Source organism: Rattus norvegicus, assembly GCF_036323735.1.
Source record: "Rattus norvegicus strain BN/NHsdMcwi chromosome Y unlocalized genomic scaffold, GRCr8 chrY_unlocalized_43, whole genome shotgun sequence".
NCBI classification, from domain to species: domain Eukaryota; kingdom Metazoa; phylum Chordata; class Mammalia; order Rodentia; family Muridae; genus Rattus; species Rattus norvegicus.
This window is the reverse complement of record NW_026947404.1, coordinates 66,927-139,015: the sequence shown is the minus strand read 5'-3', so window position 1 is coordinate 139,015 and position 72,089 is coordinate 66,927. Positions and strand designations below refer to the sequence as shown.

The 72,089-nt window shown below is 37.6% G+C and overlaps 1 long non-coding RNA gene across 3 annotated transcripts; it reads left to right on the top strand.

Annotated features, from left to right (window-relative positions):
- Positions 1-37,180: 37,180 nt before the first annotated feature.
- On the top strand, positions 37,181-70,125 carry LOC134484747 (uncharacterized). 3 transcript variants are annotated; one of them, XR_010062490.1, is made up of 5 exons: positions 37,181-37,426; positions 38,378-38,432; positions 61,361-61,726; positions 63,200-63,338; positions 69,992-70,125. It is a non-coding gene; the product is annotated as an uncharacterized LOC134484747 (long non-coding RNA). The 3 variants fall into 3 exon arrangements; XR_010062488.1 differs by lacking the exon at positions 69,992-70,125 and adding an exon at positions 64,442-64,661; XR_010062489.1 differs by lacking the exon at positions 69,992-70,125 and adding an exon at positions 63,939-64,661.
- Positions 70,126-72,089: the final 1,964 nt, after the last annotated feature.

The following is a 72,089-nucleotide window of genomic DNA, read 5'->3' as shown; positions in this document are numbered from 1 at the left end:
TTGGAAAAATGAAATTTTGAGTACACATGCAGGAATAAATTATATATATATATATATATATATATATATATATATATATACATATATATATAGTCCCTTATCAATGAATGTACATTCAGAAAATGTAGCACAAAAGTCACTCAATTAAAGGTCTCTAGGGAAAATACTGACACTTGGAAAACGAGAACACCTAGGGAATTGAACATTATGTCACAGGATTGGACCTGGGAATAAAATTAATCTCCAGAAGAATCTCCTTCTCTCCACATTCCTAGATATTTTTTACCCATGCCAAGCACCTGACTAACTTTCTTCTTTCAGAGCATGTAACCACTAATGAAGCAGAGAGGAAGTCTCTAGCTTTAGAGAGATGTAGCTTATAAAGGTTATCACTGTGTCTCAGGAGACATTCCCGGACAGGGAACCCTTGAATCTGGTCATTGTAAGGAGATCTGTTCAGCAGGTAGGCCATGGCAGTTCTCAGTGACCTCATCATTAGGCAGTGCCTAAAAAAACCCTTGTATCCTGGAGAGCCCTAGCTTCTTCTGTGACATCACAAGTGTCATCTTGACAGCCACTGCCTCTCATATATTCGTCCTTATATCTATGGTTTACTAATTGGCCTCTAATTCAGAGTAAATATCCATTTGGGAGGGAGAACAAATAGGATGAAGACATCATAGATAGAGAGAAGGAAGCTGGGCCTCTTCTTGGTATAACATAAAAGAAGAAATATGTGGTTCTTTGGAAAATACCCTGGGAAGATGACTTTAGTTCATAAAAATCTAGGTGCACCGAGCTCTTGGAGAAGTTGCTGAATATCCTTAAGACTTTTGGGCAGAAGAAGACTTTTGGTAAAGTTTGTAGATACCCCTTTTTAGATTTCAATTGTCCTGGGGATTGTATGGCTAATGGTAAGTGTTTCCCAGGAAGAGTGCTAGAGCCCGATTGATTTTTAGATGTTTTAGAAGACATGTGATTTTTCTAGTATACTTAGGCTAATGGCATAAAGTCCAAATGATTTTCTTTTCGATGTGGACATTCCCTCAGACCTTTGGAAATATAAAAAAGTTTTGTATTTTTGAAGTGTAATTTGCACAATGAAAAAATCACTTTGAGCATCATTGGACGACATGGGATGTCCAGCATTCCCTTGAATGGACTGGTAACTTTTCACATTTCCTTCGTCATTTTTTGAAAATCCAAAGGCCCTTTGGACAGATGGAGAAGGTGTGGGACTCACCTGAAGAATAGTTGTAGCTTTTGGTGTCTCTTTTGCAGAAAAAGATGGCACAAGATTCCTTTTGGCAGAAGGGGAAAGTTGAAACTGTCTTCCTTAGAGGAGAAATTTTTCAAGACTCCATAAGAAGAATAAAATCTTAACCCTTTGTTTCTAGAAACTGGATGCCTGTGGTCCACTTTGGTTGAGGGAGGATGTCGACTATTTCTCCCCAGAATGAACATGTGAAATAAATCTACTTGGGTAAATGGGGATAGTTGTAAAGAATGGTGTTCAGACTCAGTAGATCCTAAGACATCCTCCTCAGGTGAGGAAGGTCTTAATGTACTGTGTATATGTGGAGAAATCCTGACTGAAGTCAGAATGGGGGTTAGGTATTAGAGCTTCCTCTGAAGAGCTGACCTCTCCTAAAGCATCATGGACATATGTGAGAAGTCTGAGAGTCTCATGAGCAAATAAGGATGTTTCTATATATTGTTCTGAAATTGAGGAAGTTCCAAGAAAAATTACTTCTGCTGGAAAAGAGGAAACAGACTTTAGTATAAAAGAGTCAGTTTATCTAGCCTGATTGATAGGCAAAACAGGTTCCAAGGCCCCTTCAGGAGATTAGGTAAAATCCAGAGTCTTTGAGGTATTTGGCAGATGTTCTGGGTCCCCTTGTGGGTATAAAGAAGGACAGGAAACCCTTTGTGCACATTTGGAAGAGTGTGTAGCATCTTCTGTAGTTGGGGAAGATGGCTGATCTTGAGGAGACAAGGAAGTTCCCATATCCTCCTGTGAAATTTGCAGAGGTCGTATGCATTCTTTTGCACAAATGGAATCCAAGGATTTGGTTTCCTCAGATGTCGAGGATGCTACAGACACGTGTGTTCGCATATTATGTTCCACCACTACTCTTTCACATATGGTTGGATCCATAATGTTCCCTACAGATGGAATATATCCAAGAAAATCTTTTGTATACGTGTCACATCCACAAGCCGTTTCTTAAGATGTGGCTGTAGGAAGAATGCCTTTAGTAGATGTTTCTTGTCCCACAATCTCTTTATGAGATAGAGTACTCCTCAGAGTATCCTGCTTAGTTTTGAGAAATTCTAGCATCTCTGATGTATATGTGGAAAATTTTGGAGCCTCTCCTTTTGGACAGAATGACCTAGAGTCCCCTGTGGAGAAAGGGGATATTTACTCTTCTCTATGCATTGTGTAAATATGGAGTCTGCATGGCTCATTGACTGTGTGTTGTGATAAACTTGTCTCTTCCTGGTCTAATGACAAGTCAGGAGGGTCCTTTTGGGTGGTACAGGATATTTGAATGATTCTCTGATGAATAAGGATATAGGAAGCACTGGGGGAGATGGTGAGGGCAGTACATCCCATTTCTTTATGAGCACAAGGCACAAGAGACCCTTGGGTAGACTCAGAGTTTTCTACCACATCTTGCGTGTTGTGGAAATCTAAAGAGCCCCTTCTAATTGGCAATGGTCCTTGATCTAATGGTGTACATGCAGAAAGGTTTCTCTCTTCTTGGGCTTGTATGTGTCTTATGAGGTTCACTTGGGGATTTGTGACTGCATTTTGTCCCCCTTGGACCATAAGTGATGATTTAAACCCATTTTTAATAGTGTAGTACATTGAAAGTGCTCTTTGTTTAATAGGAAATTTCTGAAATTCCCTTTGTCAGCAGAATCAGGTTTCAAACTCATTTAACCGAAAGCTGATTGCTTATGACACTGTGGTGGAGATGGGGAACATCTTAGACTGTCTTTCTGAGTGAACATAGCTCTGCCCTGCTTTGACAGGTGGCAAAGGTATTAAAGTCTCTTGTGGAGAGAGGCAGGAATTAATCCATTTGTGGAATATGAGAAATCACTGAAATTACCTTTAAGAGAAGAACTTTTGCAGGCGTCTTTGTCTGATGGGGCCTGTTGTACCTCCCCTTGATTAGAGGGGTCTTCTCCAACACACTATGGAGGAGAATTGGAAAGACTGGAGACCTGCAGGATAGGTAATGAACATTTGAACCTCCTTTGGAAACTCTGTGGGACAGAGAGCTGATCACCCAGAAGAGTGGGCAATATTGAGATCTCAGGGAAGGAGAGACTCCCACTTCTGTGCACCTGTGCCCACATCGCTAGCCCAAGAGGAAACTGCATAGTGCCTCTGGACAGATGAATATAGGAGCAGTCAAGCTGCAGGAGCCTTGCAGTCCAAACTGCTCCTGTATATGAACTGGTCCAAACAGTATTCTACACCCTAATCTCGTGGGGGGTGAGGAAGTCTTAGACCATGAGAGGGGAAGAAACTCCTGAGAACTCTGCTCACTTTCCTGAATCAAGAAAAAAAGACCTAGCTCAGTGTGGGCCTCCTGTGCATAGGGACCTAGGAGCAGTAGAGGCAGAACATTTCTGGTTGCAGCCTTCATGGAAAGCTGCAAGTCAGCCCAATGAGCGAATTCAGGCCTGCTCAAAGTGAGCTGACTCGTGCGCTCAGGACAAGCAAAAGAAAAACTACCTCGGGACCAGGCACTCCAGTTTCTAGCTGGCTCCTGAACCTCCATGATCCCTGCCCAGAGCTCCCGATCCTAGATGCTGTGGAAGAGATAGCTGATCACCCAGGATTTTGGGCAATACCGAGAGTACAAGGCACAGAGACTGCCACTTCTGCCCACCATTGCCCACACCTCTAGCCCAAGACAAAACTGCCTAGTGCCTCTGGACACAGCAATGTAGGAGGAGTAAAGCTAAAGGAGCACCATGTTCCAGACTGTGCCTGGATATGAACTGAACTGGTCAAACAGCTCCCTGTACCAAATCCTGAGTGTGGGGGAACTAGACCTTCAGAGAAGTAGACACTCCTGGGAATCCAGAGAGGACTACACTCTGCCCAGATTCCTGACTAAAGAGGAAAACATTTTGTGCCATCTGTGAACCCATCCTCTACAGAGGGACCTAGGAGAAGTATGGTAATTTCCTTCTGGTTCCTGCCCACAGGGACAGTTGAAAGCCAGTGGACAGGACCACTTACATGCCTGAGAGCAGAATAATCTGTTCCCATAACTAGGTTAAAAAAAAAAAACAGGAAAACAGGTCTACAGCAATCCTGACACATGAGCCTAAAGGGCAGTCAATCACTGTCAGAAAGACCAAGACATGCTAAATGTAGAGACAACCTGATGGCTAGTCAGGAACACAAGCAACAGAAATCAAGACTATTTAGGCACAACAGAACCAAATTCTCCCATCAAAACAAACACTGTATATCTAAACACACCAGAAAAGCAAGATCTAGATTTAAATTCACATTTTATTTTAACGATGGAGGATGTTAAGAAGGTCATAAATAACTCACTTAAGAATATACAGGACAATAGAAAATTCAGAAGTAAACAAGTAGAATCCCTGAAAGAGAGTACTCAAAAATACTTTAAAGTACTTCTGGAAAAAACAGCAAAACAGGAGAAGGAAATAAATAAAACCATCTAGCAGTTAAAAATAGAATTAGAAACAATAAAGAAAGCACAAGGAAGACAACCATGGAAATGGAAAACCTAGGAAAGAGAACAGGAGTCACAGATGTGAAAATCACCAACAGGATAAAAGAGATAGAAGACATAATCTAAGGAGCAGAGGATTCCACTGAAATCATTGACACAACTGTCAAAGATAATGTAAAATGGAAAAGCAGCTAGCCCAATACATACAGGAAATCCAGGACACGATGAGAAGATCAAACCTAAGGATAACAGGTATAGAAGAGAGTGAAGACTGTCAACATCAAGGGACAGTAATATCTTCAACAAAATTATACAATAAAACTTCCCTTATCTAAAGAAAGAGATACCCATAAACATACACAAAGCCTACAGAACTCAAAATAGATTGGAACAGAAAAGGAAATCCTCCCATCACATAATAGTCAAAACAACAAAATCAAAAAAATAAATAAAAATATTAAAAGTAGTAAGGGAAGAGGTCAAGTAACATATAAAGGCAAACTTATCAGAATTAAACCAGAATTCTCACCTGATACTATGAAAGCCAGAAGATTCTGGACAGATGTCATACAGACACTAAGAGAACAAAAACGCCATTCCAAGCTACTGTATTCAGCAAAACTGTCAACTGGAGAAAGCAAGATATTCCATGACAAAACCAAATTTGCAGAATATCTTTCTACATATCCAGTCCTACACAGGACACTAATGGCATAACCCAAAAAAAGAGGCAAGTAAAATTATAGATAAAGCAAGAAATTAATATTTTCAGAACAAAACAAAGATAAGAGAAGCACACAAACATTAACTAACCTCAAATTATGAAAATAAAAGAAAGTGACTGTCACTATTCCGTAATATCCCTCAACATCAATGGACTCAATTCCCCACTCAAAATACACAGATTGACCCACTGGATATGTAATGAGGACCCAGCGTTTTGCACTACAGGAAACACACTTCAGAGACAAAGACAGACACTACCTCAGAGTAAAAGTCTGGAAAAAAACTTTCAAAGGAAATGGTCTGAAGAAGAAGCTGAAGTAGCCATTCTAATATCATATAAAATTGACATTCAACCAAAAGTCATCAAAAAGCATAGGGAAGGACACTTCATATTCACCAAAGGAAAAATCCACCAAGAATAATTCGAAATCATAAATATATATGCTCCAAATACAAGGGACCTGCATACATAAAATAAACCTTACTAAAGTTCAAAGAACATATGGCACCGCAAATAATAAGAGTACGAGATTTCAACACCACATTCTCACCACTGGACAGATCACAGAAAGAGAAATTAAACAGATACATAGACAGACTACCAGAAGGTATAAACCCAACGGACTTAACAGATATTTAGAGAACAATCTATCCAAAACAAAGAATATACATTCTTCTCACCACCTCATGGCACTTTCTCCAACATTGATCATATAATCAGTCAAAAAGCAGTCCTCAAATGATACAGAAAGATAGAAATAGTTACATGCACTCTATCAAACAACCATGGGCTATCGCTGTTCTTCAATAAAAATTAGGAAGGAACACTTACACATACATGGAAGTTGAGCAATGCTCTACTGAATGATAACTTGGTCAAGGAAATTTTAAAGGAAGAAATTAAAGACTTCTTAGATTGTAATGAAAATGAAGGTACAGTATACCCAAACTCTTGGAACACAAAGAAAGCTGTGCAAAACGAAAACTCATAGCTCTGAGTGCCTGCAGAAAGAAACAAAAGAGAGCATACATCAGCAGCTTGACAAGACACCTAAAACCTCTAGAACAAAAAGAAGCAGATATATGCAGGAGTAGTAGAAAGCAGGAAATAATCAAACACAGGGCTGAAATCAACCAAGTAGAAAAAAAGAGACTATAAAAAGAATCAACAGAACCAATAACTGGCTCTCTGAGAAAATCAACAGGATACATTAACCCATAACCAGACTAGCCAGAGGATACAGAGAGTGTGTCCAAATTAAGAAAATCAAATATTAAAAAGGGAGACAAAACAGCAGAATCAGAGTAAATTTAAAAAAAAATATTATTTTACTACAAAAGCCTATGTTCAGCAAAACTTGAAAATCTGGAAAAAAAGGAAAATTTTCTGGACAAATACAATGTACCAATGGTAAATCAGGAAAAGATAAACCATTTAAACAACCCAAAACTCACAAAGGAAAACAAGAAATCATCAAAACTCTCCCAACCAAAAAGAGTCCAGTATCTGAAGGGTGTAGTGCAGAAATCCATCCAAAATTAACTGAAAATTTCATAACAATACTGTCCAAACTATTCCGTAAAATTGTAACAGATGGAGTACTACCAAATTGCTTTCATGAAGGCACAATTACTCTTATAACTAAAACACAGAAAGACCTAACAAAGAAAGAGAACTTCAGACCAATTTCTTTTATCAATATGGACGCAAAAATACTCAAAGAAATTCTTTCAAACCTAGTCCTACAACACATTAAACAATAATCCACTATGATTAAGTAGAATTCATCCCATGCTTGCAGGGATGCTTTAATATACAGAAAACCAACAACCTAATCCACTGCATAAAAAAACAAAAAGATGAAAACCACATGATCCTTTCATTAGATGCTGAGAAAGATTTTGACAAAATTCAACCTCCCTTGATGATAAAAGTCCTGGATAGGACAGGAATTTATGTCCCATACATAAACATATACAGCAAATCCGTAACTAATATTAAACTAAGTGGAGACAAACTTGAAGCAATCACACTGAAATCAGGAACTAGACTAGACTGCCCACTCTCTCACAACTTATTCAATATAGTTCTAGACATCTTAGCCACAGCAAGCAGATACTGAAGGAGGTCAAAGGGATATAGATCGGAAAGGAAAAAGTCAGAATAACACTTTTTGTAGTTGATATGATACTATACTTAGTGACCTTAAAAGTACCACCAGAGAATTAATAAGCCTGATAAAAAATTTCAGCAAAGTGGATGGGTATAAAAAAAAACAAAACAAACAAACAAACAAAAAAAACTCTGCAAAAAAGCTAAACAAGTGGAGAAAGAAACTAGGGATATGACACCCTTCATAATAGCCCCAAATAATATAAAATATCTCAGGTGACTTGATCCAAGTTAGTAAAAGATGTGTATGAGCAGAACCTCAAGTCTCTGAAGAAACTGAAGGAGATTTCAGAAGATGGAAAGATCTCCCATGCTCATGGACTGGCAAGATTAATACAGTAAAAATGGCCATTATACCAAAGCGGTCTAAAGATTCTTTCCAATCCCCATCAAAATTCCAATCCAATTCTTCATGGAGTTAGACTGATCAATTTATAAATTCATCTGGAATAACAAAAAATACAGAATAGCTAACACTGTCCTCAACAATAAAAGACTTCCTTGGGAATCACTATCCCTGAACTCAAGCAGTATTACAGAGTAACAGTGATAAAGACTGTATGGCATTGAGACAGAGCCAGGCAGATAGACCAGATGAATAGAACTTGAGACCCAGAAATGAACCCATACACCCATGGTCACTTAATTTTTGAGAAAGGAGCCAAAACCATCCAATGGAAAAAAAGATTGCATTTTCAGCAAATGGTGCTGGTTCAACTGGGAGTCAGTATGTAGAACGCAAATTGATCCACACTTACTGCCCTGTAGAAAGCTTAAGTCCAATTGGATCAAGGACCACCCCATCAAACCAGATACACTCAAACTAACAGAAGAAAAAGTGGGGAAGCATCTCGAACACATGGGCACTGGAGAAAATTTCCTTAACAAAACACCAAAGGCTCATGCTCTAAGATCAAGAATAGACAAATGTGATCTCATAAAACTACAATGCTTCTGTGCGGAAGAGGACACTGTTGTTAGGACAAAATGGAAACCAACAGATTGGAAAAAGACCTTTACCAATCGTACAACAGAGAGAGGGCTAATATCCAAAATATACAAAGAATCATGAAGTTAGACTAAAGGGAGTCAAAAAACCCTATTGAAAAATGCGATTCAGAGCAAAACAAAGAAATCACAGCTGAAGAATTTAGAATGGCAGTGAAACACTTAAAGACATCTTCACCATCTTTAGTCAAAAGGGAAATGCATATCAAAACAACCCTGAGAATCCACCTTATACCAGTCAGAATTGCTAAGATGAAAACCCAGGTGATATAAGATGCTGGTGAGGAAATAGAGAAAGAGGAACACCCATCCATTGTTGGTGGGATTGCAGACTGGTACAACCATTCTGCAAATCAATCTGGAGGTTCCTTAGAAAATTGGACATTGAACAATCTGAGGACTCAGCTATACCTCTCTTGGGCATATACCCAAAAGGTGTCCCAACATATAACGAAGACACATGCTCCACTATGTTCATAGCAGCCTTATTTATAATAGACAGAGGCAAGAAAGAACCCAGATTCCTTCAACAAAGTAATGGATACAGAAAATGTGGTACATCTACACAATGGAATATTATTCAGCTATCAAAAACAATGACTCTTCTAAATTTATAGGCAAATGCATGGAACTGGAAAATACCATCCTGAGTGAGGTAACCCAATCACATAAAAACACACATGGTATGCACTCATTGGTAAGTGCTATTAGCCGAAATGGTCGAATTACCCTAGACGCACAGAACACATGAATGTCAAGAAGGATGACCAAAATGTGAATGTTTCACTCTTTCTTTAAAAATGAGACAAGAATTCCCTTGTCAGGGAATAGGGTGGCACATTATAGAACAGAGGCAAAAGGAACATCCTCTCAGAGCCTGCCTCAAATGGGGCCCACACATATACAACCACCAAACGAGATAAGATGGATGAAGCAGGACAGAAGTGCAGGCTCACAGAAACCAGATGTAGATCTCTACTGAGAGACAAATCCAGAATATGGGAAACACTTAGGCAAATGCCAGCAGCAAACCACTGACCTGAGAAAGGGATCCCAGGTGAAGGAATCAGAGAAAGGCCTGAAAGAGCTGAAGGGGCTTGAGACCCCATATAAACAAAAGTGCCATCCAAGCAGAACTTCCAGAAACTAAGTTAGTACCCAAAAACTATACATGAACTGACCCTGGACTACAAATTCATACGTATCAATCACTGCCTATTAGGGGCACCAGTGGAAGGGGAAGTCTTTGGTCCTCCCAAGACTGAACACCCCGTGAATGGCATTTTTGGGAGAAAGGAAGTAATGTGGGGAAGGATCGGGAGAGGAACACCCCTATAGAAGAGGAGGGGGAGGGACTAGAAAAATGTTAACGGGGAAACCTGGAAAGGGAATAACATTTGAAATGTCCCAAGTAAATAATTCCCAAGTTAATAATGATTGAAAAAAAAAAAACACTCCTTCTGGAAGAGGAGAATGTATGATTTTCCGTTCAGGATGTGTGGTTGGAATTTTGGACACCTTGACAAATGTGGAAAAAACCTATAGAACATTGGAAACATTTAGTTATTTACGGAAAGTCTTGGGTGGGTAGGAACATCTTGGGGAAAAATGGGAGATCCAAGTTCTCCATATCTAGATAGGGAAGGATGTTGGGAACCTGTAATGTGTGGGGAAATTACCTGTGCCAGTTTTTCAGTAGAAGAGTCAGCAGATGGTGGCCCAGGCACGGTGTGATCTTCTTTGAGACTTTCACTGCTCTCTCCACTACTGTGTTTTGTAGATGTTGCAGGCACTCTGGCTACCAACTCGTCATAGTCCACATGTTCTTCAAACCCAGTAGACAATCTGCCTTTTTTTTTCATCTTCCCAAGAATGGGCACTAAAGATGAGGCCACTCTTTTTCTAGTAGCAGGATGTAAAGCAGATGTTCTGGTATGGCCAGTGGGTTACTCAGTGATGTGCTAACCTTGGTCAGTGGATTACTCATGCCCTCAGAAACCCTCAAAGGAAGTGGAACTGTCCATTTCTTGTACTCCGTCAGTTCCCTTCTGGGGTTTAGGGCCCTCTTATTGACTGAAGCCTTTATATGATCTTTGAGTTTCTGTAGCTTTTCTGTAACACGAGCATCAGGTTTTTTTAATCTCTGGTCTTCATAAGGTTTTGTGCATCTGAACTTGTGCCGAGTCCTTCTAAGATGTCCCGGAGGTGCAAAGTCCCTCGGGTTTCTGCTGTTCAAGTGTTTCCCCAGTTGGGATAGGATGTTGCAATCTGGTTGGTGGACACTGAAGGGGGTCCAGGCGGCGGTGGCTGGGAACCCTTCAAGTGCTTCCACCATTGGAGTCCTATGTTATAATCATCTTGGAGGGCACTGAAGGGGTTCACAGGCTGTGGAGGCTGGGCTATAGGCGGTGCATGGTCTGAGGGTAAAGTCCGGTATGAGGCTCGCTGGTCCCTCTCCACACGTTTGCCCATTGAGTCATTAAGGAAATTGAACAAGAAATGTCAAATGGCCTACTACCCCGTGAAGGGGCAGTGAATGTGCTTTCCAATGGTGAGTCGTGGAGAACATCAGTTAAGCTGTACTCTTTGAGTATGGCTCTCTCTCCCAAGAACCATGGACACTTCCTGAACTGGAAGCAGGCCGAACTCGAGTGTCCATTGATCTCAAGAAACAAGCAAAGCTCGAGAGGGACTGTTCTCGAGACTGCACCGGCCGTCAGGAGCTGCCTCACTTGACAGTTCTGCTTATAGTAGCGGGGCGATCATCCAAGCTTTCTGAATAAGGGGGAACCCTGTCGACTATCTTCCTTTGAGTTCACCAGATGAGGGATACGGATCACCTCATTATTCTACAGCTGCCCTGGCAAGGGGACAAGCCTGCGCATGTGGGATAAACTGATTATTACCAGACAGGACTGGATGTGGGCACCATCTTTATTTTACCGAGCCGCTCCCTACACTGAAGGGTAGTTGAATTTTGTCAAATGCTTTCTCAGCATCTAATGAAATGACCATGTGTCCTTATCTTTGAGTTTGTTTACATGTTAGATAACATTGATGGTTTTCTGTATATTAAAACATCCCTGCATTCCTGATCAAGATGGATGATTGTTTTTTAGATTCGGATCGCAAGAATATTGAGTATTTTTGCGTCAATATTCATAAAGGAAATTGGTCTGAAGTTATCTTTGTTGGGTCTTTGTGTGGTTTAGGTATAAGAGTAATTGTGGCTTCATAGAAGCAATTTGGTAGCGCTCCGTTACAATTTTGTGGACTAGTTTGCACAGTATTTGTATGAAGTCTTCTATGAATGTTTAATAAAATTCTGCCCGGAATCCTTCTGGAACTGGGTTTTTGTTTTTTTTTTTTTTTTTTTTTGCTTGGGAGACCTTTAATAACTGCTTCTATTTCTTTAGGATTCATGGGGTGTTGAGATACTTTATTTGATCCTGATTTAACGTTGCTATCTGGTATCTCTCTAGAAAATTGTCCATTTCCTCCATATTTTTCAGTTTTCTTGTATATAGACTTTTATAGTGGAATCTCCTGATTTTGGGAATTTCTTCAGATTCTTTGTTCTGGATCCATTTCATTTCTGATTTAGTCAATTTGGATACATTCTCTGTGACCACGGGTTAGTCTGTCTAAGGGTTTATATATCTCAAAGAAACAGCTTCTGGTGTTGTTGATTCTTTTAAAGTCCTTTTTGTTTCTACTTGGTTCATTTCAGCTCTGAGTTTGATTATTTCCTGCATTCTACACCTCTTGGGTTTACTTTTTTCTTTTTGTTCTAGAGCTTTTAGGTGTGTTGTCAAGCTGCTGATATAGGCTCTCTCCTATTTCTTCTCCCAAGCATTCAGAGCTATAAGTTTTCCTCTTAGCACTGCTTTCATTGTATTACATATGTTTGGGACTGTTGTATCTTCACTTTCATTAAGTTCTAAGAAGTCTTTATATTCTTTCTTTATTTCTTCCTTGACCAAGTTGTCATAAAGTAGAGCATTGTTCAATTTCCACATATACGTGAGTTTTCTGACATTATTGTTATTGTTGATGACCAGTTTTTGTGTGTGGTGATCTGATAGAATCCATGTGATTATTTCTGTCTTCCTGCATATGTTGAGGACTGTTAAGTGACTGATTATATGGTAAATTTTGGAGAAGGTTCAATGAGGTTCTGAAAATAATGTATATCCTTTTATTTTTAGGATAGAATGTTCTATAAATATCTGATAAATAAATTTGGTTCATAACTTCTGTTAATTTCTCTACATCTCTGTCCATTTTCTGTTTTCATGATCTCTCCAGTGATAAGATTGGAGTGTTGAAATCTCCTACTATTATCTATCATGAGAAGTCCATTGTATGGTTTGTACTTCAGTAAGGTTTCCTTTATGAATGCAGGTCACCTTTCATTTGGAGTATAGATACATAGGGTTGAGAGTTCATCTTGGTGGATTTTTCCTTTGATGACTATGATGTCATAATCCTCCTTATCCTCCTTAGAAAGCCATGTCCTTCCTTATCTTTTCTTAAAGACTTTTAGTTGAAAGTCTATTTTAATTGATATTATAATCTAACTTCAGTTTGTTTATTCAGGCAATTTTCTTGAAATTTGTTTTCCAGTCATGTACTCTGAGGTAGTATCTGTCTTTGTCTCTGAGGTGTGTTTCCTGTCTACAGCAAAATGCTCGATACTCTTTATGTATCCATTCTGTGAGTCTGTGTCTTTTCATTGGCGAATTGAGTTCATTGATGTTGAGAGATAGTTATTTTCCTAGTCAGAGGTAGAATTATGTTACTTTGTCTCTCTTTTCATTTCATTGCAAGGAAATTATACTCTTGTTTTTGGTATGATGTATTTTCTCTCCTTGTGTTAGAGTTTTCCATGTATTTTCTTTTGTAGGCCTAGATTTGCTGAAAGAGATTTCATAAATTTGGTTTTGTCATGGAATATCTAGGTTTCTCTGTCTATGATACTTGAAAGTTTTACTGGATACAGTAACCTGGTCTGGCAATTGTGCTCTCTTAGGGTCTATTTGAAATCCGTCCAGCATATTTTCACTTTCCTTGTCACTAGTGAGAAGTCTGGTGTAATTCTTATAGGTCTGACTATATATTTCACTTGGACCTATTTCCCTTACTGCTTTTAATATTCTTTCTTTGCTTTGCACATTTGGAGTTTTGACTATTATGTGATATGAGTAATTTCTCTTCTGCTCCAATATATTTGGAGTTCTGTCGGCGTCTTCTTTGTTTATGGGCATCACTTTCTTTAGGTTAGGGAACTTTTCTTTTTTAATTTGGTTGAATATATTTACTGGCCCTTCAAGTTGGGAGTCTTCTCTTTCTTCTATACCTATTAACCTCAGGTTTGAACTTTCATTTTATCCTAGATTTCCTGTATGTTTTGGGCCAGGAATATTTGTTTTCCATTATCTTCATCAGTTGTGTGGATGACTTTTATGGAATCACCTGTCCATGAGATTCTCTTTTCTATATCTTGCATTCTGCTGGTGATTCTTTTATCTACCGCCCTTTGTCTCCTCCTTTGTTTTTCTATCTCAATCTTTGTCAACTTTTTACTTTCTCTACTATTTCTATATCTATTTTCAAGTCATCTTCCTGTTTGGTGATGTTTCCTGTAATTCTTTCTTGGATTTTTTTTCCTCTTGAAGGGCTTCTACTTGTTCACTTGTGTTCTCCTGCATTTTTCTAAGGGGATTCTTTAGGTTTCCCTCAAAGTCCTCCATCATTATCAACAAATGTGATTGTAAATCTAAGCCTTGCTTTTCTGGTGTGTTTAAATATCCAGTATTTTCTTAGGTGGGATAACTGGGCTCTGCTGATGCCAAGTAGTATTGGTTTTTGTTAGTTAGGTTTCTTCGCCTGCCCCTAGTTATTGGGTTGTCTTTGGTGTTCACTTGCCTTACTGCTTCTGTGAGTGACTTGACCCTGCTGTAGCCCTCTGTGTCAGCACTGTGGTAGAACACTTTTCTTGTTTTCTTTCAGCCTTTCCTGCGAACAGGTGTTCTGTTCCTATATGTGTAGGCACTCCTGGAGACCTTCTTCCAGCTCTAGGAACAGGCAGGAATCAAATGATCATGACCCTGACTGTTCCTGTATGTACTTACCCTCCATGGGCAAGGTTGGCACTGTGCAAAACCCTCTTGGGTCTTTATGGTGGGAAGCTGGGTATTCTCCTCTGACTTCTCAGGATTATCCACACTCCTGAGGGTCCAGCTCTCTCCCCTAAGGGATTTGCGTACAGGGAACTGTTTGGCCATTCAGTGCAGGCCTTGTTACAGACCCGAATCGTGGGTACCGGTGGCTGACTGTTCCTGTATCCCAGTGTCCAGAAGTACTGTTCAATTTCTCCTTGCATCAGGGATGTGGGCTGAGGTTTGTTTTAATTTAATATTGAGAAATATTTACAGTACATCAAAATAGGTGTGAAATGCATCACAATAGAATCCTCTGCATTCCAGCAATTTTTATACAAGACCAGAGTCCACTGAGAGGTCTGTACAACAGACCTCCTGCTTTATAATTGTCGGAGCTTTAAGTCTGTCTCGTTCTCTACACTTAGATTTTTTTAACTTTTGCATGAATGGGTGCAGATCTAATCTAATAGATCTAATAAGCTAGTATACCTGACTAAGTCTCCAGCCCCCATGAGGGACTATGTATTGTTTTGCTTTTTTGTTGTTGTTGTTTGGAGAATTGTGTTTTTCAGTATCCCCAATAGAAAATTAATCTAGTGATGAATTAGTGAATAGAAACGGAAATTATGAATGATTATGAGGAATTCCCCAAAACAGAGTGAACACAAAGGTAAATTTGAAATGTGTGTGGGTAGACATGCACACATGCTCATGACCCATGTAGCTGACAAGCATTCAACACCAGACCAACTTAAGTGATTTGGGAAATTAACTTATTTCACACACAAGCAAACTCATTGGGAATACATTGTTTTCTCAGTCGCGTCTTTAAGTGACCAAATGGTGAAACAGTATGTAAACAAATACTGTTACCCTGCTTTGTTGTTTATACTAACATTTTAATTCATGTACAATCTTCATGTGCTCTTTCTCTATTGTGTTTCTCTGTGTTTGTGTTTCTGCATGAATATATAGGAACACATGTGTATGTGGCATACATGTGATTGTTTGTGCATGTGTGTGTGTATATGTGTGTGTGTGTGTGTGTGTTATTTGGAATTTGTAAACATAGGTAACATGTGTATTTATAATTGGGAAATACTGAAACTCACATTTGATTTGTTGATCAACCATGCGACTGATCTACTCACATATCTCTGAAATTCCATTATATCAAGTGAATAGAGAGAGAACTTAATAGGCTTGTGGTATCTCCAATTCTACCTTTGTCAGGAAAAAAATATTTTTTGGCAACAAAACCCAAACTTCAGCAAACACATATACACCCTACAAAACAGGAAAGATTATGTCATTTAAAGGGAAAAGATATCAGACTGGGAGAAAAATGAGTAAGCCACATCTCCAATACTTGAGAGACATGAGATTGAACTTCAGAAGATATAACGGGAAGGGACAGGCAGAATCCCTAAGGAGCCAAAATAAGCTAAACACTGGAGCTTCTCATTACATGACAGCTCATGGGTTGGTAAGGATGGTAGACCATACTCAGTCTCCATATAAGGCTACAATTTGAACAAGGTGAAAAGTCTACACAGTGCTAACAGCTACTTTACAAGTTACAGTGTGAAAAACAGAATGTAACTGTAGAAAGAAGAGAAGGATGATATCTGAAAACAGACCAGGCTGTGCTGGAATTGAACAGCTTTCCATGTAAGTAACCAAGCAGCACAGCAGCTGCCCTATGCAAAAGTGAGCAAAGAGGAATGAACAGTATAGATACTATGTGTATATAAATACAGGCAATTTGGTATATTTTTAAGATGTTGAGATGAAAGAATAGGAAGAAATTTCTATCAAGCCCGGCACAATGTCTTGCTCTTAGAATACTCACATTTAAGAGACTGAGGGAGAGGAATAAGGAATTTCAGGTTGCCCTGGAATACATAACAAGACAACACCTCTTTTTTTCTCTTTTTTTTTTAAATTTAAATCACTAGTGTGATTGATAGAATATCATGAACAATTTTAAGAAAACAGAAATGTAATGTCTATGCAGTGATACTCTCACTAAGAAAACATGTTCTATAAAGAGACAGGTATTATTAAGTTACAGATAACAGCTGCATTATTGAAGGATGTAGCATGAAGGGTTATGATCCTGTTTGGATGATCCTTCTTCTCTTTCATGGCTCAGCATCTCTGACCACGTCATTATTGTGCAGACATCTAGATCTTCCCTGGCTTTAAATTTATGTATGTAAACCAGTAATCATTTATATATCCAATGATTTTTTGATTTTACTTTATCTTCAAAAACGATGAGTCTTTAGGAAATGATACCTTTATTGTGTGGGTTTGAATATTCATAATTGCAATCAGAGAATAATCTGGGCTCCACACACACACACACACACACACACAGGATGGTTGGAGAGACTATACCTGTGGCATCAGGAAAGCATAGAGATGAGTGTTTTGATCAGTTTTTCTGTATAATATTGATGACAGGTTAATGATAAGACTGGGTAAAAAATTGAAATACAGTCAAGGTTTATTTTTTTCCTTCCTTTGATTGATAGCTTGTACAGCATGTGAAACTGAACTTAAACCCAAGGTAAATCTTGTGCCTGAGCTTCATTAGTGGCAGGACTCCATGTTTCCACCTTCTCTTGTAAATATTTGGACACTTGGCTCAATGCTTAGCACACTTTAAAAAATCCCCTGGTGTTAAGAGAGAAAGTATTAGATATGGAATTATGTGAGAAAAAATCTTTTCTAAGCTTTGATTTTTGTTACTGCAGAAGAAGACTTTGACTCTGATGTAAATGAGGCTCTAAAATACTAAAAAAATAATATCTCTCATCTGCAAGAATCCTACTGATTTCTTACTGCTCTGTGTTTCCGGAGATGAGTGTCAATTGTGTCAATTGCTCTTTGTGGCAGGAAAAGGTATTGTCTTTCAAATGCTTTGCAAATGCCAAGTTCTCTGAGGTCCCTGGAGAATGTTTCCTCCTGTTCACCCTTATCCTGCTCTCATTGTCTTTGCTATCTGCACCAGTCCATCTCAACGCACCCCATGCACTTCTTTCTGCTCAACTTATGTAACCTGGAAATTGGCTACATGGGCTCTGTCATACCCACGATATGGAGAGACTTGTCAGTGTGATCTGAGGGCTCTCTTAGGAGGGATGTACCACACAGATGTTTTTCTCCACACTTTTTAGTATAACTGAGTGCTGTCTATTGGCAGTCATGGCCTTTGGCTATGGTATTGGCAAGATTAACTATGCAATCCAAATGAGTCATGGGGTATGTGTCCATTTATCAATTATTTCATGGGAAATAGGTTCCATTGTAGGGTTTGGACAAAATTACTTGAGGCCCAAATATAACCACACATCAAGAGTTGATAAACTCTTGGTCTATACAGCAGTGACATCCATGCTGAACCTCATCATCTATAGCATAAGGAACCAAGAAATCAAGGAAGCACTAGGAAGAAATCTGGGTTTGAAGAAAATTGTGATAATAATTATGTGCATAGTCTGTGAAAGAAAGAAAACAAAACACTGTGATCTTTCTGGCTGTTTTGAAAGAAACTTTAAGAAACATAACTTTGTTTTAGAGTGTTCTCTATATTCACCACCATTCTTAATTGTAAAAATATTAATGTTTGCTTGCTATTAAATAACTTTAGTAGATTAGTCCAGTACTTAAAGATTTTGATATGGGCAGAGTTTAAACCACATGCTAATGTCTCAGGGGCCTTGAAAGTCCTCTGTATCCTTTCTTACATATTTGGAAATCTTCCAAGAAAATACTTCAGCACATTATGTTTCAATTCCAAACTCTTCAGTACATGTAAATTCAGTGCATTCGACTGGAACTGCTAAGTAGTTCTCAGGTCAGTAAATTGTTAGTCTCTGCTTTTTGTACTATTGGGTGAGTCCACATATCAGATTTGGGCACGCAGGACCTATTATTTTGGAACAGGAGTAATCTTTCCTCCCTTTTATGATTTCAAAGAGGGCGGTGGAAAAGAATTTCAGCCAGGTGATTCTCAAAATCAACATCCGTGTTTCAGATAAACACACACACACACACACACACACAAACACGCACACACTCACACACACACACACACACATACACATGCATTTATCTGCACATTATACAGAAAATTAAGTGGGTTTACAAGTGACAGAAGACTAATATAAATGGTCAGCTTGTGTCAGATAATTAGATTCTGGTTGTTATTCTCAAATAAAATAAAATAAAATAAAATAAAATAAAATAAAATAAAATAAAATAAAATTAGAATAGTGTATAATGAAAGAAAAATAGAATTCTTTTCAAGTGTGCAGAAAATATGGAAGACTTTAAAATATAAATTACAATGACACTAAATCTAGAGTATTATTTTAGGCATGAGTCACCTATACAGAAAGACAATGATTAGATTCTCCTCAGAATCATTGTTCTCAGTCTACTTACACGCAGTAAGGACCATTAAGGCCAGAGAGTTGGAAAAAAATGACGGAGAAGCTGAAAACAAAGCCTAAAGTTTTGAAGAGACACACAGTCTTTCCATAGTCTTCAAGTACTTCTCCTATAACTTCTATTACTTTAAAAGAAAATATAAAAGAAAAATACATTAAAATATTTTAAACTACAAAAGAAAAATAATTTAAAATAATTTCATTGCTCCTTAATTGGGTGTTATTAAGATGCCAGTCATCCACCTAATGCTGAACTGAGATAAACAAAGCAGGAAACACTTTTTGGCATCTCTGCCAAGTACATAGAATCTCGACCTAAAAGAGAAAAAACACTAGGCAAATCCAAATTCAGAGACATTCTAGCAAAGTAATTATTTCACTTCAAAGGTGTAGTCACAGAAGATAAAAATAGTAATGAATTATCAAAGAATAGAATAAACAAAGATATGTAATGATTAAGGGTCAACTGGATTTCTGGATTTTATACGGGCATAGAACATGTACAGTAGTAGAACCATTGCTTTTATGATTTGCTCAAATCACTGTGGTACTTGTAATATGTTAATGTTTTTCAATTATCTGATTTTTGAGAATTACTCATTAGATGGATTATGGAATATAAAATTGAGGAATTAGATTACGATAAAAAAGGAGTACTGTTTCCTATCAATTAAATTTGATTTTCCTGTACATTTTGACTTCAGCTTTATTTTTGGTATTTATTCATTTTTTTAATTTATATCTCAAATGTTGCCCTCCTTCCTGTCTTCCCCCACAGAATCCTTTACCTCAACCCCCATCCCTTTCTGATTTCTTCTTCTAAAATGACAGAACAACAGTAGACATAAGGCATGATTAGTTCCTGAATAGCTGTTTTACATGTATTTGAAAATCTACAACACCGATAGTACAGACATCAGGAAATAGTTTCAAAAATGATCTTCAAAAATTAAATATTCTCAAGTTATCAGCTATAAGCTATCAGCTTGACAATACTGGAAAGATCCAAGAACATAAGTATCTTTGTCATATACATAGTTAAAAATGATCAGACAAGAAGAAAATCATATTGCAACCTTCCTAGATTCAACATAAGAGAGCCTCAACAAAGATTATGGGATAATACCTTGAAATGAACTCCTACAAAAACCAAGAACAAACTAACCACAAACTGCAATATTTATAAAAGCCAAACAAATAGGTGGAAAGTATTATTTTCAGCTCTATATGAGAATATTAATGTTTATTAATTTGTATATTAATAAAATTTTAATTTCATGACTGCAAATTTTTATTGCAAATTTTTAAATCAATAGATTTTAAGTGACTCGTGATCATTAACTTTAGTGGCTTTGATTGCATTATAGATTACTAAAGTGTTTATTTGACTGTGATTATCACTATGAATATTCACAAAAATCAAATTATGTCAATCAGGAACTGCTCTTCTGTTTTTATACTTTTTGTTCTACATATGTAAGAGTTTTACCTGCTTGTTCACGTGTGCAACTCATCCATGCCTAGTGTCCAGGAGGTTGAAGAGCGTGTGAGATTCTGTGATGCTGAAATTACAGCCACTTGTGAGCTGTCACTCGGTAGTGTATATCGGCACTGGGTTCTCTGGAAGAACAGATAATGCTATTAATCACCGAATCATACCTTCATCTTCAGCAACGCCATTTTTTTCTTAATATAGTGCCTAAACTGTCCTGTCTTCTGCATAAACCACTATTTTCTCAATTTTGATAAGTTAATATTAAACACATAGTCACCTGCTTCTTGCCATCATATATATATATATGTATATATGTGTATATATATGTATATATATATATGTATATATGTGTATATATATGTATATGTATATAATATATACACACAGACACACACACAGACACATGCACAACTGCTCTTACTTTCAAGTTTACTTACTTACACACATACACAGACACATGCACAACTGCTCTTACCTTCACGTTTACTTACTTACTTACACACACACACACACACACACACACACACACACACACACACACACACACACACTGCTTCTTACCTTCAAGTATACTTAGGTATTTTCAAAGCTATTTGTTTACTTATTCACTTTACATACTGCACACTGCCACCCTCCCGTTCACCCCTCTCACAATCCTTCCTCTAGCCCTCTCTCCTCTGAGCAGGAGGGGACCTCACAGGTATCTCCTCTGCTCGCATATCTAGTCTCTGTGATCACATCCTCTGCTACAGAGGACAGACACAGCAGTCTACATGGATAAGGGTGGTAAGGTAGATGTCATATCCAGAAAGAGGCAAAGAGCTGGGGTAAGAGATGCCCTTGAATCAATGGGTGTTTCCTTAGCTGAGACTCACAGCCTCAGTGATATCTACATGAAGAAGACATCTCCTGTAGCCAGAGATCAAACCAAATGAAATGATAGAGACACCAACTTTTGACCCAAAATTTATTCTTACCACAAGAAATAAAAAGGCAGTGCATAGAGCAGAGAGAGTGGAATGATTAACCAATGGTTAGTGCAGATTGAAAACCACCCCATGGATGAGCCCCAATCCCTGATACTATTAATGACACTCTGTTATGCTTGGAGAAAGGAGTCTAGCATGGCTTCCCTCTGAGAGACTCCACTAAGCTGCTGACTCAGTCAGTAGCAGACATCAACTAGCCAAACTATGGGTGGAGCTTGGAACTCTGATTGAAGAACAGAATGAAAAGGATTATGGCCTCTAAGGGTATAGGCACTCCACAGGCTTTGTCTTCATGTGGGTACCGAACAACTAGAATTGGGCTTTCCCAAACAAGTTGTCTACAGATGAGACATCTGTGTCTTTAAAATTTATTTATTTATTTTCTCACTTTACATCCCATCTTCAGGGTACACCAACACCCATTGTCGGGGGAACCCATAAAAAGAAAAAAAAGCTACACATTTCCTTCCTATGTCCTAAGGGCTCAGGTTCAGTACAAGTTCACTCTCTGGTTGGTGGTTCAGTGTTTGGCAAAACACAAGAGTCCCTGTGAGTTGACTTTATTGGTCTTCCTGTGGAGTCCCTCATAATATCTGGGCCTCGAATCTTCACCTGTTTTTTTAAAGACTCCCCAAGCTCCAGCTAATGTTTGGTGGTGAATCTTTACACTTCTTTCTCTCAGCTGTTGGGTGGATTCATTCAGAGGACAGTTATGCTAGGATTCTGTATGCAAGCATGATAGAGTATCTGTAATAGTGTCAGTGATCGGTGATTGCCCACGGGGTAGATATCAATCTGTGCTAACCATTGGTTGGACGTACCTACCATGTCTGCTCTATCTATCTTTGTCTCTGAAGGTCTTGTAGGTTGTGTTCATTTTGGACTGAAGGTTTTTTGGTTGTTGGTTTTTTTTTCCTTGTCACATCACTGGTAGTCATGTGTGGCAACAGAAGTGGCATTTTAAGAATCCTTATCCCCATTGCTAGTGTCACCCCAATAGACACCCTGGGGATTTGCCTTTCCCAGGTCTCTGGCACTTCCTAGAGATGCACACCCCACACTTGTGATTTCCATTCCCTTTTCCCTTCATTCACTATACCTAGTTCCTCCAAACCCACTATATCCAATTCCTCCTACACATTCCCTTCTCTACCTCCCCTCCCATTCAGTTTCCTCCTTTCCTCCATACGCCTCAATATCTATTCTGCTGAATGCATTTTAAAGTCAGTGTTTAGGAAAAATACTGAGTAAGTATAGGAAGAATTTCAGTAATTGTGGTCAATGTTTAGGCAAGATATGAACATATTAAATTTTATAGAGGCCACAATTACTACATATATTGATATAAGAGTCACTGACTTTATTACATTCAACTTGAAGGAAAACCATTTATATATTCTATTAAGTTATACAAGGGAATCTGTTAAAAGAGTTACATACATCACACAACTTTATTACTTTGAATGCTCTCTTTATTGCAAATATTTCCAAAATGAAAAGTACAATGGTTTAAACTCATGTAAGTGTACTTTGTTGTAAAGTTAAAGTTTATATATACAGGTTGATGACAACAGTCATCTCAGATTCACAGGAGATAAATACATCAGGGAGTCATCTATAACCTTACCTGTCTTCTTTCCTTTATTCCTGATGAAGACTCATCTCATTTGCAGCTCCTCATGTGAGAGATGGATCAGAAAATGCTGAGTGTCTACAACCCAGTATACAACGATAGAAAAGATAAAAGACAACATCTCCAAATAGTATACACAATCGAAACTTTCTTGTAGATCTTGAAACAAAATGCAAAGAACAAACCCACATCCTAAGATATTAATACATATACGAAACGGTAGCTGCTGGAGGAAGCATTCTCAGGGTATTTTAATCATTTGCACCTAGGAATGAAACTGGCTCCGTGAACATGAAGATTTACTCCTTTGGCAAGAAAGTCAGTCTGTCTCTTGATAGTCATGTCATCTGTCCATCACTAGAGCGACGGCCATGCTTTATTAATGTGTACAGATAAACACATACTGGTTTCCACGTTTTCAAAGAATTACAAGAAGAACCTGAAAAAGAATACGTAATGTTCCAGAGACGAAATATGGAATTTAAATTAGTCATCATACATATGTTGTTAAATTTTTCAGCCTACTATTATTTAATAATTTTGACTATTCCTGCTATGAATGAAGAGATGGTTATTTAATGTCTACCAATCCCCAAAGCCTGAAACATTGTGAAAAATTGTATTATTTCTCCCTACCTTGGGTCTTTGGTCACCAACCTTTCCATTGCTCGTCCAAATTCTCTTTCTCAAATAGATCAGAGGACTATGTGAGGGTGTCAGTCTCATGAAGAAGACTAAGGAACTTTCTGTACTTGCATGTATTTGCTCTAGGGAACATGTAAATAAAACTTTCAGTTTCAAGAACTAAAACATGGCCGTCCATTGGGATGCACATGAACCATAATCTTTCCTGGCATCAGTGAATATTAGCAAACTAGTAACAGCGCAGACAATAATATAATGGAATAATTCTGGGATAATAATAATAATAATAATAATATATATATATATATAATGATGATGACAATAATAATAATAATAATAATAATAATAATAATAATAATGGAATATTCCCCTCAAGGGATCACAGACTATGGAAAGTAAATGTAGAGACGTGTTTTTCAAGGGTTATTGAATCCATTAAAGTAATTCTCACTAGGACAGACTCCTCATACATGAAAATCACTCAACCTGTCATGTCTTCACAGAGAGTTGAGAACCAGGGTGTTGTTTTCTTAGGACAAGAGAAAGATTTGCCAACCTTCCAAAAAGAAAAGCAAACCAGACAGTCTGTGTGTAAGGATGGTTAGCTTGTGCATGACTAACACACACACACACACACACACACACACACGCATGCACACACACACACACACACAGGCACACACACACACAGGCACACACACACACATGCACACAAACACAAACAGACACACACACGCATACACAAAGACACACAGAGAGACACAGACCGATAGACAAACAGACAGACACACACACAGAGAGACACAGACACAGAGACAGACACACATACCCACATATACAGACAACATAAACACAGAGAGACACACAAAGAAACACACACATACAAACTCTCCCACACATAAAAATACACACACAGACACACACACACACAGACTCACAGAGAGACACACAGACACACAATCACACACAAACACTCACACACATAAAAATACACACAGACAGAAACACACAGACACACACACACACACACACACACACACACACACACACATCTCTGATGTATGCTTCCTAGAGTGTTTAGGTGCAAAAGGATGAAGTGGCCCCAGGAACTAGTCGGTCAACAGAATATTGGTCAGCCTGCAAGTGAGTTGGGGGTTGCTCCAAGGTATTCAGTGTCACAACTCTCTTAGAAGGTATTCAGGGACGTGCTGTGTGCATATATTTTACTCAGGTTGAACAAGGGCTACACAAATCTTGGAGAGGGGGAAGGGGTTTTCGGGTGCATTTACATCGATAATAGGCTTAAGGTACCAGGAAGGCATCATTTGCTTGAGCTTTTATAATCTCTGTCCCAGCATCCGTCTGTTGTTCAGGGATCTCCATTTGACTTCCTCAGAAATCGACTCGACTGAATGTGACCATCCCCAACCCTGAGGTCCTACTCGCTTGATTTCAAAGGATTGAAGGTTCGGACTCTGCGTTCTCTATCAGATTACATCCTCGGGGGGTTGCCCTCTAGATGCCGTGAATAAACCAGTTCATCCATCAAGTTTCTGCAATAACCCGTATGTCCCCTAACTCTGGCCGGTTCTCTCTGCACCGCGCCATCTCTCCTTCTTCCCATCTGACCCTCTGCTCCTGTCCTCAGTCGCCCTCACTCATCCACAGAATCTGTTCCAGTTTTCCTTTCAGAGAGGTCAATGCTTTCCCCTCACCGGCCTTCACCTTTCCTGTGACCTCTCTCCATTTGTGGATTGTAGATAGAATAAGATTTATCTCACAGCTGATACTATCCATAGGTAAACGTGCGCCACGTTTGTCTCCCTAGGTCTCAGTTCACTCTCGGGGTGTTTTTTTTTTCCTAATTTCAACTATTTTCCATGAAGCTTCATGATATCATGCCCTCATCACGATGATATCATGCCCCCACCTCCATGAGGTCATGTCCCACTCTCATGATGTCATGTCCCACCCACACGATGTCATGCCCAACACCCATGATTTCACGCACTCATCCCAGTGATGTCATGCCTGCGCCCCTTGCTTGAATAGTTGCATATATTCAACAGGTAACATTCTGAATGCTGCCCTTTCACCACATTCCTCCAGGCTCCACCATTTACAGTCCCTCCTTCTATTCACTCCCCTTCTTCTCTGACAGAGTGGAGGACCCCTCTTGGTGCAACCTCTCCCCTGGCACATCAAGTCTCTGTAGAACTAGATTCATTATCTCCCATCAGGTACTGAAAACGCAGCCCGAGTAGGAGAACAGGATCCACAGACAGGCGACAGGTTTAGTGAACACACGTGAAGACTGTTGTGCTCCTCTACCTCTGTCAGTCCTTCCTTCAGCTCTTCAGTGAGAATCACTGAGCTCCGTCCGATATTTGGCCGTGCACCTCTGCTTCTGTGTCTGTCGGCTGCTTGGTGGAGCCTGGCTGAGGACATAACGCTACCCTCCCGTCTGCAAACACAAGAAAGGACCATTAATAATGTCAGTGTTTGTCGTTTGCCATTAGGATAAGGCTCACATCCGGGCACTTATCCTTTGGCCATTCCCTCATTTCCTTTTCTATTTCTGTCCATGTGTTTCTTATGGTGGAGGCAATTTCTGAGTCAAAATTTTGGGGGTGGCTTTGGGTCCTTATCCTTCCACCTTGGGTCCTCTCTGGCTAAAGAAAGTGACCATTTCAGTATCTGTATCCCCACTGTTACGAGTCTCAGCTAAAGTCACTCTCATGGACGCAGGGGTAGTCTCACCCATCCCAGATTGCAGGGAAATCACAGAGATAGCACCCACCCTGCCCAGTCTTTGATTTCAGTTTATTCTCTTGGCCCTCTGTCCCACTTGCCCGTCTCTCCCAAGAAATGATTCTCAAACCCCATTTCCCTTCCCATCCCCTTAGGCACACAGTCTTTTCCTTCCATCTGCCTCCTCTCATTAGTTTATTCCTCCTTCTGAGTGAAATTAAAGAATTTTTCTTGGCCCTTTCTTCTTGTTTATCCTCTTTAGTTCTGTAGATCTTAGTGTGTGAATTCTGTAGTTTATGGCTAACACCCCCTTTAAATGAATATGTACATGTTACTTTGGGTCTCAGTAACCTCATTCAGGATAGTACTTTCTCATTCCATCTACTTGACTGCAGCTTCTCAATGTCCTTATTTTTCATATGTGTGTAGTATTCCATTGTGTAAAGGAACCACATTATCTGTAGCCATTGTTTGGTTGAGGGGCATCTGGCTTATTTCTAATTTCTGTTCATTATGAAGAAATCCACTATGAACATAATGGAGTACATGTCCTTGCAGTATGGCAGAGGTCTTTTCAGATATAAGACAAGATGTAGTATAGCCAGTTCTTTAGGAAGAATATTCCCCATTTTATCAGAATCCACTGGATAGATATGGAAAGCATTATAAGTATTTGCTCTTCCCCCAGCAAAAGTAATTTGTATCCTGATATTTATCTGCTTCCTTAAAGGAGGTTTCCCCCCGACTGGCCCTCTGTCATGGACTCAGGTGATTGCATATGAAAATTCTTCCCATTTTAACCGTTCAATAAATGCCAGAGCCTATTACTGAGAGCCAGATGGGAAAGTTGGTACTGGAGGTTTGACTGTGGGGTTAGGTACAGAGGCAGAAGAGGGTAAGAGGGGAAGGCAGAGGACTGAAGAAAACGAGGAAGAAGTAATGATGGAAAGAATCCATATGGCCTTGAGAAAGCACATGTAGCAACGTGTTTTCTGGTTGGGGAATACATTATGATAGCGTTAGATCTGCCCAATACACATTTATAGATAGTAATTATAATAACCAGATTGTGTGTTTTCTTTATGGGTTCATTGGGTTCAGAAATTCCAACAAGCTTTCCTCAACAGTATTTCTGGATTAAATTTTCTGTTAATAGAGATCTCCCATTGTAGGGTCTCTAACCATTGCTCCAAAGTCCAGTAGACAAACTTGTTTCTTCTTTGGTCATGTTTGTTGTAATTTCTATGGATATCTGTGTCTTCAGTGGCCCAGGCCCAGTTTTCCCTTTTCTCGAGGTCTTCAATGATGTCACTCAGAGGAATTTCAGGTTTCTCAACTCGTTCCATCTAGTTGACTGCAGCTTCACAATGTCCTTATTTTTCACAGCTGCATAGTATACCATTTCAAATATTTCCTGATAATAGTGAACCGTAGCGAGCAGGTTAAAATTTCCCAAGAAAACATTAAACATTCAGTCTCTAAATCTAGATCTCCTCATCCAATGATGCTTGGACTGATTGAATGGTGTGGCATGAGCAGTTTGTTCTTACAGACGCCAAATCCATTTCCTTCTCCAGTAGTGGCTACCATCCCTCTGTTAGAGATTTTTACCCTGGTTATTTTCGGTGACTTATGTGATTTAGAAATTGTGATACCATTTGCATGTTAGAAAGCTAGAGATGTTTCAGGTTGACCCTGCCTCCACAGCCAATGAGGTAACATGTGCTCATTGGGCAACCATGTCACACCCAAATAGCAAGATGTCGTCTTTGACTCCACACATGACTGCAAGATTGCGTCTTGTCGTGCATGCACTTTGGCAACCATGTCATACCTGACAGTGAGATAGCAACTTTGTATCTTCACCCAAAAGTAAGATGGCCTCTTTGAATCTCTTAATCCTACCTGTCCATGAGCATGGGAGGTCTTTTTGTCTTCTGCTACCTTCCTCAGTTTCTCTCTTCAGAGACTTGGAGTTCACACCAGACATGTTTCTGATGTGCTAGGTTAGAGTTATTTTATATTTCATATATATATATATATGAAATATATATATATATATACATATGCCCATTGTGAATGGCATTGCTTCCCTAATTTCTTCTCAGCCTCTCTGTTATTTGCATGACAGATTATTTTCATTTTATTTTTCATCCGTCCACTCGGCTGAAGGTGTTATTCATATGTAGGTCATTTCTGGTAAATCTTTGGGATCACATATGTTCACTATTATATGATGTGTGAATGGTGATACACTGCGTTCTGATTTTCCAATATCATCCCCTCGACTTCCTTTGGTTGTCTTATTGCTCTAGCTGGGAATTTAAGGACTTTACTGAAAGGATGCTGCGAAATGAGCAGTCTGTTCTCATTCTCCAATTTAGTCGAATTGCCTTTTGTTTCCCCCCCATATTTGGTATTAACTGGTGGACTGCTTTATTTCATTTTATGTAATATTTTTGTATTTATTTTAGTATTTTATTGCATTATGTATGTGCCTGTCATCCCTGGTCTCCCTGAGACCAAAAATAGCGAAGGACGATTTATTCTGTCAAAGGCTTTTTCAGCATCTAAAGAGATAGTCTTGCATTTTTTTCTTTGTTTCTTCAATTCTGCTCCTTCACACCATTGTGTAATAGTGCATATTAAAAATTAATATTAAATATATTAATAATTAATATATTAATTTTGAAATATTAATGTAATATTTCATTTAATTTATTATATCACTATTTATTAATTTAATATTGTAACATAACATATCAATATTAATTATATTTACCATATTAATATAATTTAATGTATAATACAAAATGTTAATATTAATATAATACATTAATATTAGTTATATATTATAATATTAAGATATAACAATTTAATATGTTACTATATATATATATATATATATATATATATATATTGCATGATATGCAACTACCAAAAAGTAAAATCAAAGGAGAGCTCCCACGTTAATGGAAATTGCTGAGGGCAGAATTTTTTTTTCAGTTCAGTTTGTTAATATGGTGGATTTCTTTGATCAGTTTTCATCGATTGATCCACTCCTGCATCCTCAGGAGCAAGCCTACTAAATGTCGCTGGATGGCGGATTGAAATGTCCTTGGATTTTGTTTTCAAGCATTTTACCTAGTCTTTTTTCCACCAATGTTCGTCAGGGAATTCGTCTGAAATTCTTTCTTTGTTGAGTTGATTTGTGATTTTGGTGTCAGGGCGACAATGCTGTCATGGAATCAGTTTGGTTATTTTCCTTCTGTTTCTGTGTTTAGGCGTAGGTTGAGATATCTTTGAAAATCTGGTAGAAGTCTGTGCTCAATCAATCTGGCCCTGGGAATTTTACAGTGGGGAAACTTTTAATTACTGTTTAAAGGTTAAATTACTCTTTAAGTGTTGTAGAGCTATTCACATAGTTTATCTGACCTCAGTTTACCTGTGGTCAGTGTTATCCTTCGATACAATCATCCATTTAATTCAGAGATTCTAATTTTGCAGACAGCAGGTTTTTGACACCTAATGATTCTGTGACTTTCATCAGTGTCCATCTATGCGGCTCCCTATTCATTTCTGATTTTGTTATTTGGATGCTGTCTTACCTCCTATTACATTATTTGTTTAGGGCTTTGTATGTCTGCTTGATTTTCCCAAGGAACTAGCTCTACTTTTTGTTAATTTTTGTATTCACTTTGTTTCTGATGGATCACTCTCACCCCGAGTTTGATCATTTCTTTCTGTCCCCTACTTTAATATGTATTTGCTTATTTTTATTTTAGAGATTTAGGATATGCTGGGAAGTTGCTAGTGTGCGGTCACTCTGATTTCTTTATGAAAGCTCCCTGTGCTGCATATGCATGTTCCCCTTAACACTGCTTTCCTTACGTCCCTTAAGTTTGGGGAATCTGTGCCTTCATTTTCATTAAATTCTAGGAATGCTTTTTCTTTTTCTTGTCTTCTCTGAACTTGTGGTTCTTCAGTTTGGAGCTATTGAATTTCAATGAGTTTATATATATATATATATATATATATATATATATATATATATATATATATATATATTTTTTTTTCTGGAGCTGGGGATCAAACCCAGGGCCTTGCACTTGCTAAGCAAGCGCTCTACCACTGAGCTAAATCCCCAACCCCTATATATTTTTTCTTATTGTTGAAGTCCAGTTTTAATCCCTGGCGATCTGAGAAGATCCAATGCTTAGCATAGTCTTTCTGTATCCGTTGTGGCTTGTTTATAGTGGGAGAACAAGGTCAGTTTAGGATAAGGTTCCATGAGGTACTGAAAAGAGAGTGTATACTTTTGTGTTCATGTGAACTATTCTGTAGATATCAGTGTGGTCAATTTAATTGAACCCCGTGTTAGGGACATCATTTATTTATTTATTTTTTTTTTTTTTTTAGTTTCAATGGTCTGCCCTTAGTGAGAGTGGGACATTGATGGACCCCACTATTAATGTTGAGCTTCGATGTGATATTTAAACTTCAGCAATATTTCTCTCACCAATATTGCTGCTTTTGTCTTTGTCTTATAGACATCCAGAATTGAGATGCCATTTTGGTGGATATTTCCTCTGATGCATAATAAGTGTCCTTCCCAGTCTCTATTCATTACCTTTGGTAGAAAGTCTGATTTGCTGGATGTTAGAATGGTTACACCATCTTGTTTCTTGTGTCCATTTGCTTGGAAAAACTTTTCCAACCCCTTGGTCTGAGGTTGTGTCTAGCTCGGTACCTGGATTGTGTTTCTTGGGTGCAACAGAAGGATGTTTCCTCTTTTTAAATCCATTGTGTTATCCTGTGTCCTTTTACTGTTGAGTAGAGGACATTAATGCTTAAAGGTATTAATGAGATGTTGCGGAAGCATGGTTTTTTTGCTTGCATGTTTTTTTGGTTTTTGTGTTTTCGATTGGGATGTTTGAGAAGGTATGTGAGTATTACTTCTCTTCAGTGGGGTGCATGTTTTTTTTTGTTTGTATTTTTTGTTTTTGTTTTCTGGGGAGCTATTGGAGTATGCATGTAAATGTGAGATACTTTCTGTAGTTTATGCTGTGTAATTATTAATTTCTAGTGGGAGGCAGGTATGGTTCATTTTCTGAAAATCCATCAATATATTTCACTATAAAGTGAAACTGAAAGAGAAAAACCACATGATAATCTCATTATATGCTGAAAAAGCTTGCAAAAATATTCCAACCCCCATTCATGTTTAAAGCATGAGACCAATCAGGGATATGATTCCTATGCAGAAACATAATAGATGCAATGGACAGCAGGCCGGTACCCAACATCAATCTAAAGGGAAAGAAACATAAAGCAATTCCATTAAATCAAGGGCAATGTAAGGCTGCCCACTATCCCTATTCTTTATAGTATTTGAAATTCTATCCAGGGTAAAAGCATAGTTCAAAACTGATTCTGACATGGAATATGGCCAAGGCCTGTGAAGGAGGCTTTACAAACAGCTTTAGAATTCCTGGGGTATGGCCCACTCTTCAGCACAGTCTCCTTGGACCTTGGTGAGTCATGAACCCCACGAGAACTTCACACAGAGTGTCACTCAGTTATTGCAATCATTCTCTCTTAATCTAAGAAGAGCATGAAAATCCTCATGGAGCTTCCCACCACTCAGAGGGCAGAGCCATTGGCATTTGCAATAACCGTGGTCCAGGTCTTTTAGCAATTGCCCCTGGGGTAGATCAGTGCTTCTATCGTTGACCAAGGAAATGTAGAATTGTCACAAGCCTTAAAAAGGACCACAACCCTTAAAAAGCATTTGGAAAAATAAAATTGATTGTGAAGCTGGCTAAGATCTTTTCCATACTGACTCTGTTATAAAAAACAATGTATGGAACAATTGGTAGTTCAGAAAGGCTGGGATCTTTTAAGGTCAGGGATCAAGAACAATGGCGGCACAGACTTATGGTGTGACTGTCACAAAGGCTGGAATGTTGATGACTGATTTCTGAACCAGTTTTACCCTCTGCTTCCTGATAGGATTTAATAATGATTCCCAATCACAGATGTGCATTCTGATAATTTGAAGCAGATGACATTTTTATACAGATGTTTATATTACTGTTTTTTTAAAGATTCTTATAAGAGTATTTTTGAAGATAAATAATACAATACTTAACCATTTCTCTGTAAAATCAAATTGCTTACTTATGAAGTTATGTTGGCCTTGGGAATAATTTGTTTTCTTTAGGTTACTATATAATATTTGTTCTAATACTGTATTGGGTATCACTTTTTCAACACTATGCAAGAGAAGAAAACTAAAACATGATCACATTTTTTGTAATACAATATTCAATAAATTAATGGTCTATAGGGAAATACTGCCCATTGGGAAACAGAGAAAACCTAGAAAATTTAACTGTATGTCACTGGTATGAACCTGGGAATAAAAATGTTATGTAGAAGAATCTCCTATACTTTATGTTCCTAAGTGATTTCTACCCATGTCAAGTCCCTGACTAATTATCTTCATTCAGAGCATGTAACCACTAATGAGGCCAAGAGAAATCTATAGATTTAGAGAGATGTAGTATGTAATGGTTTCGACTGTTTTGCAAGAGACTCTACTGGAAATGGCACTCTTGAACCTGGTCAATGTAAGGAAATCTGTTCAGCAGGTAGGCCATAGCAAGTCTCAGTGACATCATCATTAGGCCCTCCATTAAAAAACTCTGGTATCCTGGAGAGCCCTAGTTTCTTCTGTGATGTCACAAGTGTTGTGACATCATCTGCGTCTTAGATATTCCATCAGTACCTCTAGAGTTTACTAATTGATCTGTAATTCAGAATAAACAGCCATTTGGGAGAGAAAAAAAAGAGGATGAAGAGATCAGAGATGGGGAGAAGGAACCTGGCCTTCTGTCTTGGTATAAAAAAGAAGAAATATGTGGTCCATGGTAAAGCTATGTGAGACCTTTGTAGGGGTTGAGTGGGTTCTCTTAAGAGACAGCCTTGACCTGAGCCTTCCACATATGGGAATCAGGAGCTGGGAAACTCTCAGAAGCATCTGGACTTCCCTGAATATTATGGTTCCTTGAACTCAGAGAGTTTCTATCATTACTTTATTTCAAAAGTGTTGGGAAGGGCACAGTTTTCTTTCTGAGAGCTCATGGCTATTATTCTTTTTGACAAGAAGAAAAAGGACCTAAGGAAGAAGGGAAGAACAAGTATTTTGTCCCTAGCTCAAAGTAAACTCCTCCATGCTAATTATATCTATTGTTTAGTTTGTGTCTGACACTGATATCGGGAAAGAGAAGTGTTTCTAGTTGAGACTTCACCATCTCAGTCTTTTCAATATTATTTCTCTGACTACCATTCCCTGAGAGTGACCCATTAGATTTCTGTGTCAATAGCTGTGTTTAGCTGTCAGTTTTCTTTTCTTTTATATCTTATTTTTTTAATTTTTACAAATTTATTTGTCTTTTTAAATGTTTATTTCTCTATTTACAATTATAATATTATTCCCTTTAAGAGTTTCCTCCCATTAGATCCCTAACCGGTCCTTCTCAACTTCTTCTATAACCCCCCCTTACTGTCCCTTCAAATTCTCTTTAACTGTGAATCAAACCAAGGGAGTACCAGGGGCTTCTTCTTCCACTGGTGCCCAACAAGGCCATTCTCTGGAGTTGGAGACATAGGTCTGTTCACGTAGAGTCTTTCAATATTAGTCTCGTACCAGAAAACTTTGTTTCATTAGCATTGTTGTTCTTATGGGGTTGAAGGTTCCTTCAGCTCATGTTAGCCTTTTTCAAATTCTACCAAAATGAGGTCCATTTTCAGTTCATAGGTTTGCCACTAGCATTCACTTCTTTATTTGACATGCTGTAGTTGTGTCTCTCAAACCATATCTATATCCGTTTTCTGGCAGAATGCACTTCTTAGCTTCATAAATCTTATCTATTACTGGTGACTGATACACACACACACACACACACACACACACACACACACACACACACACACACTTTTGGTGCCTCCTCCAGCTATTTGGTTAGGTGGAATGTTAACATGGATTCTGCACAACTATGTCAAGAATGTACCATTTACAAATGACAATGTTATATAGACTCTTTCCTGTACTTGAAGTTGAGGTTTCACTGTTCCTCTAGCTTTCTTCACCCTGCCATCTTCCTGTTTCTTATATTGGCCTTAAGAAAGAATCATGGTAAAATATCTAAAACCTTCAAGTCTGGCAATCAGAATACAGGAAGGTAGATTTTGTAGTACAGATATCAAATGTGACTAGAGAACTGAATTGTATAGTCCATGTGGTCCTTTGCTTTATTGATGTCTGGTAATATTAGGATCAAATAAGGATTTGGGAGTTGATCATTTGACGTATGTACACAACATTTCCACTGTTTAGTCACTCTATAGTTGGGCCAAGTTTGTTATCGAATTCATTGCAAAAAAAAGGAATTGTAAAAATGAAATTTTTGAGTACACATGCAGGAATATATATGTCTCCTGTCAATTAATGTACAATCAGAAAATGTAAAACAATATTCACTCGATTAATGTTCTGTGGGGAAAATACTGGCATATGGAAAACTGACGAAACCTAGGGAATTGAACTATATGTCAAAAGATTGGACCTGGGGAAATAATTAATCTCCAGAAGAATCTCCTTCACTCCTTGTTCCTAGATCTTTTCTACCCATGCCAAGGCCCTAACAAACTATCTCTATTCAGAGCATGTACCCACTAATGAAGCAGAGAGACGTCTCTAGTTTTAGAGAGATGAATATGTAAAGGTTTCTACTGTGTCACAGGAGACACTCTTGGAAATGGCACCTCCAAATCTGGTCAATGTAAGGAAATCGTTTAGCAGGTAGGCTATGGCAATTCTCAGTGACATCATCATTAAGCCCTCCATGTAAAATCTCTTGTATCCTGGAGAGCCCTAACTTCTTCTGTGATGTCACAAGTGTTGTGCTGACAGCAACAGACTCTTGGATATTCCTTCAGTACCTCCAGGGTTTCATAATTGGCCTTCAATTCAGAATAAAGAACCAATTGGGAGTGTATTTGTATAAAAAAATAAAAAAAAAATACTTGGCCCAGAGGAAAGCTCAGTGAGCCCTGTTTATGGGTTGACTTGGTTTGCTGAAGAGATAGCCTTTATCTGAATCTTATCATAAGGGAATCAGGAACTGAGGGCTTCCCAGAAGCATCTGGACATCCCTTCTTGTTATGTTTCCTTGATGTCAGAGAGTTTATATCATTCATTTCTTTATTCCAAAATCCAGGTGTTGGAAAGGGCCCAGTTGTTCTGTGAGAGCTCATGGCTTTTATAATTTTTTCCCAGAAGAGAAAGGTCCTAAGGAAGAAGGGAAAGACAAGTATTGTGTCCTCAGCTCAGAGTACAGTCCTCCTTGCTTTGGATTCCTATAGTGAAGTTTGGGTCTGACACTGATATCTGGGAGAGAGAAGTGCTTCTATTTGAGATTTCATCATCTCAGTCTTTCCACTAGTATTACTCTGACTACCATTCCCTGACAGTTACCATTTAGATTTCTGAGTCAATAGGTATGATTAGCTGGCAGTTAACTTTTCTTTTTTTCTGTCATATTTTTTTTTTATTTTTTAAGCAATTTTTATTACTTTTCCTAATTGGATATTTTTATATTTACATTTCAAATGTTATTTTTTATCCCAGTTTCCTGTCCATGAGATCCCTAAACAGTCCCACTAACCTTCTTCTATAACCCCCCTTACTGTACCTTGACATTCCCTTGAATTGGGAGGCAAACCTAGGGAGGAGCAAGGGCTTCTCCTTCCATTGGGGCTCAACAAGACCATACTCTGTTACCTATGCAGTTGGAGCCATAGGTCTGTCTATGCCCAGTCTTTGAATATTGGTTTAGTACCAGAAATCTCTACTTAGTTGAATTGTTGTTCTTATGGGGTTGAAAGTCCATTCAGTTGTAATCCTTTCTTATCATCTTAAAACAAGAGGTCCATTTTCAGTTCTCTGGTTTGTCACTAACATTCACTTCTGTATTTGACATGCTCTAGCTGGTTCTCTCATGAATGATCTATATCCAGTTCCTGGCAGTATGATCTTCTTAGCTTCAATCATCCTATCTAGTTTTGGTGCCTGGTATATCTATATATCTATATCTATCTATATCTATCTATCTCTATCTCTATCTCTACCTCTATATCCTTATCTATATCTATATCATCTATATCTATACCTAAAATATATATCTATATCATCTATATCTATAACTATATCTATATCATCTATATCTATAACTATATCTATACCTATTTCTATATCTATCTATACCTATATCTATATCTATCTATCATATATATACTTTATATATACTTTTAAACTTATATATACTTTTGGTGGCTCCTACAACTACGATTTTTGATGGAATATTTACATGGATTGTGCCTAACTAGGTCAAGAATATATGATCCACAAATGACAATGCCAAATAGACTCCCTCCTGTTCTCATAACATACTGAAGTTGAGGTTTCACTGGACCTCAAGCCATTCCTCTTGCTGCCCATCACCCAGAAACTAATGTTTGGCCTGAAGGAAGAATCATGGTAAAACATCCAAAATCATCAAGTCTTTCCCTGGACAAACAGGAAGGTTGGTATTAGAGAAAAGATATATAATAGAACTACAGAACCAAATTCTATAGTCCCTGCTGTCCTTTGCTTAACTGATGTCTGGTAATTTATAGATAAAATAAGGATTGGGGAGTTGATCATTTGAAGTAGGTACACTATATTTCCACTCTTATATTCACTCTATAAGTGGGCCCCATTTGTTGACAAATTCATTGCAAAAATGGAATTGGAAAAATGAAATTTTTGAATACACATGCAGGAACATAAATGATGCCCACGGTCCATGAATTTCCAGTCACAAAATGTAGCACAATATTCATTCAATTAATTCTGTAGGGAAAATATTGGCAACTAGGAAACAGATTAAATCTAGGGAATTGAAATTTATGTCAGAAGGTTGGAAATTGGAGTAAATTAAATCTCGAGTAGAATCTCCTTCCTTCCTTGTTCCTAGATCTTTTCTACCCATGACAAACCCCTGAATAACTTTCTTCATTCAGAGCATGTGATCACTAATGAAGAAGAGAGAAGTCTCCAGCTTTAGAGAGATGTAGCATGTAAAGATTTCTACTGTGTCACAGGAAACACTCCTGGAGAGGGCACCTCCAAATCTGGTCAATGTAAGGAAAGCTGTTCAGCAGGTAGGCCATGGAACTTCTCAGTGACATCATCATTAGGCCCTCCATGAAAAATCTCTTGCATCCTGGAGAACACTAGCTTCCTCTGTGACATCACAAGGTTTATCTTGACAGCAACTACCTCTCAGATATTCCTTCTATATATCTATGATTTACTATTTGGCCTCTAATTAGGAGTAAAGAGCCATTTGGAAGGGAGAACAGATAGGATGAAGAGATCAGAGATGGGGAGAAGGAAGCTGGCCTTCTGTCTTGATATAAAATAAAAGAAGAAATATGTGGTTCTTTGGAAAATACCCTGGGAAGATGACTATAGTTATTTTGTTCTCTAGGTGCGCCGAGCTCTTGGAGAAGTTGCTGAACATCCTAAAGACTTTTGGGCAGATGGTAAAGTTTCTAGATACCCCTTTTTAGATTTCAATTGTCCTGGGGATTTTATGGCTGGTGGTCAATGTATTCCAGGAAGAGTACTAGAGCCAGATTGATTTTTAGATGCATGGGCTAATGGCATAAGGTCCAAATGATTTTTTTTTTTTGATGTGGACATTCCGTCAGACCTTTGGAAATATAAAAGGGTTTTGTATTTTTGAAGTCTAATTTGCACAATAACAAATCACTTTGAGCATCTTTGGAGGACATGAGATGTCCAGCATTCCCTTGAAAGGATTGGTAATTTTCCACATTTCCTTCGTCATTTTTTGAAAATTCCACGGCCCTTTGGACAGATGGAGAATGTGTGGGACTCACGTGAGGAGTAGTTGTAGCTTTTGGTGTCTCTTTTGCAGAAGAAGATAGCACAAGATTTCTTTTGGCAGAAGGGGGAAGGTTGAAACTGTCTTCCTTAGAGGAGAAATTTTTCAAGACTCCATCAGAAGGATCAAATCTTAAACCACTGTTTCTAGAAACTGGATGCCTGTGGTCCATTTTGGTAGAGGGAGAATATCGAGTATTTCTGCCCAGAGTGGACATGTGAAAGAAATCTATTTGGGTAGATGGGGATAGTTGTAAAGCATGCTGTTCAGATGCAGTAGATCCTAAGACATCCTTCTCAGATGAGGAAGGTCTTAATGTACCTTGTACATGTTTAGAAATCCTGACTGACATCAAAATGGGGTGTAGGTATTAGAGCTACCTCTGAAGATGAGACCTCTCCTACAGCATCATGGGTATATGTGAGAGGGCTGAGAGCCTCGTGAGCAGATAAGGATGTTTCTACATATTGTTGACTAATTGAGGAAGTTCCAAGAAATATTTCTTTTGCTAGAGAAGAGGAAACAGACTTTCGTATAGAAGAGTCAGTTTCCCTAGCCTGCTTGACAGGCAAAACACGTTCCAAGGCCCCTTCAGAAGGTAAGGAAAAGTGCAGAGCCATTGAAGTACTTTACAAATGTTCTGGATCCGCTTGTGGGTATAAAGAAGGACAGGCAACCCTTTCTGCATATTTGGAAGAGTGTGTAGCATCTTCTGTAGTTGGGGAAGATGGCTAATCTTGAGGAGATAAGGAAGTTCTATAGACTCCTGTGAAGTTTGCGGAGGTCATATGCATTCTTTTGCACTAATGGAATCCAAGAAATCCCTTTCCTCAGATTTCGGGGATGCTACAGACACTGGTGTTTGCATAGCATGTTCCCCTACTCCTGTTTCACATATGATTCGACCCATAACCTTCTCTACAGATGGAATATGTCCTAGAACATCTTTTGCACATGTGTCCAATCCACAAGCCAATCCTAAAGATGTGGCTGTGGGTAGAACTCTTTTGTAGATGTTTCTTGTCTCACAGAATCTTTATGAGATAGAGTACTACTCAGAGAATACTGCTCAGTTTTGGAAATTCTAGCATCTCTGATTTATATGTGGAAAATTTTGGAACCTCTCCTTTCAGGACAAAATGACCTAGAGTCCCCTGAGGATGTAGGAGATGTTTTATCTTCTCTGCACATTGTATAAATATGGAGCCTGCATGGCTCATTGACTGTGTGTTGTGATAAACCTGGCTCTTTTGAGCCTAATGACAAGTCACGTAGGTCCTTTTCAGTGGTAGAAGATATTTGAATAATTCTCTGTTGTATAGGGACATTTCAGTACAAGGGGAAATGGTGAGGGTGCTAGAACATATTTTTTATGTTCGGAAGGCGTAAGAGTTCCTTGGGTGGACTCAGAATTTTCTAACACATCTTAAATGGGTTTGGAATTCTCAAGAGCCCCTTCTGAAACTGGCAGTGGTCCTTGAACTAATGGTGTAAATGCAGAAAATTTTGTCTCTGCTTGGGCTGGTATGTGTGTTATGAGGTTCACTTGGGGATTTTGTCCCCCTTGGACCATAAGTGATTATTTAAGCCCATTTTTAATAGTATAGGACATTGAAGGTCCTCTTGGTTTAATAGGGAACTTCTGAAATTCCCTTTGTCAGCAGAGTCAGGTTTCAAACTCATTTTACCCAAAGCAGATTGCATAAGGCACTTTGGTGGAGATGGGAGGCATCTTTGTCTGTCTTTGTGAGTGGACATGGCTCTGATCTCTGCTTTGGCAGCTGGCCAAGGTAGTAAAGTCTCATGTGGAGACAGGGCAGGATTTAATCCATTTGTGGAATATGAGAAATCACAGAGATAACCTTTAAGAGAAGAACTTTTGCAGCCCTCTTTGTCTGATGGGACCTGTTGTACTCCCCTTGAACAGAAGGGTCTTTTCCAATACACTTTGGAGGAGAGTTGGAAAGACTGGAGACCTGTAGGATAGGGAATGAACATTTGAAACTCCTTTGGAAACTCTGTGGGACAGAGAGCTGATCACCCAGAAGAGTGGGCAATACTGAGACCACAGGGAAGGAGAGATTGCCACTTCTGATCACCGGTGCACACATTCCTAGCCCAAGAGGAAACTGCAGAGTGCCTCTGGACACATGAATATAGGAGTAGTCAAGCTTCAGGAGCCCTGCAGTACAAACTGCTCCTGGATCTGAACTGGTCCTAACATTATTCTACACCCTAATCTCATGTGGGTTGAGGAAGTCTTAGATTGTCAGAGGGGCAGAAACCCCTGAGAACTCTGCTCACAGTCCTGACTCAAGAAAAAAACACCTAGCTCCATCTGGGCCTCCTTTTAATAGGGACCTAGGGGCAGTAGGGGCAGAACATTTTTGGTTGCAGCCTTCATGGAAATCTGCAAGTCAGCCCAACGAGTGACTTCAGGCCTGAGACAAGAGGTGAATCAAACTTTTCTGCTTGAAGTGAGCTGAGTGGTGGTCTCAGGACACACAAAGGCAGAACTGCCCTGGGACCAGGCAGTTCCAGTTTCTTGCAGGCTCCTGAACTTCTGTGGTCCTGGCCCAGAGCTCCCTGATTCTAGATGCTGTGGGAGAGAAAGCTGATCACCCAGGAGTGTGGGCAATACCAAGCGTACAAGGAACAGAGACTGCCACTTCTGCCCACCATTGCCCACACCTCTAGCCCAAGACAAAACTGCCTAGTGCTTCTGGACACAGGAATATAGGAGGAGTAAATCTAAAGGAGCACCATGTTCCAGACTGTGCCCGGATCTGAACTGAACTGGTCAAACAGCTCCTTGTACCAAAATCCTGAGTGTGGGGGAACTAGACCTTCAGAGAAGCAGACACTCCTGGGAATCCAGAGAGGACTACACTCTGCCAAGATTCCTGACTCAAGAGGAAAACATTTTGTGCCATCAGTGTCCCCACCCTACAGTGGGACCTAGGAGAAGTATGGGAATTTCCTTCTCATTCCTGCCCACAGGGAAAGATGAAAGGGAGTGGACAGGAGCAACTACATGCCTGAGAACAGAATACTTTGTTCCCATAACTGGGTAAAACAAAACAGGAAAACAGGTCTACAGCAATCCTGACACACAAGCCTACTGGGCGGTCAACCACCGACAGAAAGACCAAGAGAAGCTAGCTACAGAGACAACCTGATGGCTAGTCAGGAACACAAGCAACAGAAATCAAGACTACTTAGGCACAACAGAACCCAATTCTCCCATCAAAACAAACAGTGTATATCTAAAAAAAAGCAAGATCTAGATTTAAATTCACATTTTATCATGACGGGGGAGTGTGTTAAGAAGGTCATAAATATCTCCTTTAAGAATACAAAGGACAATAGAAAATACAGAAGTAAACAAGTAGAATCCCTGAAAGAGTGAACTCAAAAGTACCTTAAAGAACTACTGGAAAAACTGCAAAACAGGAGAAGGAAATATACAAAACCACCCTGGAGTTAAAAATAGAAATAGACACAATAAAGAAAGCACAAGGAAGACAACCCTGAAAATGGAAAACCTAGGAAAGAGACCAGGAGTCACAGATGCGAGAATCACCAACAGGATAAAAGAGATTGAAGACATAATCTAAGGAGCACAAGATTCCATAGAAATCATTGACACAACTGTCAAAGATAATTTAAATGGAAAAGCAGCTAGCCCAAAACATAAAGGATATGCGGGGCACAATGTGTAGATCAAACCTAAGCTTAACAGGTATAGAAGAGAGTGAAGACTGTCAACATCAAGGGACAGTAATATGTTCAACAAAATTATAGAAAGAAACTTTCCTAAGCTAAAGAAAGAGATGCCCATAAACATACACAAAGCCGACAGAACTCCAAATAGATTGGACCAGAAAGGAAATCGTCCCATCACATAATACTCAAAACACCAAAATCGAAAAACAAATAAAAATATTAAGAGCAGTAACGGAAGAGGTCAAGTAACATATAAAGACAGACCTATCAGAATTAAAACAGAATTCTCAGCAGATATTACGAAAGCCAGAAGATCCTGGACAGATGTCATACAGACACTAAGAGAACAAAAACACCATCCCAGGATACTGTATCCAGCAAAACTCCTAATTAACATAGATGGAGAAACCAAAATATTCCATGACAAAACCAAATTACAGAATATCTTTCTACATATCCAGTCCTACAAAGGACCCTAACTGGCAAACCCCAAAACAAGGAGGCAAGTAACATCATAGATAAAGCAAGAAATTAATCTTTTCACAACAAATCGAAGAGAAGCACACAATCATTTTCTAATCTCCAATTATGAAAATAACAGAAAGCGACCATCACTATTCTTTAATATCTCTCATCATCAATGGACTCAATTACCCACTAAAAATACACAGATTGACACACTGGATATGTATTGAGGACACAGTGTGTTGCACTACAGGAAACACACTTCAGAGACAAAGACAGACACTACATCAGAGGAAAAGACTGGAAAAAAACTTTCCAAAGAAATGGTCTGAAGAAGCAAGCTGGAGTATCCATTCTAATATCATATAAAATCAACTTTCAACCGAAAGTCCTCCAAAAGCATAAGGAAGGACACTTCATATTTATCAAAGGAAAAATCCACCGAGATGTACTCGAAATCATAAATATCTATGCTCCAAATATAAGGGCACCTATATACAAAGAAGAAACCTTACTAAAGTCAAAGAACATATGGCACCGGAAATAATAAGAGTATGAGATTTCAACACCCCATTCTCACCACTGGACAGATCACGGAAAGAGAAATTAAACAGATACATAGAGAGACTAACAGAAGGTATAAACCAAATGGACTAACAGATATTTAGAGAACATTCTATCCAAAACAAAAGGAAATACATTATTCTCACCACCTCATGGCACTTTCTCCAACACTGATCATATAATCAGTCAAAAAGCAGGCCTCAAAGGATACAGCAATATAGCAATAATTCCATGCACTCTACCAGACTTCCATGGGCTAAGGCTGTTCTCCAAAAACAATCGGGAAAGAACACCAACATATACATGGAAGTTGAATAATGCACTACTCAATGATAACGTGGTCAAGTAAAAATTAAAGGAAGAAATTAAAGACTTCTTATAATTCAATGAAAATGAAGGTACAATACACCCAAACACTTGGGACACAATGAAAGCTGTTCTAAGAGGAAAACCCATAGCTCTGAGTGCCTGCAGAAAGAAACAGGAGAGAGGATACATCAGCAGCTTGACAGCACACCTAAAACCTCTAGATTAAAAAGAAGCAAATACACCCAGGATGAGTAGAAGTCAGGAAATAATCAAACACAGAGCTGATATCAACCAAGTAGAAAAAAAGGGACTATACAAAGAATCAACAGAACCAATACCTGGCTCTCTGAGAAAATCAACAGTATATATTAACCCACAGCCAGACTAAACAGAGGATACAGAGAGTGTCCAAATTAACAAAATCAAATATTAAAAAGGGAGACTTAACAGCAGTATCAGAGGAAATTTAAAAAAAAAATCAATCTACTACAAAAGCCTATGTTCAACAAAACTTGAAAATCTGGAGAAAAAGAACAATTTCCTAGACAAATACTAGGTACCAAAGCTAAATCAGGAAAAGATAAACCATTTGAACAACTCATAATTCCCAAAGGAATACAAGCAATCATCAAAACTCTCCCAAACAAAGAGTCCAGGATCAGATACGTTTAATGCAGAAATCCATCCAAAATTCACTGAAATTTTCATAACAATACTGTCCAAACTATTCCATAAAATTGAAAAGATATAGTACTACCGAATTGCTTTCATGAAGCCACAATTGCTGTAATAACTAAAACACAGAAAGACCCAACAAAGAAAGAGAACTTCAGACTAATTTCTCTTACCAATATCGACACAAAAATACTCAAAGAAATTCTTGCAAACCTAATCCTACATCACATTAAACAATAATACACTATGATTAAGTAGGATTCATTCCAGACTTGCAGGGATGTTTTAATACAGAAAACCAACAATCTAATCCATTGCATAAAGAAACTCAAAGATGAAAACCTTTCATTAGATGCTGAGAAAGATTTTGACAAAATTCAACATCCCTTGATGATAAAAGTCCTGGAAAGGACAGATATTTAAGGCCCATACCTAAATATATACAGCAAATACATAGCTAACATTAAACTAAGTGGAGAGAAATTTAAAGCAATCACACTGAAATCAGGGACTAGACAAGGCTGCCCACTCTCTCACAACTTATTCAATACAGTTCTAGACGTCTTAGCCAGAGCAAGCAGACACTAAAGTAGGTCAAAGGGATAAAGTTTGGAAAGGAAGAAGTCAAAATAGCACTCTTTGTAGATGATATGATAGTATACTTAGTGACCTCAAAAGTTCCACAAGATAATTACTAAGCCTGATAAACAATTTCAGCAAAGGGCCTGGGGATAAAAATAACTCTGCACAAACGCTAAACAAGCGGAGAAAGAAACTAGGGATATGACACCCTTCAAAATAGCCTCAAATAATATAAAATATCTCAGGATGACTTTATCCAAGCAAGTAAAAGATATAAGCATATGAGCAGAACATCATGTCTCCGAAAAAAGTGAAAAAGATTTCAGAAAATGGAAAGATCTCCAATGCTCATGGACTGGCAGGATTAATATAGTAAAAATGGCAATTATACCAAAAGCAACCTACAGATTCATTCCAATCCCCATCAAATTTTCTGTCCAATTCTTCATGGAGTTAGACAGAACAATTCATAAATTATTCTGGAAAAAAAAACCCAGGATAGCTAAAACTGTCCTCAACAATAAAAGGACTTCCCTGGGAATCACTATCCCTGAACTCAAGGAGTATTACAGAGCAATAGTGATAAAAAACCGTATGGCATTAAGACAGAGTCAGGCATATAAACAAGTGGAATAGAATTGAAGACCCAAAAATGAACCCATGGTCACATAACTTTTGAGAATGGAACCAAATCCATCCAATGGAAAAAAAGATAGCATTTTCTGCAAATGGTGTTGGTTCAACTGGAGGTCAGCATGTAGAAGAAGGCAAATTGATCCATACTTACTGCCCTGTAGAAACCTTTAGTCCAACTAGATCAAGGACCTCCACATCAAACCAGATACACTCAAGCTAAGGGAAGAAAATTGGGTAAGTATCTCAAACACATGGGCACTGGAGAAAATTTCCTGAATAATACAAAAATGGCTCATGTTCTAAGATCAAGAATTGACAAATGTGATCGCATAAAATTGCAAATCTTCTGTACGGCATAGGACATTGTTGTTAGGACAAAATGGCAACCAACAGATTGGAAAAAGATCTTTACCAATCCTATAACAGATAGAGAGCGTATATCCAAAATATTCAAAGAACACATGAAGTTAGCCAGCAGGGAGACAAGGAACCCTATTGAAAAATGGGGTTCAGAGCAAAACAAAGAATTCACAGGTGAAGAATATCGATTGGCAGGGAAATACCTAAAGAAATGTTCAACATCTTTAGTCATAAGGTAAATGCAAATCAAAACAACCCTGATATTTCACCTCGCACCAGTCAGAATGGCTTAGATCAAAAACTCAGCTGATAGCAAATCCTGGCGAGGATGTGGAAAAAGAGGAACACCCCCCATTTTTGGTGGGATTGGAGACTGGAACAACAATTCTGGAAATCAGTCTAGAGGTTCCTCAGAAAATTGGACATTGAATTATCTGAAGACCCAACTACACCTCTCTTTGGCATATATCCAAAGATGCCCCAACATGTATCAAAGACACGTGCTCCACTATGTTCATAGCAGCCTTATTTATAATAGGAGAAGCTGGAAAGAACCTAGATGCTCATCAACAGAAGAATGGATACAGGAAATATGGCACATGTTCACAATGGAGTGTCATTAAGAGATACCAACTAAATAACGATGGAGAAACTTTACTGGCTCTTTATCTGATGTATGGATCATATCTATAAGACACAAAATACCTTATTCATCAGAAATAAAGTAATGCAATTAAATATGCAATATGTTTGATTAAATGCTTGAAATAATGGCACAGTAATTATCAAAAATTACATGAAAATTACTAAACCCACAAATCGTTGATGAAGTACAAATACAAATGACAGTGTTTGTATAGTTTTGCTGGAACAAAGAACCCTGGTATATTTTTGTTGGATCTAAAATTTAATATAGCTACTAAAGAAATTAATATAAAACTGAAAACTGAAATTATTTGTGATTCAATAGTAACACTGAAGGAATATGTACCTTGAGGAATATGTCTATTCCAGGTATAACTCCATGACTGTATTTACCTTCTCACTGTTCAAAATATCCATGTTACAAAATTGGAAAAATAATTTATATAGGCACCAGACCTTTTTTCAACCATCAAAAGAGCAAAATTATATCATTGGCATGGATATAGATGAAACTAGATAACATTGTGCCAGTTGAAAATCCAGAAATATGAAGACAATTATATAAATTTTATGAAAATGGCCAACTGCTGTTTGTTTGACTTTGAAGCCTCTACTATAGAAGGAAAGTCAGATGTCATGTTGTAAACACGGTCACATTTTCCCCATGGCTCACATGGCCATAGAGAGGATCCTACTATTCCTGTTTTGCTAAATGGCCATGTTGTTAAACTGACTTCCAATACTTACTGTTTTTATCCATACATTACTACTTTTATGATCTGTGGTCAGAGAAATGTATAGGTGTACTGTGCCGTAATTACTGTTGATCTATGTAAGTTATATAAGTGCTAAGACCGTGAGAAAAAGAAAGCTGAGCATAAGGATGGGGAAACAGCAGAAAAGGAGAAGGCCAAACTTGGGGAGTGAGAGGATCCAACCGTGACATCTAGAGATGAAACAGTTGTTGGACCAATGGACTCACTGCATCTACAGTCGTATGCACAAGTCCTGTACACAGTTAAGACAATGAATTAGGGAAGATCCCAACAGGCAGTAATCAGTGAACCAATAGATTATAAAGAAAATAAAACAGGAAAATATAAAGAACATGAAGCTGGAAATGGAATGTATCCAGAGAGAGTAGAACCAAGTTAAGGATCGGTGTGATCAAGGTACATTGTATACGTGTGTGAAGAATAAATAAAATTCTAAAATAAGAAAAAGTTCTGAAAATATATTAAGGATTTTTATATCCTATGGAAGTCATTTTTTCCCAAAAATAGAATGGAGAATCCTTTTTGTAAGTTGCAGAAAATTCAGTGAAAAAATGTAGTTACATTAGTTCAGTGCATGCTGTCTGCATTATGGAAATATCAAACTTAGGCTCATTAATCTGTACAGTTAACTTATATCACCTGTTCAAATAAAATAAAATAAAACACTGTCTAATGATCCACCAAAACCAAACTGCACACTAGAGATTGAAATGCAAACCTAAAAATGCCCTGTTCTTAACCTCAACAATTTTACTCTTTGAAACTCCAAATACTTATGAATATAAAAGTTCTAACCTGATACTCAGCATATATTATGGTGTCTCTGTGACTTATATGGTAAGACTTTTAGAGTTGCACATTGCTATCAATTATGTCATTCACTTTTAAAATCCTAGGACAACAAGATCTAAAATTCACGGGCTTTGTTCCTGACAGCCAGGGAGTGCACCCTGTACATGATCATTTTATATTAATTAGCTAAACTCTGAAAGGCAATTTGCTGCCTCACAAAATTAAATTGATTCATTGCTATGGTTATGGTAAGGGTTTCATGTGAGAATATATATATATATATAAATATATATATATATATACATATAAATTTCTCATGACAAATTTGCTTTCTCTTGTAATGGATAGTGGGCTATTGATGAGCTTAAACTTCTTCCTTCCCAACATAGCACTTACAATAGATTATTTTTCACTCTCGATCCTAGACACAATAAAGATAGGAAAAACACTGAATATAGTATGGGCTTTGTTCTCTGTCCCAAAAGATCGTTTTTGACTTCTTCATCATATTCACCACCGCAACCAACACCACCACCAACACCACCACCCCCTCCACCACCATCATCAACATCACCATCATCATCTTCATCTAATTTACATGAAATTGAATTTGGAATCGTGTTACACCGAAGGATGAAATGAGAAGTATATTGCTTGAAGAAGAGATGTTGATTAACACCAGCTCCTGTACAGCCATTTTAATGTTATAAAGACATTATCAAGGTTTCTTCAGATGATTGATTTAAATGATAGCGCGCTGTACATCAGGGTTTGAAATTCCTGTTGAGAGAGAATGATCTTTGACAGCAAGACCTTCATTATCAGACCTTAATTTAACCCATCTACCAACGAAGTGAAATTGTCCCAGAAATAAAATAGTGCCTCTCCAGAAACAGCTTTTATCCACTGATACACATCTACTTCTATTTCTTAATTGTCATGCTGATGTGGGCTTAGGATACAATATATTCTGAATTATTAATGGTATTTTAGTATTATTTGGGTTAATTGTGAAAATTTCAAAGGATCATACCTCTTCCATTATTGTATCCCATACATTTAATTTGATCTTGAAGAGTTGCATGAAAACTGAAGTATCGAAAATGTATATCTTCCCATTGAAAATTTCTAACATCCATCATGTGAAACTCCCACTGGACTTCAGTGGATTAATATCTCTGAAAGCATTTAAAGAATTTCCTACTGCAATATTGCAACTCTACAGAAGCTTCACTCCCATAGTGGCAGTTCCAGATTGGCTGTAAACAAATAATTTTCCTTGCCTTGGAAAGGGTTTAAAATATTTTCATTAACTTTTAATATGAAATTTGTTAAGACTTTGAGAAAAGTGGGCAGACAGGCACTAGAAAGTATGTTTTTAAAATTCTTTTCTTAAAATTTGACTTTTTCATGCAATATATTTGAATTATGATTTCCCTTTCATCTATTCCCTCCTTCTTCTATTCCTCTACAGTCATCTGTATCTACATTCTTCTGACTCTCACTAGAAAACAAACAGTCATCTAAGGGATAAAAATAAAATGAAAGTTAATGAATTTGAATAGAACAAAACAACAGATAGAAAAGAGCCAATGCAGGCTACAAAAATCTGATACAGACACAGAGACACAGACTTCCATTCACACAATCAGGTATTTCATGGAAACAGAAAACCAGGAAAAAATATATACACAAAACATACAGAGTAAAAATTAATAGATAGATAAATAAATAAATAAATAAATAAATAAATAAATAACAAAAGGAAAAAGACACTCCGAATAAAACTTCTGTCATATTATGAGACAAGGATCCCCCAAAGATGTTGTTCAGTTCCCTTATTTCTTTATACGAATTCTACCCTTAAAATTAGTTTGGTTACCCAGTGAGATTCCCTTGGAGAAAACTAAGTTTTCACTTTCAAATGATTACCCACCGGAGATAACTTCCAGTGTAGAGATAAGGTGATATGCATGGCTTGGCCTCTTTCAAGGGCTAATTAATAGGTAAGGAGATCTGTGAGGTGCTGTCTTCTGAGATTGATACAGTTGTGGCACTCAGGAACTCAGAATATTTACATCTATCTGAACAGACCCTATATAATATTGTCCCTGCCTTTTCAAAGGAACTAAGCGAAGTGTTGGAGAATAGAAAATGATGTAGCCACTGGTGTCTTACCAGTTGTTAAGTGTATAGCTTCATGGTCTTTTTCACAGAAGTGACTCAGGGTAAATCCAGGGGGTCATGAAGGAAAAATAAAAGACATGCATGTGCTGAGGGGATTTGGTCTAAAGAGGATATGTTGGTTGGGGAAGATAAGGGATTGGGAGTGTAGTGGGCTTCCATACATGTGTTGTGCATGTATGGAATTGTCAAAGAATAACTTGCTTTCTTAAAACTTCCAAATGTAACCACTAAGATCGGTTGGGCAGATATTCTTTCAAATCAGATCTATTTGTCTTTAAAATTGGATCTCATTGTGTAGCTCAAAATGACCTAGAACTCCCAGTGTTCTTTCTACTGCCTCCCATGCTCTTGTATCAGGTTTACTCTATATTGACAAAATTATAGAATATATGTAAATCTTCTGTTTATAAAGTTTAATTACATAATGCAATATTCTGTCATTTGTATTTCATTTAACAATATATCTTGAATACATGTGCATGAGGAATTTCTTCATGGAATATCATGCATTTAATAAATGGTAGATTACTCATTTGTTTAAATAATAACCTAATTGTGGTATTCAGATTATTTTCATTTTCATTAAGTAAAGTTCGCTACAGAAAATCAGCATGGACACTACTCTGGCACTGTACTCAGTGGTGATTATTTACAATATATTTTGTTTAAATTACAAAACACATTGTTGGAATGATCTCAATGCTGTAAAGTAATGAAATACTTGTATAAATACTGCCAAATTTCCATCTCTGAAGACTATAATAAATACATAATGCTATCAATTTTTTGTGAAAGAACCCATAGTATACCATTCAAAATTAAATGATACATATATTTTAAAACGGTATCAGTCTCTGATTTCTGTCAGTTGTTGGATTAGGGGAAGGATTGACGAAGTTGAAGTGGCGGGCAACCTCTATAGGAAGACCAGCAGTCTCAACTATTCTGGACTGTTGATATCTCCCAGACACTGAGCCAACAACCAGGCAGCATACACTATCTGCTCTGATGCCCTGACACATGTATAGCTGACGACTGCCTGGTCTGACCTAATCCTTGAGAGTTTTGAGGCCCCAGGGATTATGTGGCCTGTCAGAATCTGGGGAACATCGTCGTGGAGTCAGGGAAGGAAGAGGTGGAATGGGATGAGTAACTGTGTGAGGGGACAAGGAGATTGTACAATGGAAGGAATGTATTTAAATAAAATAATTTATAAAATAGTTTTACTCATAAATTCAAATGTTAGATTTTTTTAACATCCACATTGCAATTCAATAGTGAAGTTTAACATTTTATCCTTACTGAACTGTGTAAGCTTTAATCCTTAATTTACTCTTCATACTATTTGCGAATTGTCTTCTTTCTTATTATATTGTAGCAATTGTGTTTGCATATGTAGAATGTTTACTATTCATAATATGTGCAGAAAATACATTCATGAATCTTTTTTATTTGAGTGATCTGTTATGTGTGAATGCGTATGAATAGATTTGTGCACATGGACACAGGCACCTGGGGAGACCAGGAGATGTCAGATCCCCTGGAGCTGCTTTTACAGCTGGTTGCAAGTGGCTTCGTGGATGTTGGAAAATGAATGTGTTTGCTCTTATGAGTATAAGTGCTCTTAACCACTAAGCTAATATTACGATACTTATTCCATAATAAAATCAACCTATTTATCATTTTCTCATGTATTTCTGGTGTCTTTGTATTTGAGACATCTTGGCACATTCTAGGTGCTGAGACTACACTCAGCCATTATTTTTTCCAGTTTTCTTTCCTTTATCATTGTAAGATGTGTTTGATTAAATATGTTAATATTATACAGTAGATCTTTCCAATTTTTCTTATAGAACCTTGGATAAGTGTCTGTTTCTGTCCTCTGCACAATCGATCTCATGTGTTTTTGCTTTCATATAGAATGAAGTAAAAGCCAGTTAGTTTTCCTTTGAATAGTTAATGTACTAAGAAAATGTGTTTAATTTCCTATTTTGAGACCAATACAATATATTATTTATTTAAAATGTTCCTATAGTTTTTTTTCTTTTTCTTATTATTACTGTTCTCATTAGTCTCATTATTAATATTCTGTGTAGCCTTTTATGTGTGCAGGTGTTGTGGTGAATATTGAAGTCTTCAAAACATATATGTGTAGGTATCAAATTTAGGTTCTTGGTTTTTCAAGGCATGAAATTTTATCTGCTGGGACACCACACTGGAACACACTATAAAACTTTAAGGTGACATATAGCTCCAGGCTGCTTTTATGTAAACAATATTTTCATCATTTTGCTTTTAATAAATATTTTTGGTTATTCTAATATATTTTATTTTCCATTTTACTTGGTAACCCAAGTATGCTTATTTTAATATTTAATTAATAATTTAATCATAATTATTATGCACTTGAAACCTAGCTAATATTATATAATCTTATATACAATTGAATAAATGCAATTATTTACCTAAAGCATGAAGCTTGGTACATAATTTTGTTCATTATTCCTATGTATTTGCATAAAGCAGAGAATATTTCATCTTTACAATCCTGATGCCAATTTTACAAAGTATGACAGCTACCAACTACATGTGACTTTTAATCACTTAAAAGGTGTTTGGATTATACTATTAAATTATATTTCCCCAACATCAAGTAAATATTTATTTTGCTTAATTTAAAAAATGCTCTATAGCAGGAAAAGTTTAATTTCCTTTTGTTAGTTTAAGACTAAATTTAACTTTTACATTCTCCTGAGTATCAGAAAGTAACTATTAAAGAGAAAGATATGCCGGGCACGGGTCTAATTTCTAGTATATCATATAATTACAATCACCAGTCTTGTCAGTTTCAAGTGATTGTTCACATCATACCTGTAAAACACAATGATCAACATGACAGGATAAACATAAGGGCAGTGCAGTGGCATAAATAGCTTGGTGATAGCCAACAGTTCTCTAATTTTGCTTAAGTCCTGTTCAATGAACATGGATGGTACTGGTAATTTAGCCACATATATAAGGCTATTGCAGCTGTGACTATGGGGGAGTATATACAGTCCCTTACTTACTTAAGCCAGTATCATACCTAACATCAATCAAAGTCATGTGTCCTTATATACAGAATTAATTACAGTCTCTGCAACAAAGATCACAGTAAAAATCCCAGCCTTTCAAAATGCAGGACAGAAATTTCAGGTGCAGTCTCAATGCATCTATCTATAAAACGTCACTTGATTCAAGGCTGAGGAACATTACAGAAGAGGGGAAAGAAGATTGTAAGAGATTAAAGTATACTATGAGATGGTATTCCAAAGTAACACCAGAAATTACACTTATAGCATCTCACTAACATGACTGCCTAAACAACAGCTGAGGAAGAGAGGAAATGGGGAAGTATGGAAGTTTATTTTTCTTTCTCTTTCAATTCCTTCTTCTTCTTCTTCTTCTTCTTCTTCTTCTTCTTCTTCTTCTTCTTCTTCTTCTTCTTCTTCTTCTTCTTCCTCTTCCTCTTCTTCTTCCTCTTATTCTTCCTCCTCTTTCTCTCTCTCTCTCTCTCTCTCTCTCTCTCTCTCTCTCTCTCTTTCTCCTTCACTCTTTCTCTCTCTCACTGTTGGATATTTCCTGTTTACATTTCGAATGTTATTCCCTTTTCCAGGTTTCCAGTCCACAAGCCCCTTAACCCTTCCCCCTACCCTTCTATAAGGGAGTTCACCTCTCACCCACAGCCTCCCCATACCTCCCCACATTCTCCTACACTGGGGGTACAACATTGTCCGAAAAAAAATTGTTTCTCATTCCATTGTTTCTCAACAAGACCATCCTTTGCCACATGCAGTTGGAACCATGGGTCAGTCCATGTATAGTCTTGCTGTTGGAAATTTGGTCCCTGGAAGCTCTGTTTGTTTGAGATTGTTGTTATTAACTTCAGTTCTTTCAATCATTTCTCTAATTCCTCCAACTGGGGTCTGATTTGCTTCATTGGTTTGCTGTTGCCTTTTGCCTCTGTATTTGACATTTTCTGGCTGTGTCTCTCAGGAGGGATCAATATCCAGTTATCGTCAGCCTGCACTTCTTAGCTTCATACATCTTATCTAGTTTTGGTGACTGTATATGTATGGGCTACGTGTGAGCCAGGCTCTGAACGGCAGGTCCTTCAATATCAGTTATAAACTTTGCCTCCTTATCCCCTCCCATGGGTATTTTGTTTCCCCTTTTAAAGAAGGAGTGAATCATCTGCATTTTAATCATCCTTCTTGAGTTTCATCTGGTCTGTGTATTGCACGATGGGTAATTCAAGCTTTTTGGATAATATCTACTTACCAATGAATGCATACCAAGTATGTTTTTCTTTGATAGAATAACCTCATGTAGGATGATATTTTCTAGTTTATTCTATTTGCCTATGAATTTCATGAAGTCATTGTTTTGATAGCTGAGTAATATTCTACTGTGTAGATGTACCACATTTTCTGTATCCATTCCTCTCTTGAAGGGCATCTGGGTTCTTTCCAGCTTCTGACTATTTTAAATAAGGCTGCTATGAACATATTCGACTATATTGCACTGTTGTATGTTGGAACATCTTTTGGTTATATGGCCAAGAGGGATATTACTGGGTCCTCAGGTAATGGAATGTCCAATTTTCTGAGGAAACTTCAGATGATTTTCAAAAGGGTTGTACCAGTCTGTAATCCCACCAACAATGGAGGAGTGTTCCTCTTTCTCCACATCCTCGAGAGCATCTGCCATCACCTGAGATTTATATCTTACCCATTCTGACTGGTGTGATGTGGAATCTCAGATTTGTTTTGATTTGAAGTTCCCTGATGACTAAGAATGTTGAACATTTATTTAGGTGTTTTTTGGCCAGTTGAAAACCTTCAAATGAGAATGTCTTGTAACTCACTCTACCCCATTTTTAATAGGGTATTTTTGCTTTCTAGAGTCTACCTTCTTAAGTTCTTTGTATATTTTGGATATTATCCACTGTCAGATATAGGATTGGCAAAAATCTTTTCCAATCCGTTGGTTGCAGTTTTGTCCTAATGACAGTGTCTTTTGCCTTACAGAAGCTTTGCTGTTTTATGATCTCCTATTTGTCAATTCTTGATCTTAAAGCATAAGTCACTAGTGTTTTGCTCAGGAAATGTTCTTCAATGCCCATGTGTTCAAGATTCTTCCCCACCTTTTCTTCCATTAGTTTGAGTGTATCTGGTTTTATGTGTAGGTCCTTGATTAACTTGTACTTAAGCTTTGTACATGGTCATAAAATTGGGATTATTTGCATTCTTCTACATGCTGACTTCCAGTTTAACCAGCACTATTTCTGGAAAATGCTATGTTTCTTCATTTGGATGGTTTTATCTCCTTTGCCAAATATCAAACGATAGGGTGTGTGCGTTCATTACTTGGTCTTCAATTCTATTCCACTGGTCTATCCATCTGTCTCTTTATCAATACCATGCAGTTTTTTATCACTATTCCTCTGTAATACTGCTTGAGTTCAGGGGTGATGATTCCCCCAGAAGTTCTTTTATTGTTGAGGATAGTTTTAGCTACATGGCTTTTTTCTTATTCGGAATGAATTTGCAAATTTCTCTTTCTAGCTTTATTAAAGAAGTGAGTAGGAATTTTGATGGAAATTGCATTGAATCTGTACATTGCTTTTGGCAAAATAGTCATCTTTACTAAATTAATCCTGTCAATGCATGAGCATGGAATCTCTTTCTATCTTCTGAGATCTTCCTCAATTCCTTTCTTCAGATACTTGAACTTCTTGTCATACAGATCATTCCTTTGCTTGTTTAAACTAACACCAAGTTATTTTATAATATTTGGGACTATGGTGGAGTGTGTGATTTCATTATTTTTTCTCAGCGTGTTTATCCATTGAGGAGTGGAAGGCTACTGGTCTGTTTGAGGTAATTTTATACCCTGACACTTTGCTGTAGTTATTTATCAGGTTGAGAAATTCTCTGGTGGAACTTTTGGGGTCAATAAGTATATACAATCATATCATCTGCAAATAGTGATATTTTGATATCTTCTCTTCCAATTTGTATCTGGTTGAACCCCTTATGCTATCTGATTTCTCTGACTATGGCATGGAGTCCTGTTTAGAAAGAGTAGGGAGAGAGTTGGGCAGCCTTTTCTAGTTCCTGGTTTTACTGGGAATGCTTCAAGTTTCTTTCCATTTAGTTTGATGTTAGCTACAGGTATGCTGTATATTTCTTACACTATGTTTTTTTTTTGGTTCTTTTTTTCGGAGCTGGGGAAAGAACCCCGGGCCTTGCACTTCCTAGGTAAGCGCTCTACCACTGAGCTAAATCCCCAGCCCCACACTATGTTTTGATATGAGCCTTCATTTCTTGATTTTTCCAGGATTTTTAGCCACAAGGGTTGTTGAATTTTGTCAAATGCTTTTATACCATCTAATGAAATGTTCATGTGCTCTTTAATTTTGAGTTTGTTTACATGATGGATTACATTCATGGATTTTCCTATATTAAACCATCCTTCCATTCCTGGGTTCAAGTCTACTTGATCATGATGGATGATTTTTTTGATGTGTTCTTAGATTCGGTTTGCAAGAATGTTATAAGTATTTTTCATCAATATTCATAATTCATCAATATGAAATATTCATATTTTCATCAATATCATAAGGGATATTGGTCTGAAGTTCTCTTTCTGTGCTGAGTCTTTGTGTGGGTTAAGTATAAGAGTAATTGTGGATTCATGTAAGGAATGTGGTAGTTCTCTGTCTGTTTCAATTTTGTGGAAGTGTTTGGATAATATTTGTATGAGGTCTTCTAAGAAGGTCTGATAAAATTCTGCACTGAACCATCTCTACTTGGGCTCTGTTTGGTTGGGAGATTTTCAATATATGCTTCTATTTCTTTAGGAGTTATGGGGTTCTTTAGATAGTTTATTTGTTCCTGTTTTAACTTTGCTACCTGGTATCTGTCTACGAAATTATCCATTTCCTCCAGATTTTGTAGTTTTGTTGAATATAGGCTTTTATAGTAGAATCTGATGATTTTTTTTTTTTACTTTCTTCAGATTCCCTTGTTACGTCTCCCTTTTCTTTTCTGATTTTGTGAATTTCGATACAGTCTCTTTTACCTCTGGTTGGTTTGGCTAAGGGTTTATCTATCTTATTGTTTTTGTCAAAGAAACAGCTCCTGGTTTTGTTGATTCTTTGTATGGTGCTTTTTATTTCTGCTTCATTGATTTCAGCTCTGAGTTTTATTTCCTGCTTTCTACCCCCCTTGGGTTTACTTAGTTCTTTTTGTTCTAGAGCTTTTACATGTGCTATCAAGCTCCTGATATATGCTCTCTCCTGTTTCTTTTCACAAGAACTCAGATCTATAAGTTTTTATTTTTAGTTCTGCTTTCATTGTGTCACGTATGTTTGGGAATGTTGTGTCTTCATTTTCATTAAGTTCTAAGAAGTCTTTAATTTCTATCCTTATCTCTTCCTTGACCAATTTGTCATGGAGTAAAGCATTTTTCAACTTCCATGTATACGTGAGCATTCTGACATTATTGTTATTGTTGAAGACAAGTCTTAGTGTGTGGTGATCTTATAGAATGCATGGGATTATTTCTATCTTCCTGTATCAGTTAAGGTCTGCTAAGGGACCCATTGTGTGGTCAATTTTGAAGAAGGTTCCCTGACGATATGAGAAGAATGTATATCCTTATATTTTAGGATGGAATGTTCTATAAATATCTGTTAAATCCATTTGGTTCATAACTTCTATTATGTTCTCTACATCTCTGTTTAATTTCTGTTTCCAAGATCTCTCCAGTGATGAGGATGGGGTGTTGAAATATCCTACTATTATCATGTCAGGTGCAATGTGTGCTTTTAGCTTTAGTAAGTTTTCTTTTATGAAACCTCAGGATTTCTCGTGAGTCATTTTTACTGCACAAATCCAAATGTAAATACAACATTCTAGTTCTTGAGTTAATATTCTGGAAATTTACCTGGGAGAAGAAAGGCCTCACTCTCTAACTAGAGAGCTAACTATACAAATACAGAAATTACTAATGAAAAGTAAGTTGCTGTAAAAATATTTCAAATTAAAATATAGTCATTCTCTGTGTTGGCTGTGGGAAGGTTGTTTATTTGTTTTTGTTTTTGTTTTTTGTTTCTTTTATTTTAATATGGACAAATATTTACACTACATCAAAATAAGTGTGAAATGCCTAACAATAGAATCCTATGCATTCCAGCATTTTTTTTTTCTACAAGAAGAGAGTCCACTGAATGGTCAAGTATGTTCAACAGCACTCTCGCTTCATAATTCTCAGAGCTTTAAGTCTACCCTATGTTCTCTACACTTAGATTTTTATAACTTTTATATGAATGGGTCAGATCTAATCTAATAGATCTAATAAAGTATTATACCTGACTATGTCCCCTGCCCCCACAAGAAAATCGTGTATTGTTTTTCTTTTTTTTTGTTGTTTTTGTTGTTTTGGAGAGCTGTGTTTTTTCATTAACCCAAATAGAAAATTAATATAGTGATCAATTATTGAACAGAAACGAAAATTATGTATTGTGGTGAGAAATTCCCCAAAATAGAGTGTACCCAAATGCAAATCTAAAATGTTTGTGGCTAGACATGCACACAAGCTCAGGACTCATGTAGCTGACAAGCATTCCACACCTGATCAACTTTAGTGATTTGGGAAATTAACTTATTCATACAGAAGCAAACTCATGGGGAATGCTTTTTTTCTTAGCCGTGTTTATAAGTGATCAAATGGTGAAGCAGGATGTAAACAAATACTGTTATCCTTCATTGTTGCTTATTTTAACAGTTTAATTTATGTACAACCTCTACGTGCTTTTTTCTATTGTGTTTCTCTGTGTCTCTGTCTCTCCATGAATATATAGGCATACAAGTGTGTGTGTGAGTGTGTGTATGAGTGCGTGTGTGTGTGTGTGTGTGTGTTATATGGTATTTATAAACATAGATAACATGTTTATTTATTTAAAATTTGGAAATACTGAAGATCACATTTGATTTGTGGATTAACCATGTGCTGATCTACTCACATATCTCTGATATTTTATTATATCAAGTGAATAGAGAGAGAGCCAAGAGGCTGGTGATATCTCCTACTCTACACTTGTCAGGAAAAAGTGGTCTATTTTTTGTCAAGAAAACCCAAACTTCAGCAAAGACATATACACTCCACAAAACAGGAAAGGACATCTCATTTGAAAGGAAAAGTTATCAGAGTGTGAGAAAAATGAGTTTGCCACATTCCAATATTTGTGGGACATGAGACTGAACTTCAGAAGATATAATGGGAAGGGACAGGCAGAATCCCTAAGGAACCAAAGTACGCTTAGCACTGGAGTTCCTCATTACATGAGAGCTCAGATATTGGTAAGGATGGTAAACATAATGATAAGAACTTTGCAGTCCATACTCAGTCTCCATATAAGGCAACAATGTGAACAAGATGAAAAGTAGTCACCACTACAGTACTAACAGCTACTTTAGCAGTGGTATTGTGAAAAACAGAGTATAACTGGAGAGAGAAGAAAAGGTAGATATTTGAAAACAGACTAGGCTCTGCTGGAACTGAACAATTTTCCATGAAAGTAACCAAGCAATCACACCACAGGTGCCAAATGCAAAAATGAGCAAAGATTAACTGTATAAATACTATGTGTACAGAAATACAGGTAGTTTGTTGGAATTCTATGATGTTGAGATGAAAGAATAGGAAGGAATTTCTATCAAGTCAGGCACCATATCCTGTTCTTAGAATACTCACATTCAAGAGACTGAGACAGAGAAGTTAGGAATTTCAGGTTAGCCCGAACTACATATCAAGACAATACATCTTTTATTCTTTTTTTCTTTATTTAAATCAAAAGTCTGGTTGATAGAATATCACGAACAATATTAAGAAAATAGAAATTTAACGCCTATGCAGTGATACTCCTGCTAAGAAAACATGTTCTATAAAGAGACGTTAATTATTAAGTTACAAATACCAGCTGTCATATTGAAGGTTGTGGCATGAAGGGGTATGGTGTTGTTTGGTTGATCATTCTTCACTTCCATGTCTCATTTTACACATCTTAAAAAGCTTCTCTGATGACCTCCTTACTGTATAGACATCGATATGTGCCTTGCCTTTAATTCTATGTATTAAAACCAGTAATTTATTTATCAAATGACTATTTGATTTTGCATTATCTTCAAAAATAATGGGTCTTGAGGAATTTATACCTTTATTGTGTGGGTTTGAATATTCATAATAGCAATCAGAGAATAATCGGGGCCCAACACACACACAGGGTTTTTGGAGAGACTATACCTGTGGCAATACGAAAGCATAGAAATAAGTAGGTTGATCTGTTTTTCTGCTTAACATTTATAACTAGTTACTGATTAGAATGGGTAAAAAGTTGAGATACAGTCAAGGTTTTCTTTTCCTTAATTTCAATGATTGCTTATACAGCATGTGAAACTGACTCACCCCTGGTAAAATTTCTGCCTGAACTGCATTAGTGCAAAGACTACAAGTTTGCACCAGCTTTGTAAATATTTGGACACTTGACTCAATGCTTAACACACTTTGGAAAATCCGCTTGTGTTAAGAGAGAAAGTATTAGATATGAAAATCTGTGAGAATAAATCACTCCTAAGCTTTGATTTTTGCGACTACAGAGAAAGACTTTGACTCTGATGTAACTGAGTGTCTAAAAGTATTAAAAAATCAATATCTCTTATCTGCAAGAATCCTTTTAGTGGCTTACTGCTCTGTCTTCCAGAAGATGAGTGTTAATTGTGTCAATTGCTCTTTTTGGCAGGAAAAGGGCTTGTCTGTCAAATGCTTTTCAATCGCCAAGAAGTTTGAGGTACCTGGAGAATGCTTCCTCCTGTTCATCCTCATCCTGCTCTCATGGCCTTTGTTATCTGCACCAGTCCATCTCTACACACCCCCATGTACATTTTTCTGATGAACTTACGTATCCTGAAATTTGGTTACACTAGTTCTGTCACACACAATATATGGAGAGACTTGAAAGTGAGATCTGAGGAATCTCTCAGGAGGGATGTGCCACACAGACGTTTTTCTTCACACTTTTTGTATAATTCAGTGCTGCCTATTGCCAGCCATGGCCTTTGTCCACTGTATGGCCCTGCTTCATTCTGCAGCCCAAATGAGTAGTGAGGTATGTTCCCACATGGCAAGTGTTTCACGGGGAATAGGTTGCCTTGTAGGGTTGGGAAAAAACTACTTGAGATCCAAATCTAACCACACACAAGGAGTTGAAAAATTATTGGTCATCTTCCATACCACAGTGATATCCATGCTGAACCCATCATCTTTGCTTAAAGTATGAAGAAGTCAAGACAGGACTGAAAAGAACTCTGGGTCTGAAGAAAGTTCTGATAATAAATAGATAATTAAGGATCCCAAAGTGATCTTTCAAAAAGGTGCAAAGTCTGTGAAAGAAAGAAAAAAAATAATAACTGTGTGTTTTCTTGCTGTCTTGAAACAAACTTTAAGAAACATACCTTTCTTTAAAGTGTTCTCTTTATTCACCACCATGCTTAATTGCAAACAATTGTAAAGTATGCTTGCTACTAAATTACTTTAGTAGATTAATCCAGTACTTAAGTGGTTTCCTCTGGACAGAGTTTAAACCACATGTTAATGTCTCTGGGTCTTGAAAATTCTCTGTATCCATTCTTAGCTATTTGGAAATCTTTCAGAAATTGTTTGTACATGATCTCAGCTCGTTATGATACAATTCCATATTCTTCAGTACATGTAAATTCTTTGCATTGGATGGAACTGCTAATTAGTTCTCAGGAGAGTGAATTGTTAACCCCTGCTTTGTGTACCATTTGATCAGTCCATACTTCAGTTCTGGTCACCCAGTGTCTATTATTTTGGAACAGGAGTAGTCTTTCCTCCACTTTTTGATTTCTAAAAGGGCTGTGGAAAAGAATTTCAGCCAGGTGATTCTCAACATCAGTATCATAGTTTCATATAAACACACACACACGTACACACACACACACACAGACACACACACACACACGCACACACACACATACACACATGCACAAACACACACACACCCACACACACACAAATATGCATTCACATACAGGAACTGAAGTGAGTTTACAAGTGACCGAATATAAAAATAAAAGTCAGCTAGAGTTATATAATTAGATTCAGGTTGCTATTCAACAGGAAAATAAAATAATATACAATTAGAATCTTGAGTCTTTATGAGTATAATGAAACAAAAATAAAATTCCATTTAAGTGTGCTGAAAATATTGAAGACATTGACAAATTACCATGACACCAAAACTACAGTATTGTTTTAGGCATGAGTCACCCATACAGAAAGACAGTAATTATATTCTCTTCAGACTCATTGTTCTGAGTTTTCTTACATGGAGTAAGGATCATTCAGGTCAAAATGTTGGTGAAAAAATGACAGAGATGCTGAAAACCAATCCTAAAGTTTTGAAGAGACACACAGTCTTTAAATAGGCTTTAAGTGATTCTCCCATAACTTCTATTACTTTAAAAGAAATACAAAAGAAAATACATTAAAATATTTTAAATATGAAAGGAAAATAATTTAAAATAATTTCATTGCTTCATATTTGGTTCTTGTTAAGATGACAGATATCCTCCTAATGCTTACCTGCGATAAGCGAAGCAAGAAACACTTTGTGGTATCTGTGTCAAGTACATATAATCTCAACCTAAAAGAGGAAAACCACTGGGCAAATCCAAATTCAGAGACATTCTTGCAAGGTAAGTAGTTATCTTCAAAGGTGTGGTCACAGAAGATAAAAATAGTAATGAATTATCACAAAACTGAATGACTTAAGATATGTAATAAGTAAATGTTAACTGGATTTCTGGATTGGATATGGGCATAGAAAGTGTACAGTTCTAGAAACATTGTTGATATGATTTGGTAAACCTACTGTGTTACTTGTAACATTTTTTTTTCAATTTTCTGATTTTTGAGAATTAGTCATTAGATTGCTTAAAGTATATAAAATTCAGGAATTAGGACACGATATAAAACCATACTGTTTCCTAGCAATTAAATCTGTTTTTCCTGTATAGTTTGAATTCTTTTTTATTTTTTGTATTTATTTATTTTATTAATTTATTTATGTCTCAAATGCTGTCCTCCTTCCTGTTTTCCCCCCAGAGTCCCTTAAAACAAACAGCATCCCTTTCTGATTACTTCTTTCAAAAAGACAAAGCAACAGTAGTTAAAAGTCATGTTTAGTCCCTTGATAGCTGTTCCTTTGGCCACACATTTGAAAATCTATATCATTGATAGTGCAGACATTAGGAAATATCTTCAAAAATGATCTTCCAAAATTAAATATTCTCCAGTTATCAGCTATCAGCTATCAGCTTGACAAAAGTGGAAGAACCCATGAACAAAAATATCCTTGTAATGTACGTAGAGAAAATTGATCAGAGAAGAAGGAATACATATAGCAACCTTCCTGGATTCAACACAATAGAGCCTACATTCCTGTAGTGTATTCTTCATGAGTTTATAGAGTTTATGGGCTAATACCTGGAAAAGAACTCCTACAAAAACCAGCAGCAAATTAACCACAAACTGCAATATTTATACAAGCCAAAGAAATATGTGTAAAGTATTATTTTCAGCTCTATATGAGAATATTAATGTTTTTTAATTCATATAGTAATAAAATTTTAATTTCATTTCTGCAAATTTTTATTGCAATTTTTTAATAAATAGATTTTAAGTGACTCATGTGATCATTAACTTTTAGTGGTTTTGATTGCACTATAGAACAATAAAGTGTTTATTTGACTGTGATCATTACTATGAATATTCACGAAAATCAAATTATGTCAACCAGGAACTGCTCTTCTGTTTTTATACTTTTTGTTGTACATATGCTTGTTCACATGTGCAACACATGCATGCCTACTGTCCAGGAGGTTGAAGAAGGTGTGAGGTTCCGTGATGCTGAAATTACAGCCACTTGTGAGCTGTCAACAGGTTCTCTGGAAGAACAGATAATGCTATTAATCACCGAATCATTCATTCATCTGCAGCAAACACCATTTTTTGTAAATATAGTGACTAAATTGTCCTTTCTTCTGCATAGACTACTGTTTTCTCAAATGTGATAATTTAATATTAAACATACACCCACCTGTTCTTAACTTCATATATATATATATATATATATATATATATATATATATATATATACACACACACAAATACATACACAGCCACACACACTCACACTCACACACACACACACACACACTGCTCTTACATTCAAGTTTACTTACTTACTTACTTACTTACACACACACCTGCTTCTTACCTTCAAGTAGACTTAGTTATTTTCATAGTTATTTGTTTATTTATTCACTTTACATGCTGCACACTGCCCCCTCAAGTTCACCCCTCTCACAATCCTTCCCCCAGCCTTTTCTCCTCTGAGCAGGAGGGGAACCCTCGGGTATCTCCTCACCTTGCATATCTAGTCTCTGTGATCACACCATCTGCTAGTGAGGACAGACACAGCAGCCTAGATAAATGGGTTGAGGAGGTAGAGGTCATATCCAGAAAGAGGCAGAGAGCTGGGGTAAAAGATGCCCATGAATCAATGGGTGTTTCCTTAGTTGAGACTCACAGCCTCAGTGATATGGACCTGAAGAAGCAATCTCCGGTAGCCAGAGAGCAACCCAAATGGAGTGATAAAGACACCTACTTTTGACCCAAAATTTATTCTGACCACAAGAAATGAAGGCGCCGTGCATAGAACAGAGAGTGAGGAAATTTCAACCAATGGTTAGTGCAGATCGAGACCCATCCCAGGGATGAGCACCAATCCCTGACACTACTACTGACACTCTGTTATGCTTGGAGAAAGGAGTCTAACATGGCTTCCCTCTGAGAGACTCCACTAAGCTGCTGACTCAGACAGAAGCAGACATCCATTAGCCATACCAGGGGTGGTGCTTGGGGACACAGATGGAAGAACAGAATGAAAAGGATTATGGCCTCTAAGGATATAGGCAGTCCACAGGCTTTGTCTTCATGTGGGTACCGAACAACTAGAATTGGGTTTCCCCAAAACATGTTGTATGTAGATGGGACATCTGTTTCTTTAAAATTCATTCATTTATTTACTCATTTTACATCCCAAGATCGGTGCTCCATCTTCAAGGTACGCCAACACCCATTGTCAGGGGAACCCATAAAAAGACAAAGCTATACATTTCCTACCTATGTCCTGGTGGCTCAGGCTCAGTCCATATTCACTCTCTGGTTGGTGGTTCAGTCTTTGAAAAACCCCAAGAGTGCCCATGAGTTGATTCTATTGGTCTTTCTGTGAAGTCCCTCATATTATCTGGGCCTCGATTCTTCACCTGTTTTTTTAAAGACTCCCCAAGCTCCAGCTAATGTTTGGTGGTGAATCTTTACACTTGTTTCTCTCAGGTATAGGGTGGAGTCACAGAGAGGAAAGTTATACTAGGAATCTGTGTGCAAGCATGATAGAGTATCTTTAATGTATCAGAGATAGGTGATTGCTCATGCGGTAGGTCTCAATCTGTAATAACCATTGGTTGGACATTCCTTCCATGTCTACTGTTTCTATCTTTGTCTCTGAAGATCTTGTAGGCTGTGTTCACTTTTGATTGAAGGTTTAATGGGTGGGTTTTTTTCCTTGTCACATCACTGTGAGTCATTCCTGGCTACAGAATTGGCAAATTAAGGATCTGTACCCTCATTGCTACAGTCACCCCAATAGACATCCTGGGGACTCGCCTTTCCCAGTTCTCTGGATCTTCCTTGAGATGTGCACCCCACACTTGTGATTTCCATTCTCTTTTCCCTGCTTTCCCTATAACTAATTCCTCCAAAGCCTACTCCCTTCCCTACCTCCCCTCCCATTCAGTTTCCTCCCTCCCTCCATCCTCCTCAATATTTATTATGCTAAATGCATTTTAAAGTCAATATTTAGGAAAAAACACTGAAAAGTGTAGGAAGTATCCCACTCACATGTTGCTAACAGTGGACTGTGCTAGTGGAAATTTGTCTCTACAACCTCTCAGTACTAGAAGTCGTCATAGGCTTCCTATGTGTATAGATATTTGGTCTTTCTCAGATTTCTGGCGCGTTTGGAGACTGATTATAGTCTCATTGCTTATCAGGCCGTATAAATCTGGATATAGATATTTTTTGGATAGTTATCAGATAGTATACAAGCTAGCCAAGACATAATATAGATTTTAAGCCTTTCTCAAGCTGAAATGAAGAACTAAATATTATTTCTAACTGATATAGTAACAGACTGGGTGTTGAATATATCAAATGCTTTATAAATTGTTGAATGGTAATAATCTTACTCAATTGATATATAAATGAAAAGTCTGTTTAACTGGACAAAAAGGGGGAAACATTGTTTACACTGAAGTTATCTGTATTTTGATGCTAATCCACTGCTCTAAGGACAGCTGCCTTGTCCTGTACTCAGAACTCAGGTGAATTCTGCAAAACCACTTTACCATTAAATTTGTGAAGTACAGGTGAGGGGCAGGTCCAGTATAGAAGGAGGCCTATCATTGGAGGAAGGAAGGATGGGCAGGAAAGAAGTTTGAAGGAAGTAGAAGAGACTAGAAGAAAAAGGAGAGACAGAAAGAGGAGAGGTGAGAAGCCATGGCAGGTGAAGTTAAGATTCTGCTCTGTGTATTTACTTGTTGTTATTAATGTTCCAAAGGTATGGATGGTACCAGGCTTGGTATGCTTAAGTGGGCTATTATATCTTATCAATTGGGTCAAAGATTATTTTGTTGTGTGTTCTTTTATGTGAGGATTTGAGTGTAAGAATGTGTGTGGCAGTAAGAGACACTGGGCAGATGAGGAGTAGGGCTGTATTCAACCAAGATATCTAGCAGAGGCTTGGGAAACTACAGTGACAGTGTTAGCGGGGTAAAAGACTACTTTTATTTTTATATTTTTGCAACAGCACATTCACTTCTGTATTTGACATGCTCTAGGTGTGTCCCAAGGAAAGATCTACATCTGGTTCCAGACAGAATGTGCTTCTTAGGTTTATCAATCTTATCTAGTTTTGGTGGCTGATTTTATATATATATTTAACATGGATTCTGAGCAGCTACGTCAAGAATGTAGAATCCACAAATGCCAATGCCAAATAGAATCGCTCCTGTTTTTTGAGCCTATTAAATTTGAAGTTTAACTGGACCTCAAGTTCTTCCCTCCCTGTCAATCCTCCTTTATCTTATCTTTGGCCAGAAGAAAGAATCATTTTAAAACATCCAAAATGCTGAAATATCACCCTTTGGAACACAGGAAGGTAGATATTACAGAAATGATATCTAATGGGACTACAGAAACATTTTCAATTGTCCCTGCTCTCCTTTTATTTACTCAGGCAGCTATGTATATGCATAAAATAAAAATTTGATAGTTTATCATTTTAAGTAGATACACAATATTTACACTTGCAAATTCACTTTATAGCTTGGCCACCTTTGTTGCCAAAATCATTGCAAAAATCTAGAATTGGTAAACAGAATGTTTGAATACACATACAGGAATATCTATAAAGTCCCCTAACAAGGAATGAACAATTAGAAAATGAAATACAAAATTCACTCAGTTAAATGCCTGTAGAGAAAAAAAATGGCCTTTGAGAAAGAGGGAAAATCTAGAAAATTGAACAGTTTGTAACAGGAATGGACCCGGTAATAGAGTTATTATCCAGATGAATCTCCTACAACCCATGTTCCTAGATCTTTTCTACCTAATACAAGCCCCTAACGGACTTGGTCCATTAAGAGCCTGTAACCACTGATGAAGAAAAGAGAAGTTTCCAGCTGTAGAGAGATATAGTACAAAGGTTACCACTGTGTCACAGGAGACTCTCCTGGAATAGGCACCCTTGAATCTGGTCAATATAAGGAAAGCAGGTAGGCCATGGCAGTTCTCAGTGACATCATCATTTGGCCCTCCCTGAAAAATTTATTGTACCCTGGAGAGCACTAGCTTTTGTGATGTCACAAGGAACTGCATCACAGATATTCCTGCAGTACACCTAGGGAATACTAAATGGCCTCTCTTTCATTACAAACAGTCATTTGGGAGGGAGAACAAAGAGTATGTACATAACAGAAATGAGTAGAAGAATGTTGGCCTTCTGTTTAGTTTAAAAAAATGAAATATGTGGTACATGGGAAAGCACAGTGAGTGCTGTGTAGGGGTTGTGAGGGTTCACTGAACACATAGCCTTGATCTGAGCCTTCCATATATGGGATTTAGGAAGTGCGAACCTCTCAGTAGCATCTGGTTTTCCTTGCTTGTTATGGTTCCTGGGAATCAGAGATTTTTTATCATTAATTTTATTATTCCAAAAGTCAGGTGTTGGGACAGGTATAGTGTTTTTTTTTCTGAGAGCCCATGCCTTTTATTTTTTCCCCCAAAAGGAAAAAGACCTAAGGAGGAAGGGAAAGACAAGTATTGTATGCTCAGCTCAGAGTAATCTCCTCCAGCTTTGGATTCCTATAACACTGACATCTGGGAGAGAGAAACACTTCTATTTGAAACTTCATCACCTCATTCTTTCCACTAGTGTTATGCTGACTACCATTCCCTGACAGTGTCCCTCTAGATTTCTGAATCAATATGTCTGATTACCTTGCAGTTTTATTTACTTATATTTCTTTGATTTTTTTTAATTTTTAAGTTAATTTTAATACTTTTTGGATATTTCTATATCTACATTTTAAATGTTTTTTTCCTCTCCCAGTATCCTCTCCATAAGAGACCTGAACGTTTCCCTTCCTTTACATTTAAACCCCCCTTACTGCCCCTCGACATTTCCTTGAACTGGGAGTCAAACCTAGGGAGAACCAAGGGCCTCTCCTTCCTTTGGTGTCCAACAATGCAATCCTCTGCTACATATGCAGTTGGACCCATAGGTCTGCCCATGTACAGTCTTTGAATACCTGTATAGTACCAGAATGTTCTTGTTCATTGTCATTGTTCTACTGATGGGGTAGAGCATCTTCAGCTCTAGTAAACCTTTCTCAAAATTTACCAAGAAGAGGTCCATTTACAAATCTCTGGTTTGCCACTGGCACTCACTTGTGTAAATAACATGCTCTAGCTGTGTCTCTCAGGAAATATATATAACCTGTCCCTGGAATCATGCACTTCTAAGCTTCATTAATCTTAATCATATCTAATTTTGGTGGCTGATCTATCTATCTATCTATCTATCTATCTAGTTATCTATCTAGATATCTATCCTTGTCTCTGTCTCTGTCTCTGTCTCTCTCTCTACATATATATATATATATATTTGGTGGCTTCTACATCTATGAAATTATGTGAAATTTTAATATGGATTCTGTGCTCCTAGGTGAAGAATGGAGTATCCACAAATGACAATACCAAATATACTCCCTCCTGTTCTTATGAGCCTATTGAGGTTGAGGTTTTACTGGAACTCAAGCCATTCTTCTCCCTTCTCATCATCCTGTATCTATTGTTTGGCTTGAAAAGTATAATTGTAAAACATCCAAAAGCCTGAAGTCTCACCCTTGGAACACAGGAAGGTAGATATTAAAGAAATAATATCTAATGTGACTACAGAACTGCATTCTATAGTCCATGCTGTCCTTTGATTCACTGATGTCAGGTAATTTCTGCATTAAATAAAAATTTGGGCGTTTATCATTTGAAGTAGGTACACAATATTTACACTATTAAATTCACTCTTTAGCTTGGCCAGCTTTGTTGCGAAAATCATTGCAAAAAACTAGATTTGGAAAACAGAATTATTGAGTACACATTCAGGAATATCTATAAAGTCCCCTATCAAGGAATTAACAATTAGAAAATTAAATACATAATCCACTCATTTTAATATCTGTAGGGAAACAATGCCCTTTGGGAAACAGATAGAACTTAGGAAATTGAACTGTTTTTCACAGGAATGGACCTGGTAATAAAATTATCCAGAAGGCTCTCCTACATCCCATGTTACTAGGTATTTTCTACACATGCCAAGACCCTGAATAACTTTGTCCATTCAGAGCAGGTAACCACTCATAAAGCAAAGGGAACTCTCTAGCATTAGAGAGATGTTCTGCATAAATGTTTCCACTGTGTCAAAGGAGACACTCCTGGAAAGGGCACCCTAGAATCTGGTCAATATTAAGAAAGATCTTTAGCAGGTAGGCCATGGCAATTCTCAGGGATAATGTCATTAGGCCGTATGTAAAAAATCTCTTGCAACCTAGAGAGCCCTAGCTTTTTCTGTGATATCAAAAGTAATGTCGTGACTGCAGCTGCCTCTCAGACATTCCTTTAGTACCTCTAAGGTTTATTTTTTTTTTATTAACTTGAGTATTTCTTATATACATTTCGAGTGTTATTCCCTTTCCCGGTTTCCGGGCAAACATCCCCCTCCCCCCTCCCCTTCCTTATGGGTGTTCCCCTACCAAACCACCCCATTGCTGCCCCCCCATAGTCTAGTTCACTGGGGGTTCAGTCTTAGCAGGACCCAGGGCTTCCCCTTCCACTGGTGCTCTTACTAGGATATTCATTGCTACCTATGGGGTCAGAGTCCAGGGTCAGTCCATGTATAGTCTTTAGGTAGTGGCTTAGTCCCTGGAAGCTCTGGTTGCTTAAGGTTGTTGTACTTTTGGGGTCTCGAGCCCCTTCAAGCTCTTCCAGTTCTTTCTCTGATTCCTTCAATAGGGGACCTATTCTCAGTTCAGTGGTTTGCTGCTGGCATTCGCCTCTGTATTTGCTGTATTCTGGCTGTGTCTCTCAGGAGCGATCTACATCCGGCTCCTGTCGGTCTGCACTTCTTTGCTTCATCCATCTTGTCTAATTGGGTGGCTGTATATGTATGGGCCACATGTGGGGCAGGCTCTGAATGGGTGTTCCTTCAGTCTCTGTTTTAATCTTTGCCTCTCCCTTCCCTGCCAAGGGTATTCTTTTTCCTCATTTAAAGAAGGAGTGAAGCATTCACATTTTGATCATCTGTCTTGAGTTTTGTTTGTTCTAGGGATCTAGGGTAATTCAAGCATTTGGGCTAATAGCCACTTATCAATGAGTGCATACCATGTACGTCTTTCTGTATTGGGTTAGCTCACTCAGGATGATATTTTCCAGTTCCAACCATTTGCCTACGAATTTCATAAACTCGTTGTTGTTGATAGCTGAGTAATATTCCATTGTGTAGATGTACCACATTTTCTGTATCCATTCCTCTGTTGAAGGGCATCTGGGTTCTTTCCATTTTCTGGCTATTATAAATAAGGCTGCGATGAACATAGTGGAGCACGTGTCTCTTTTATATGTTGAGGCATCTTTTGGGTATATGCCCAAGAGAGGTATAGCTGGATCCTCAGGCAGTTCAATGTCCAATTTTCTGAGGAACCTCCAGACTGATTTCGAGAATGGTTTTACCAGTCTGCAATCCCACCAACAATGGAGGAGTGTTCCTC